This window comes from Impatiens glandulifera, chromosome 2 (genome assembly GCF_907164915.1).
Source record: "Impatiens glandulifera chromosome 2, dImpGla2.1, whole genome shotgun sequence".
Taxonomy (NCBI): Eukaryota; Viridiplantae; Streptophyta; class Magnoliopsida; order Ericales; family Balsaminaceae; genus Impatiens; species Impatiens glandulifera.
Window position 1 is genome coordinate 6,515,721 of NC_061863.1, and position 72,089 is coordinate 6,587,809.

The window sequence follows — 72,089 nt, forward strand, 5'->3', positions numbered from 1 at the left end:
TTAATAATTTATCTTTATAAATTTATTATTATAAATATTTTATTTAAATTATTATACCTATTATGCATTTTAATTATTTTTTTATCTCAATAATTTATTCTCTTTTATTTATTAATAAATTTCTTTTCAATATTAAAAATGAGAAAAGTTATTAAGTATTTTATAATAATAAAAATTTAAAGATAGGAGTTATTAAATGAAATAAATTTATTTTCAATATTAAAATTGAGTCAAATTAAAATAAATAATAGTTAATTGTGTTATATTTAATTAAAAATATTTATTTGTGTTAATTTACTATTTTATATTAATAAATTATAAAATCTAATTAGAAAGTACCAATTAAATAAACTATAATAAAAACTTTGTCCAAAATGTATTATAATATCTAATTTTATAAAATCAAACACCATAATATAATGATAAATTATTTTTCTCTCTCAATCATTATTCTTTTTAATTCAATTAATTATTGAAAAGTATGAGCGTGAGTTCGTCCACCCACCAGAGTTAGAAAACAATGTTATTGAACAAATTGTGAAGAAAAAAGGATTTAAGATATAATTTATTATCTTTTAGACAATTATTTTTAGTATTAAATTATATTATTTTTATTTTAAATTATATATTATTTTTAATTTATCTGGTAGTTAAAGAAGTTTTTAATGCAATTTATTAATATAAAATAGTAAATGAATAATAAGTAGATATTTTTAATTAAATATAAAACAACTAACTATTATTTAATTTAATTTGACTCATTTTTAATATTGAAAATAAATATTAAATTTATTAATAAATAAAAAGAGAATAAATGATTGAGGAAAAGAAATAAATAAAATGTGGTATGTATGATAATTTAAAAAAAAAATTATAATAAAAAAAATTAAGAGGGAAGTTATTAAGTGTTTTTTAATAATAATAATTGAAATATATATATATATATATATATATATATATATATATATATATATATATATATTAAATATGTTGAATAGAGGGAAAAAATGAAAATATTAAGAAAGAAGATAAAAAAAAAAAAAAAAAAAAATGTTATCAATCTACTCACTATTACACGTTTTTGTTACAAATTTTTCGCTCCCCTATTATTACTATTTTGATAATACATACGTTTAAATATACTTTTATTAGTTTATAAGTCTAACTGAGATAGTTATACGGGGAACCATGTCCTGTTATACCCACCTTTCAAACAATTTTTCCCAAACTACCCACCTTTTCATTCACATTCCCAAACTACCCACCTTTCTCTCTCTAAATCACTAATTAACCTTTTAATTACACATCTTTCACATTAAATTCACTAATTACTTTATTTTATAAATACAAATATATATAATTAAAATTAATAATATATATTAAATAAAATATATTACATAAATATTAAAATAACACATATATTTTATTTTTACTTAATTTTATAATTATAATAAATATAATTAAAAAAAGCATTATAAATTAAATAATACAAATAAATATTATAAACTAAAACAAAAATCATCACCTAACCCTTTAATAATATATATTAAAATAAAATATATTATATTATATAAATATTAAAATAACACATATACTACATTAAATATTAAAACAACACATATATTTTATTTCTACTTAATTTTATAAATATAATATATATAATTAAAACTAAACATACTAAATTAAATATCAAAATAAATATTATAAACTAAAATTAAATAAATAACATAAATCTTAAATAAAATAAAATAAAATAAACTAAATCTTAAAATATTTATAAAAATATTAATTTAAAAAAACTTAAAATAAAATAAATTACAATAAACTTTAAAATTTACGTGTCATTTCAATATTTATGTAATATATGTATTATTTTAATATTTATATAATATATATTTTATTTTATTTTAATAAATAATATAATATTTTATTTTAATTTATAATATTTATTTGAATTATATTTATAATGTTTAATTTTAATTATATATATTAAAATATATATATATATATATTTGTATTTATAAAATAAAGTAATTAGTGAATTTAATGTAAAAGATGTGTAATTAAAAGGTTGATTAATGATTTAGAGAGAGAAGGGTGGGTAGTTTGGGATTGTTAATGAAAAGATGAGTAGTTTGGGAAAAATTGTTTGAAAGATGGGTAGGACAGGAAGGAAATGGTTAGTTATACGGTTAGTTATACGGGAATCATTTCCTGTCCTACCCACCTTTCAAGCAATTTTCCCAAACTACCCACTTTTTCATTTACATTCCCAAACTACCCACTTTTCTCTTTCTAAATCATTAATCAACCTTTTAATTACACATCTTTCACATTAAATTCACTAATTACTTTATTTTATAAATACAAAAATATATATATATATATATTTTAATATATATAACTAAAATTAAACATTATAAATATAATTCAAATAAATATTATAAACTAAAATAAAATATTATACACTAAAATAAATTAAATTACATAAAATTTTAATATTATATTATTTATTAAAATAAAATATATATTATATAAATATTAAAATAATACATATATTACATATATATTACATGAATATTAAAATAATACGTATATTTTAAAGTTTATTATAATTTATTTTATTTTAAGTTTTTTTAAATTTATACTTTTATAAATATTTTAAGATTTAGGTAATTTATTTTAAGATTTAGTTTATTTTATTTTATTTAAGGTTTATGTTATTTATTTAATTTTAGTTTATAATATTTATTTTGATATTTAATTTAGTATGTTTAGTTTTAATTATATATATTATATTTATAAAATTAAGTAGAAATAAAATATATGTGTTGTTTTAATATTTAATGTAGTATATGTGTTATTTTAATATTTATATAATATAATATATTTTATTTTAATATATAATATTAAAGGGTTAGGTGATGATTTTTGTTTTAGTTTATAATATTTATTTGTATTATTTAATTTATAATGCTTATTTTTAATTATATATATTATAATTATAAAATTAAGTAAAAATAAAATATATGTGTTATTTTAATATTTATGTAATATATATTTTATTTAATATATATTATTAATTTTAATTATATATATTTATATTTATAAAATAAAGTAATTAGTGAATTTAATGTGAAAGATGTGTAATTAAAAGGTTGATTAATGATTTAGAGAGAGAAATGTGGGTAGTTTGGGAATGTGAATGAAAAAGTGGGTAGTTTGGGAAAAATTGTTTGAAAGGTGGGTAGGACAGGAAATGGTTCGTAGCCCCTAGTTATACTAGTTATACAGGTGCAAACATCTAGCCGAGCATGTCCCAAGAGTTCGGAAGCCTCATGCAAATTCAAATTTTTTGCACCATAAAATTAAAATAAATTTAATAATTATAAATTTATAAAAAAATATTAAATATACAAATTAAATATATAACAATATTAACTAGCATAAAAAAATATTTCAAAATATATATCAAAATATTAATATAATAAGTTGTAAACGAACAAATATACCATAATAATTTATCAATTAACTAGTATTAGATTCAACAAAAATACTCTTCCTTACATTTTTTGAGGCATTATACTCTAATTGTCTAAATAGTTGATATTATAGCTAATCCATTTGTGATATATTATGTATGATATCTCTATAATGAAAAAAATATGATAGATATTTTAAATGAGAAGAAAATATGAAGATAAACGTAAGAATAAGAACAAATACAAAAAAATTAATTTAAGACCATTAAAATATAACTTCAAAGATGATTTTCACCATTATGGTTGGATTTATGATAAAAAAAATAATTATTAAAGATGGTAAGAGTCTAAAATATAAATAATATAATTAGAGTTAGTGATATAAAATATAACAATAAGAATAAATATAAAAATGAGCCTAATATTAAGGATAAAATTTAATAAAATTAATATATTATTATATTAGATATAATATGAAAATAGAAAAAATTATTATATTATTATATTATATATAATAAAGAGAAAAAATTATTATATTATTATATTATATATAATAAAGAGAAAAATAAGTAATATATATTATTATATGAAAAGAGAAAAAAATATATATTATTATATATAATATTAAGAGAAAAAATTAGTATATTATAAGGAAATAAATATAAAGAAATATGATATTATATGGTAAAATAGATATTTTATAATATATAATTAATAATAAAGATAATAATATTATATATTAAAAATTTGGAAAATTTAGAGATTCATGAACAGTGGGTCTTTATACAAATGTATTTGGTTGCATTGACTCTTAGCACTAGATGAGTTTTTTTTTATACCTATTTACTTAAAAAAATAGTGTTATTTCTCATGTGTATGGTCAAATGTGTCTCTATTTAAATTTTTGATCATTTAAAAAAGTATACTTTACTTTTATTTATTTAAAAGTAAATAAATAAAAAACGATGGGTCTAAGTCATTGTCCTGGGTCCTATAGTAACGCAGACGAGTAAAAAACTTGAAAAATGTAACTATAAAATAAATTCCAAACAAATCTTTATTTAAATTTATTATTTATATATATATATATATATATATATATTATTAAAAAAAATTAGATTTTCTTAATACAAATTATGAAAATAAATTATATGAGAAAATAAAAGAAAGAACTAAACGGGTCCTAAACAAAATTAATTTTTTATGTTTTTGTTGAAAAAAATATTTTTAAGCGTTTAATATTTTTTAGAATTAATAAAAGTAATTAAAAATAAAAAATGAAATAAGAAACAAAAATATTAAAACAAATTGGTCATTGAGCTAGCTAGGTGGCTAATGGAGTGACAATTATCGTATACGTTGGTGATTTGCATACAAATAGGGTTGGTCTAATTGGTTTGAGGGTTGGGCATAGGTGAAGAAGGGGTTCAAATCATCGAGAATGTAATGTTTGGACAGGAGGGTTTGGGTTTAAATCATCTCCTAAGCTCACCTAAGTATCATCTAAAGCATACATTACCTATTTAACACAATCATAAATGTTTTTTTTATCAAAGAACAAAACTTGCAAAGCCAAGTTCTAAACAAAATTCTTTGACATCGATTCTTGCTTTCTAAGTTCTTTTGCGCGGTTCGGGTGCACTTTAGTCAGCCGCTGGCGCCCGTCTTGATTCTATCCAATTTTTGGGCCAATTCCCCCTTAGTACTACCAAAAAATGAGATTCTTGTCAAATCCGAGTTTGATGCTCTAACCATTACCAAACTAATACCTATTCTATCTAGTACTTCAAGTGCTTCTCTTGCGTATAATATAAACCCTTGGCGTATCAATTTCAACTTTCAACGAGTCTTTCAAATTAGTATTTTTTTTTTTAATCATAAACTTTAATACCTTAGATCTCCATTCTTGTTCCTGAGATATGAAAGACAAAAACGGAATATATATATCTAGATCCTTAGACATGATTAGATGAGATGGTCTTTCAAAAGAGCAGGAAATTTTAGCTTTATTTCTCCGATGTTTGGGGATTCAGAGAGAGAGAGAGTGACTAAAGGCCCCTCATCAAATTAGAAATACCGCAAGGTATACACAATAACGTCTTTAAGTCAAATCTCAAACATTCTTAGATCATATAATATTGACTTATTATAATCAATGACCATATATATCCATTTAAATATATAAATGTCTCTTTAAATTCTAACAATTCATTCATACATCAAATATAGAACCAAAACGAAATATATAATCAAACCAGGACAACCAGAAGTAAAACAAGATTAGACAAAGAACCTCCACAGCCAAGTTTTACAATTTATTTCAAACGTTCAAATCATCATACACAAAGTTAAATCTTGATACATAAATAAACTAAAAAAGATAGGGCTAATAGAACGCCCTTTCATTCACTATTGGATTCCAACCAAATTTACATTTATCTCAAAACTGAAGAATCGTTTTAAGGACTTACAATTTGTTTTTTTCTAAGCATCCAATATGTTCGTCTAGGGATGGCAATGGGTATTTGTATGTCCGATACTCGTGGGTACCCAATGGTCGGGTGCAGGTATTTTAAATCGGGTTCGGGGTTGAGTATGGGGAGGAGAGAAGGTACCCGATCGGGTACGGGGTCGGGGATGGGGAGTGTGCGAAGCCCAAACCCGATACCCGACTATATTAATATTAATATATATATATATATATATATATATTTATTGATAAATATTAATATGACATTTTAATCCCATTATTATCTTTATAATAATTACATCATTTAATTTGATCTTATTCACACTTCTTTTTTCCTTAATCACTCTTTTATCTTCTATCTTCATCTTCAACTATCAAAAACTATTTCACTCTTATCTTTCTTTATCTTCATCTCTTATTTTTCAATCTTTCTTCTTCAATTACAGTAACAACAAAATTGTTATGTTTTTCGACATTTATAACATCTTATATAGGTAAATAATATTTCTTTTATTAATATTTCAATATTATTACTATAAAGTTATTTATTTTTAGTTATTCATCAATGTTTTTTTTGTATAGTAAAATATATAAATTTAGACTTTATTCGGGTAATGGGGTATCCGTCGGATATCGGGTACCCGACGAATCGGGGATGGGGAAGATATAAAGATACCCGTCGGGTAGGGTATCCGTTGCCATCCCTACGTTCGTCCGTTGTCCAAGTCGAAATCTCTATTAGAACGACCAAAAAAAATGTCTCTTACACCAAGATTGGCAGGTTTTTTTACTCATGTGCTCTCTCGCCCCCTCTCCAGTCATAATCTTCAATCTCTTTTATCTAGAACTTTTTAGTGGGCCTCATGTCTAGGGGTCATATGTCTTATTTCCTCGGGTTATTTGGTTTAGAGTTCATAAGCTGGATTTTTTCAAAAGGGAGTTTTTGTGTGTTTGTTAAGCGGTATTGGGGAGATAGAAGAATATATTAAGATAAAGGAAAACCTCTTTGATTTGCTTATTTTGGGATGGGCATCTGCATCTGGGCCATGTTTGGTCAATATTAAATTTTTTTATTTGGTTGACGGTTATAAAATGTTTTACGTTAAACTAATTAATGTGAATTTGAGGGGTTATAAATATTTAAATGATAATAATAATAATATATATGATTAGAGGTAGTTGTTTGAAAATTTATATGTGTAATATGATGGAGGTATATGTAAAAATTTATTTTGAATATATTTTTTGGATGTGAATTTCATCCAACGGTGATAAATTGTCTTTTAAATACAATTTTTTATTTTATTTTGTTGACAGTTTATTTAAATCAAGTTCTCTAGGAATGAAACATGTCACTTTTAACTAACATCACAAATTAAAATCAATAAAAAAAAAACTACTAATTTGAAAATTATAAGTTATCATTACAAAATAATAAATAGCACTGTTATATTATTCATTTCTCCATAACAATTTTAGAACAATTTTGCAAAAGAAGCACACATATGTAATTGAAACAAAGGCATCATAAATGACACACAACATCAAACACATATAGTTACAATTTCAACATGGAAAATTGCACAAACAACCGTCATACGTAATACAGTCACCATTGGCTTGATGTCCCTTAAGTTTAATACAGTCTTTTACGCATTGATTTTTATTACATACACTCTTACCCGTATAAACAATTTCATATGTGCACCGAATGTCTGTATAATCAATTTCATACCTGAGAGGCTCAGATGCTAACACCGATATTTCTCCTCCTTCAATACAAGGGTGAATATAAATGTTCAACATATGTGAATTAATTTTTATTTCAGCTAAAGGATGTTTTAAGAAATCATATGTATATAAATGTTCAACATATGTGAATTAATTTGAATTAAAATAAATAAAGAAAAAACACAATAAAATGAACATACCAACAATTGAGAAAAAGATAAGTCCATGCATAAGCAAAACATAATGATTCTTCATTTTTAAAAATATTTGATACAGGGTGAATATCTTAGTAAGCTAATATGTAAATGAAAACAAAATTTATAGTAAAATGAGTTACATAATATTTTCATAGATGTCATACCATTAAATAGTAATATATTTTTTAAGTTATTAAATACATGTGATAGAATAAATTTAATGGTTATCCTTAATTAATAAAGATTATCATATATTATATGTATTTATAGAAAGATAATTTCTAGAAAACTCACCGGTTATACCAATTTAGAAAACTATCATAGGAGAAAATCTAAAAATCACCTGATTTATTTCTTAATATATATTTTTATTGTTTTATTTATTTATTTTTATATATTAAAAAATCTTTTAGTATTATCATATTAAATAAATAAAAATATAAAAAATAATTTCCTTACAAATTTATTTCAATATAATATTTATATATTATAAATATATATTTAAATAAATAGTATCTTTCCTCATTTATTTCTCAATATAATATTTATAATATATATATATATATATAAAATTAAAATTTATCTAGATTTCTTTCCTTCTATTACCATATTAATGCAGGTATAATATAATATTTGTATAATATAAATTTATATATATATATATATATATTGTTTTCTTTATTTTTTATATACATATAATTTTTATAAAAAAATCTTTTAGTACTTACCATATTAAATAAATAAATAAATATTTATATCCTAGGCCTTGTTCGGATTTGGGTTTTTCAAATAACCCAACCAAATCAATTGTCACTTCACTCACTTTCTCATTCTTCAAATCAATCAAGTCATTAATTAAAATATTAAAATACCTTCTATTTTAAATTTTAATTATTTATTTTATTTATATATCAATACCTTTAAGTCTTTTTACCAAAAAAACATCATTATTTCTTCAAAATTATCACCAATCATTACCAATAATTAAATAACTTGGACCGAACATATTTAAATAGATTATTATTTTTATTATTATTATTATTATATATATGAATTATTGACTCTTTTAGATACAGACAAGAATCACCCTTCCTTAAAGATGCTTTCATGAACATAGTCAGATTCCACTCCCCATAGAAAAATAAAATGATGGTTTCATCGTCCATCTTTGTCTCTGTCTGTTTCTCTCTCTTTCTTTCCCTTTCTAATTCAGCCCAATTTGGACGTGATAATGGAGACAGTCGAAGAAATAGTACCGTTGTTTGGGATCCCTACAACAGCATCTGTAATTTTCACATTTTTGGGACTTTTAGCAGGAATTTTGTTCTACTTTTACGGTCCTTATTGGTCTGTTCGAAAGGTACCTGGCCCTCCAACGGTTCCATTTCTAGGTCATCTTCCTCTGTTTGCTAAGTATGGTCCGAATGTTTTCTCTGTCCTTTCCAACCGCTATGGCCCTATTTTCAGGTTCTTTTCTCTATTTACAATTGATCATCAATAGTTGAAACTGATCTGAAGAAATTTTTTAGTTTATGATTTGGGTTCTCTAACTTTATTATAATTAATTCAAAATTGATTTAGGGTTTGGATCATTAATCAATTAAGATGATGATGATGATGAAGAGAAAAACTATAATCTTGATAATACTCCTTTTTAGACCAAACCCTTAAACGGTTTTACTATGAATTATTTAGATAAGATTTTTCATATTCAAACTTTCAGATACATGTGACCATTTCCATTTTTGTTGATTGTATTATTGTACCTTTTTTTCACATTAAAATTTATATGTTGAAAAGAAATTGGAGCTTTGTATTTTTCTAGTTAAATTTGAAGTGATAAAAAATTATATTTGAGTGAACTGAAAATAGAAATTGTACTGAAACAAATTCATTTTTTATAATTTAAGAAGCTAGCAAAACCTTATGTGAATCAAATTTAAGAACTTTGGTCTCTTATTATAGTTTAAGGACAAATATCAAAATTATCAATTGTTTTGAAAATGACAATACATAAGTGCATTCAATATAGAACAACTTCAATTTGGTCCATGACATCTTTAGTATCATTTTCTTTGGAGAGAAAAACCCGATATAACAATTTTGTTAATGAATGCGAAAACTTAATTAAAACCGATAAAAAAACTCAGCACATTACCTAAAAGGGTGGTTATTATGCTCTAACACATTAATTTTCTACATCAAAATTTCAGTTAACCACACCTCAATTGTTAAAAAAAATACAGGTTTCATATGGGTAGACAGCCATTGGTAATTATAGCAGATGCAGAGCTTTGTAGAGAAGTTGGTATAAAGAAATTCAAGGATATACCCAACAGAAGTATCCCTTCTCCTATTGCTGCTTCTCCTCTTCATCAAAAAGGTTTATTCTTCACAAGGTACAATTTTAATATTAATTTTTTTGTATACATTGATCTAAACAGATAGAGATTTCAAGCATTACACACTAAAAATGAAAAAACAAACGATAAATTTCAGGGATTCGAGATGGACTACAATGCGAAACACAGTTCTTTCAGTTTACCAGCCATCTCACTTAGCCAGTTTGATTCCCACAATGCAATCCTTCATTGAATCAGCATCAGATAATCTCTGTTTTCACGAAGAAGATGACATCAATTTCTCTAACTTGTCGCTTCAATTGGCGACAGATATAATTGGACAAGCTGCATTCGGTGTCAACTTTGGACTTTCAAACCCGAAAGAAAAAACCCAAGTAGAAAACAATGAAAAATTTCAGGATTTCATTAAACAACATATATTCTCTACTACAGCGCTCAAGATGGATTTATCTGGTTCCTTTTCGATTATCTTAGGACTTCTTGTTCCAATTCTCCAAGAGCCTTTTCGACAGATCCTTAAACGGATTCCTTTTACAATGGACTGTAAAGTTGACAGAACTAATAGAAATCTCAGCAGGATTCTCGATGAGATTGTTGTGAAAAGGATGGAAGAAAAGGAAAGCGATGGTTCTAAAGATTTGTTATCGTTGATTTTGAAAGCAAGAGAGTCTGAATCTGTTGCAAAGAATATTTTCAGTCCAGATTATATTAGTGCAGTTACATATGAACATCTTCTTGCTGGCTCAACCACAACTTCTTTTACTTTATCATCAATTCTTTATCTTGTTTCTGATCATCCTCAAGTTGAGAAGAGATTGATTGAAGAAATTGATGGGTTTGGTCCACATGATCAGATCCCAACTGCTGATGATCTTCAAACCAAGTTTCCATATCTTGATCAGGTAAACTTTGTAGTCATTGTTTTCAAATAATCTTGATATTGTTGTCATAGTATTTCCTGTGAATTCTGTTTGATTATATTGTGAATTTCAATTGAAGGTAGTAAAAGAGGCGATGAGAATCTATTTTGTTTCCCCTCTCGTTGCTAGAGAAACTTCTAAAGATGTCGAGATTGGTGGATACATTCTCCCCAAGGTACTTTAAGAAAAAGAAAATTGTTTAAGCAAAAACAACCAGTTAGAGTAGTTCTTAGTAATTGTTAAGTTTGTGGGTATATTTGTCATTTCATAACTAACTCGAGAAACATGAACAGGGGACATGGGTTTGGCTGGCACTTGGGGTCCTAGCGAAGGACCCAAAGAATTTCCCAGATCCCGAAAAGTTCAAACCTGAGAGGTTTGATCCAAACTGTGAGGAGGCAAAACAAAGACATCCTTATGCATTTCTACCATTTGGTATTGGACCTCGAGCATGTATAGGACAAAAGTTCTCGATACAAGAAGTAAAGTTGTCGGTAATCCATTTGTATCGAAAATATACAATTCATCATTCACCAAATATGGAGAGGCCTTTGAAAATTGAGTTTGGTATAGTCCTTAACTTTAAGGATGGTGTCAAGTTGAGAGCAACTAGGCGTGCCAAATGAAAATAAAAGACTCAGGTTTTGTTGTTGTGGCTATATCTATCTTAGTTTATTTTCGATGGTTAAAAGGTTGAATTTATATTATGTTTATAAATAATAATAATGTTTTTCTATCTTATGGCTATTTAATCAATTACGAGTATGATCGGTACTTTCACTTTGGCAAATTTTTTGGATTGGGGTTGGACCGGTACCCGCCTCCAACCATTTTGTACAAATATATATTTTTAATCCATTAAACAAACATTTTTTTCACACTTCTAATTTTTTTTACTGTTTAACTTAATTTTGACTTGTGTAACTTAACTATAGCATGATTAAACGTGTTTAATACTCGGTTAACATAATTTTGACTCAATTAAAACATATTTAATTATTTATTCTACCATAAATTAAATTTAAGAATAAAATATAATCATTTAAAAACAAAAAGTATTCAATTCAAATGGGTTTAACTTTTTTTTATCTTTTCTTGTAAATATTAGGTTCATAATACTATGCCGGATTAATACATAGAATGTAGAAGAAAAAAAATGTTTATAAAAAAAATAAGGGTATGAATCAAAAACAATTTTAAAAAATGGGTTCCTATTTATCCATTCCGGGTAACCGGGTCAATAATCAGGTACCCAACCCGGATTGAACCGACCTGATTTGACCAGAAAATTTTGGTTCCTAATTTACCCAATTGGGTTGGGGCAACCAGGTACCCGACCCGTACCTGTTGCCTAGCCTAAATGAGTCAATGACAGTAAGAAGAGAATGGATCAACAGTTCCTTTTTTCTGTGATGAAAGTTAAATCTTGATATATATAAATTCAAGATCACATTGAGTCTATTACAAAGTCTGAATCTGAAATGGAAACTGAAATGACACTTGAATTAAGAAGATCAAGTCTATAATCTAGAGCCATAATAAATATTTGGATGAGGAATTCTAATCTAATCAGATTGGTTAACAAAATTGGCTCAATATATCATCACTAAACAAAAGAAACAAAGAAAAGTGCCTCTTTGCTGTTAACATAAAAATAACCCATTGCCAAGAAACTCAGTCATCTTCTTGTGGACAATGTATCATCTTTAAAAATGATAACCAACTCGAGGAAACCGACGAATCTATAGATACTGCGTCTGTATTCTTTCTCTATTCTCTTCCCACCATGTCTTTGCATTCATCTCCCCGAACCTTTCTCGGCTATACCCAATTCAAAACAATCATCATTTGAAGAGTTTTAACAAATGTCAACTAAATAGTCTTTTGGTTAAACAAGATGCAGCATGAGTAGTTAAATATGTTTTTCAATGGCAATTTAAAAATAAATATCATTGTAATCTAAAACTGTTTTGGCATTTTCATATATGTATTTCATTGGTAATTAGGTAGTTTTATAGGTAGAAGAGAGAAATGTTACCTAAATCTGACCCTTCGCAACTCCCTTGTGCCATCGACTAACTGTCTGATGGTAATGTAAACTCCTGGCTCATCTTGTTGAATCCACTCAGAATCGACTTCACTCGCATTACTAGCAGAAATAGATGGCTCATCTCTCGATGAAGTTGTGGTTCGTGAAGGATCAAAGGATGGTTCGATTTTATTGCCACCAATACCATAAGCACTCGAACCAGTGTTGTAATTGTGGTTAACACCTTGATCTGGTGTTCTATAATAGTTTTTGCTCACAGAATATGAAGAATCTCTGTTCTGTTCATTTGAAAAACAAAAATAATAACAATAAAAATGAGAAACAGGGGATATCTAAATTTGGATCTTAGAACAATTGTGACAGTTTTGATCATTTGACTTTGATGTTTCAAATTTTTAACTCAGAATTACAATAATTGTATTGAAATGAACTAGTTTTCAAAATAAAATTAAACTGAATTATTGACAGATACCTCATCTTCAGATCCACCAGGTGTATTAAGAGCCTGCTTGTTGAATCTCTGAACATTGTACAATTCCATTACTCTGTCATAATTCTCACCCCACCACCTTTGAGCTTGCCATTTATCAAATATCTCGCGACTGAATCCACGAGAAAAAACAAATGAAAAAGACTTAAATAACCTTGTTCATGTTGGTGTATATATACTTAAATTGTAAAAACGAAATAAAGGGTATTCTGGTATTTTAGTCGATGATAAATACCCATAAGACATACCTGAAACGAATTCGTTTAAGATCATTCCCACCAGTAGGAAGTGACATAAAAGTAATTTGAACACCGGGTTCAACTTGAGCCATCCATTGTTTAGGCTCATCTAGACCATGATCCAGATCAGAGTCTAGACCGAACCTGGATTTATTAGATTGAACCGCGACATATTCTTGAGTTGCGAAATCCCAAGCTGTTGTTGAACTACCTCCAGATGGTTGAACATAAGAAGGAACACCATCTTCTGATATGGTATCAAATTCTGGATATGATCCATAATTTCCTCCTCTTTTGTACATCATGTTGGGATTATAGTGTTTTTTTGAGTGTTTATATGAACCAGACATCTTCAATGCCATATCTTTTATCTGTAATTTATATATGAATTATGTTAAATCATGAACTTTATTTGTCAAATGAAATAGTATATAATTCAATCACACTATTATACCAAAAAAGAAGAAAATTATTCAGTGTAGTCTCTAAACGAAATATGTTTGATTTTTTTTATATATTTGCTAGAACTAGTTTGGCAGCTTGTTTTGCAATCACTACTTATTCACCTTTATAAGCCCAAACAAACTAACCCTAAGTTTAGAACTAGTTTGGACCTCTTTTTTTATAAGGGATAACCCAACATTATTTGGCTCTTTATCAATTAAAATATATTAAAATAACTTTTTATTAAATATTATTATCTTTAATTTTTTTTATTAAATATTATTATCTTTAAGTTTATCCACTAAAACCTATAAGTTATTTAAATAATATATAATTCAACAATATTATATCTCTATTCTGTTATATTATTCAAAATACTAAAATAATTTTTATTTTAAATAATTATTTTTTATTTTATCATTATATATTAATATCTTTTAAGTCTTTTTACCAAAAATATATCAATATCAAATTATCGTCAATCATTTAAATAAATAAGAAGCCTAAATAACAACTTTCATAACCTCAAGATAAGGGTTATTTAAATAATCCTAAACAAACAAGAGCTAATGTTTTTTTTATTTATAAAAAATTCTTCAATAATATCATATTCTTTTGAACATTGTAATATCTAAGTTCATATATCAAAATATATTATTTTATTTTTATAAAATTTTAATATTATAATAATTAAAAAAAAGGACATAGAATAGGAAGTGAGAGTGTAGGATAAGAAACCTGCGCCGTCAGACTTTTGACGGAATCCTTGGCGCGTGGCGCTCCATCATCCTCCTCCTTCTGCTTTGAGCAAGTTATACACGTCAGCATCTTTGACCTCCAAATTCTTTATTTTCCTTTTTTACCCTTTCTAGGTTTTGAGGCTGTAATTACCTGCGATAATAAGAAAAAACAAAAAAAGAATGTTTTAAATTCCATACAAATTATTTCATAAACATTTCTCCCACCAACAACCAAACAGACCTTACAAAAAACATGGAAAAAAAACACAGTAGAGAGAGAAAGCTCGGGATCAGAGAATAATGGCGTCAATAATTAAAACATAGAATTTCAAAATGGGTATTGTCCAAATCGGATTTATATATCCTCATTCTTCAAGAAGAAATCTAGAGAGAGAAAAAGAAAAGAAAACAGAAGAAATGTACACGCCGGAGAATAATAATACAGTTTTATTGGGATGATCGGAGATAAAAGAGTGATGAAAGCGGTTGTTGAATCGACAACTAGACAATGAAAAAAAGAGCAATCGTGTTTTCATGGCTGGTCCATGTTTTGAAAGTGACTCTCCAAAACAAAACTTTCTCTCTCTCTCCTCTCTGTTTCAAATTATATTCCTCTCGAAGAAAAGATTGACATGACAGAACACTATCTATAATACTGTTTAGAAAGAAAAAGGAAGAACCCTAAAAACAGTTTTCAAAAAAGCATATTGAATCGAGAAAGGAAGAATACCCATTACCTTGTTTGCTCTGTTTGACCTGAAAATGGTGGAAATCCGGCGGGGTAAGAATTTCCGGCCGGTGAGATATTGAGGGGTCTACACTATAGTTGTTTTGAATGAAATGGGGAAAAAAAGAGACAAGAAGACAGGGTTTCTAGGCTTTTGCCTGTGTATATATATACAAGGATGGAGGAAGAAAGAGAGAGATGATTGTGACCTATTGTCCTTGGTTATTACCTGGGTTAAGGATGGTTTTGTTTTGTTTTGTTTTTTTAAAGGATTTTTATTTAGTAGTTTATTGTGGAAAAATAGATTATTTAAGTTATATTACTAAATTTAATGTTTAATCAAAATAATAAATTGATTGTTAAAGTAATACATGAGTTAATGAGAAGGTATTTTAATTAGATTCAAATAACCATACATGGGCCACATCAAACAAGCTAAAATAGGTTTATTGTAGTTATTTGAAAATAATTCTAAAATATGGTGTCTAGCCGTGGAAATTAGTTTCTTTGTAACGATTAAATATCATTAATATATCATATTTTAAAATATAATAATAATTTTAAGATTATTTAGACTGATTTGATTATTTAAATAATAAAACATTTACTTTATATCATTTTTCTGTTTATATTATTAAATTTATTAAAAATAAATACAAAAATATTTTTATTTTATCATTATATATTAATATATTTTAAATCATTTAAAAAAATAACATTCTATTACAAATTATTCCTTTTTAAATAACAAAGTTATTTAAAAATGGTATACACAAACAAGAAAAAATGTTAGAATAATATGTTTGAGGAAGTAATTTAATATTATTATTATTATTATTATTAAAAATTAAAAATAAAATAAAATAATTTATTTATTTTTCAAATATATTTTTGAATGGATTGACTAATTTAATTAATAAGAAGATAATGAAATAATGTTTATTTATACTTAATAAAATATTTTTAAAAATATATAAAAGTTATTTATTTAAATAATCTTTTATCCTCTTGTATATATACTTTTTCATAATCAAATCAATTAATTTCTTAACAAAATATTAAAATAATTATTATTTATTTTTTAAAACAAATATTTTTTCATTAAATATAATTACTAATAAACCAACTTTTTTTATAGCTCCTAACAATAAAGAAAAAATAACCTCAATTTGAACATGGCATTGAATTATTACATTCAATTCACATATTGGTAATTAGTTTTATATACAGTTTTGCAGGTTGAACGATAATAATTTGAATTTGAGATGTTAAATAATTTCTGTCAAAATCTCTAATCTAAATCGGATATGTTTATTTGTAATTAATATTGCATATCTATTTCAAATTAAAATGATATCAACACAAAAATAACAATAAAGTTGAATCACAAATTCCCCATTTCAAATGAGTAGGAAAGAGTGAATAAAAAATACTAAGAAACAATTATAAACGGGTTGATGAGTATATTTCGGGTCATTTTAGGTTGATTATATTTTGACATTTTATTAACTATGTTAAATGGGTTAGCTCATTTTGACTCGAACCTGTTTATTAATACATTATCCAAACTTGTATTCGTCTCGGTTTGAATTGTGTTTTCTTGTCTAGTCAAAAATTGTAAGTTTATTTTTTATATAACACACTATTTAATTGAAGTAAAACTTATCATCACAATATTATAAAACTTGAAACAATAATTGCTATTAATTTTATAATTAACTAAAAACATATAACTTTATAAAATTATGTGTAAATATTTAGACAATATAAAATAAACATTTTAAGAAAACCTTACATGACCCAAACACTGTGTTCGGTGGTTTGTCTTTGGGTCAAAAATTGCAAGCCTACTTTTATGTAATATGCCATTTAATTGAAATAAAATTTATCATCAATGTTATAAAACTTGATGATAAGAATTGATATAAATTTTATTGCCTATAAAGTTAACGAGTACTTTTAAATAAATAAAATCAAAATATTTTAATATTTAATAAATAAGTTAAATAATTTTAAATAAATAAAAAGTATAAATTAAAGTGATTATAAAAAAAAAATAATGTTAGTTATTCAAATAAATTGAATATTATAAAAGCGTATTTAAATATTTAATAAATATGCTGAATAAAACTAGCCTTTATAAATATAGATATTATTATAAAAATGTATATTTAAGTAATATAAAATAAACATTTAAAATCTATTAAAATAATTATTTATTAAATAAAAAAATGGCCTATATGTTTTTCTTCTATATATTAATAACCATAATATATATAATCAATATTTCATATTAATTAAGAAATTAAAAATGAATTAAAGATAATATGTTAGTCATATTATTTCTATATGATCAGATTATTTTAATTAAGTTTTTATATATAAATATTATTAAAAATAATAATGTATATTTAATTTTTTTATGTAACTCCCCATAATGTTCTCTTCCCTATCAGTAGTTTAGTACATGTCTCAACCACATGACAGACTGTGGAGTGACTCGAGATTCGATTAGTTTTAAATTTAGTTTGACATCTTTTTAAAGAAAATATTATTTTAAATTTTTTTTGTGAATACCTATGAGCTTCTGAAATTAATCATTAAAAATAATTCAAATTTTTAATAATTTATTGACCAAATAACAATTAGGTTAAAACCCGATTTAAATTAATCAAACATAACTAATTTAAAAGATTATTCCCCTTTTAAATAATTTTGTACAATTATTTACGTAATCTAAATTTATCCTTCTTTAGGACTCCCGAACTACTAATTTAAAAAAATAAATGTTATAAATAAATCTCATAGCCATATTTTGTTTTAATAAAATAAAACCGTCATTTGACGGGCGCGGAGGACATAGTGTGAAATCATTTCCCGTACCTAACCAAAAGTTGAACCCTTATAATGACTCTAGTATAAATTACGTTTAATACACGTACCCTTTATTAATTTTTTCTAAAATCATTTGGCGACTCTGTTTTTAAATTGCGTACCTGCAATTGCGTTGATATAAAACTGAGTAAAAACCCTGAAAAATATCAAAAAAGTGTTAGAATTTAAAAATAAATTTCAAATTGGGCCTTAGCCAAAATATTGTTTTAGGAAATATCCGAAAATATTTAAATATCATTTTCTGACTTTTCAGGATTATTTGAAAATAGATTGAGATTCCAAATTGTAAAACTAATTTTGGATATTGAAAAGTGGAACCAAACAGGTCTTAGGACTAAAGTCCTAGGGTCTGGATCCAATTTTTCCAATCTAGACTCGGACGGGCTCGGTCTAGACTGGGGTGGTCTGGATTAGAGCTTGGGAGCATGGGTTCATGGATCCGAAGGGCTCGGTCCAGGGTTCAGAAGACTCGGTCCCGAACTTAGACTGTTCGGTCGAGGGACTGGAGGGCTCAGTCGAGGGGTTTAAGAGGCTCGATCCTAAACTTAGGTTGCTCGGTCCTAGGTCTGGGAGGCTCGATCCCAAGTCTAGTTTTCTCGATCGTGGACCTAGGAGGCTTAGTCCCAAGTTAGACCTCTCGGCCCGAGGTTAAAACCTCTATCGGATTCTTAGGTCCTTACTCAAGAACACTAGTCCTATGGCTCGGTCCTAACTCAAGAACATCGGTCCTTGGTCTCAGTCCTAGGCCGATTTTCTCAGTCCTTGAATTTGGTTAGGATCGAGAATTCTCAATCCTGTTTCTAGGTCCCTGTCCTACAAGACTCGATCGTCGGGGGACTGAGTGTTCTTGAATTGGTCAAGAATTGCAGGTGCTATAACTTTTGATACAAATCATGGAATCATGATCTGTAAGTTTTAATCAACTCTTATGATTATAGGGAACAAAATCACTAACCTTAATCACGATCAATCGATCTCTACAAAAAATAATTTCTCAAAATCGTTTTTAGGTCAAAATTTGGGATCTTTTGAATTAGAACATTTCAATGTCTGATACTTATTCCATTAGCTTTAAAATGATGAATATAGCTGAACACAACCAAAACAAGGACATCATTCAAGCTCTGTAATAACTTTTGAAAACGAAATTCAAATCCATTTTTTTTATATTTCAGTTTGAGCAAACATGATTGGGATGTTGTTTTAATGATTTGGAAATCATTTTAACATGTTTAGCAACTATATGAATCAAAAATTCAAGCTTAAAGCTCAAAATTATGAATTTCAAAAAATCCAAATTTTCAATTCATTTTTTTTGTTTTATGTTGATTTGATCAAAACTATTTCAATAGAAAGTTCATATAACATATAGGGAATGATTCTTAACAAAGAAATCATATGATTAAACCCTAGAATAGATCAAACTGATCAAACTTGGAAAAATTCAATTTTCATTCACAATTCGAATTACAAAGGTTCTAGATGCTTACAAACAGTTGGAGAACACTCCAATGATATATTGAAAGCTTTTTAGAAGCCTCGATCAAAGCTTTGATCGCTGGAGATGATTTTCACACAAATCAATTTGGCTAGAATCTTTGATTCTATGATTTTGTATGTAATATGTGATAATTGTTTGATGTTTTGGTAGAGGATACCTAGAAGATATTTATACCCAACTAGGTGGGTTGAAGAGATCGAATTCAAATTCAATTTTTCCATTTGAAGTTATATCCCTAAGTCTATTTTTTTATCTTCGGAAGCCTAGTTTTAGGCTAAGATGGAGATTCTAGGTATAGGACTAATGATGGCGAAAATAAAACTATCACATGGGAGAGAAAACGAAAGGATAAGGATGGTTGAATGAATGATATGAAGCTTTTGGAAGAAACGCCTGTCATCGGTCGCGTTTACGGCAATCGCCTACATCAGCGAAGAAGAAGTGTCTACACGACATCGTTTTGTTTAAAAAGACAACGCGTCGTCGGAGGTCTATTGGAGATTCGTCCGCGTTTGGGCGTTTCGGCTAACGAGGGTGACATTCCGTTAGTTGATCTGCTGTGGACCCGGGCGCGCGTTTGCTTGGTTACAACCGGCTGTGTGGCACCTTTTTTGGGCATTGGATGAAAATCTAACGCTGATCCAATGGTCCAAAATCCTACTACAATAATTAAACATAATTTTGTTTATACATGATTATCAATTTATATTTTTAATAAATGAGTTATTTGAAATCGAATTTTTAATCCTTTTTTTGCGTTTTTTCCTCACCAAAAGTTGCATAAAAAATATATTTAGAAACATAATAAAAATTATGTCTATTATTTTATTTTTTGTGTATTTTAGAATATTTATTTGATTGTTTTAAACCATAAACTATACATAATTTATGTTTAAAATCATAACTAAATAATTTCAACCCTTTTGAGTTTAATTTGGGTAAAATAACTACAATATTTTAACCTCAAACTATTTTTAGATTTTTATTAATTTTCCTAATTAAAAATTAATTATTACAATAATTAATTCTAATTTAATTTTAAATCTCTTCCTAGATTATTTTGAATTTAAACCTTCAAAATATTATTTTTATGTCAAATTTTCATAGTTACAATTTTATTTTTCATAATTACATTAATTATTTTTAATATATATATATATATTTATTTTGTTTTAGAAAAATATATAAATTAATATAAAATAAACTTTTAAAATTTATTAAATTATTAAATATTAAATATAAAAGTCCAGTTTTATTTTTCTCACTTATGTATTAATAAAATATCATTTTTCTATATTTATTAAAATCACACTCTCTTTGATATTTAATAAATAAAAATATTAATAAAATAATAATAAGATAATCGCCACCAAGTAGATGTGTCATATGACACATGTCATTCTAGATTTGTAGCTAGGTGACTTGTAGCTTAAAAGTATTTTTAATATTTAAATATATAAAATAAGTGATTAGATGTTTGAAATAGAAAAACAAAATTTTATAAATAAGTAATTCAATATAAAATTTAACATTAACACAGTTAAGTATGTATATACTATATAGACACTTGTGATATTTATTTTTAATTTAATTTATGTTATATTTTTTATTATTTCACTCTTTTAATAATTTTGTTTTCTTAACTTAATTATTACTTATTTTATTTTATTTTTTAAAATCTCAGTATTTTTAATGTTTTTCATAAATTCATATATTTTTTATAAATAAATAAGTTTTTTCAATGGCTCTTTTCTTAAAAAAAAAGGTTTAGATATTATTTATTAAAAAATATCAATTATTAAAAGAAAATATTTTTTTTACATGAATTCTAAAATAAGTAAATCAAAGCAAAAAAATTAATTAAAAAACCTAAATACCAAGAAAAGTTATAAAATTATTTATAAGAACAGTTTAGTTACAATATTTGCTATTAAATGAAAATAAAAGTACCTTTAATTTTCATTTTACAAGAATATATTGAAAACACTAAAAAATAAAATCAACTAACAAAATCTAACATAAAACAAACAATATTATAATTCTCTTTTAAAATGATCAATCAAATATTATAAAATAAGAGTTCTAAGCACAAGAAATTATAAAATATTATTTTAATTTATAATGATCAATATTTTGTTTTACTATTTTATATATTTAAATATAAATATTAGGAATAAACATAAATAATTAATTGATCAGATTGCTAATGTTATAAATTATTTAAATCTAAACTATAAAATTTTTTATAGTTTAATTATTTAGGTTTTAGAAAGATTAATTATTCTCGAATATGGTCATTTTCTCAGAACATAATTCGGTGAATCTTTTAGTTTCTGAATTTTTATTACTGTAAATATTACTATACCATGTCCTTAAATCTCCTAACTCAAATATAGAAACTAAAAATAGAAATAAAAACAACTTTTAAATATTAAATCAAGTTCCCTAACATGGACACATTCATGGACACATTCGGAAAAATTCTAATTACAAGTTGATCATGTTCGAGAACTTACCTTCTGTTAGTGTTGAAATTGGATGTAGTTGAAGGAAACTAATTCTCCTAAAAAAATATAAGTAGAATGTTTGTAGAGTTTTAGTTATTCTTCATTCATTTTAGGGCTTACCATTTTCAAAACTCGAAAGAAAGAAGAAATCTTCAAAGTCGCGGAAAAAGAAAAAAAAATCGTTGAAATCCGAAGTCGCGTAAAAAAGAAGGAAGATGTACATTTCAAAACCCAAAAATCGAAAATATAGAGGGAGAAAGAGAGGGGTTAAAATAGTAATAAAATAGTCCACCGTAATTTTTTAGTCATTTTTTTTTTTCACGATGGCTGCTTCTTATTTAAATGATAAAATAAAAGTTTCAAACTAATTTTATTTGTATGTTTCAATTATTGTCTTTCAAAATTTTTATACACATATGGGGTGGGTTTATTTTTGTTATATTAGAATTTTTATCCAAAATTTATATATTTTATCATATTTTTCTAATAATTTATCAAACAAAATATATTTATTTTATTTTTATAAATTTTAAATATATAATTTAACTAATTAAAAACCTAAATAAACTCCCTTAAAATAACAAAGATCAAACAAACTCAAATAAATGTTAAGACACATAAAATTAATAAAAGTAACCAAATATACCCACTAAAATTAAAGTAACAAAATATGCCCGATTGATATATGTAAATACTCCCTTCTTTTCATCGCGTGGAAGCAATTGAGGTCCATTTATAAAGTATTTTTTTTATTGGCCAATTTTGGTCAAAAAGTTTATTCCTTGAAATTAATTTCTTTTTCATTTTCCTCTTCATATAGATTTATTCGGGACCAAATGGGGTAACCCAATTTATTTTACCTAATTATTCAATGTTGAGGGAAATTTGTATATTGTAAGATGAAAATATTTGAACTCGAAGAAAAAGTTCGGTTAACAAAAAAAAAATAATGTTTTGAGAAATTTTTAAATATATATATATTTTTTAATTCTATTCCACTTTCAACTAAATATGTTTTCAAACAAAATCATTTTATCATTAGAAAATGAAGAGTTTAGTTTTTTTTTTAGAAAAAAATAATAACATTATTATAGATCATCATACAAAATGTACAACATACAAAATAATTAAAAAAAGACATTGAATCTCATTGCATGAAATGTGAATTGAATAAGAAAACATCCAAAATCTGTTAAAACAAAAAATCATAAAACTCTTGGAAAGAGTTTTTGTTCATTTTTTTAAAGATCCAATCATAATTAAAATACATTTTATTTAAAAATATATAAAATTTATTTTTATTAATATATATATATAAATATATTAATATTATTTAACTTTTAAAAAAAAAATACTTGTCAAATCAAAATCACCTGCTCAATATTTTTTAAATAAATTAGATTTTATTCATATTTTTTTATGGGTTTTGTTCGGTATGGGTTTTTTAAACCATACAAAATCAAATATCATTTCATTCATTTTTATCTATCACATCACTTCTTTTTATCTATCTTATCACTCAAATTTTTAATTAAAATATTAAAATATTCTCTATTTTAAATTATTATTTTATATTTTATTTATATATATCAATATCTTTAAGTCTTTTTACTAAAAAATAATTATTACCTCCTCAAAATAATCATAAATAATTATATTTTTTCTCCTTCTAGATTTTTAAAATAACCCCAAACTGAACAAGCTCATGTAGTATGTTCATATTTTAGTTTATTATATGATAAGTAAATAATGAAAGTAATAAATTAATTAGTTGATATTTTCTTTCACTAATTGAAATAAAAGAAGAATATATAGCTATACTGATTCGGTATACTCTAAGGATAAAGATAAAGATAAGGAAAATGACAAGGATAAGAACGCCTTAAGTATATTTAAGTATATGACATAGGTTTACCTAATATTGTAATAATGGTAGATTAATCACGACTCTTCGACTTTGAGAATAATGGTAGATTAATCACGACTCTTCGACTTTGAGAATGTATTATTTTGGGAATTCCAACAATTTGTTTAGTCGATACAAATTGTGATTCCGATCTCACAAATATTTCTATTTCAACCAACGATATGACGTTATAGCTTATCTTATTTAGATTTTATTATTTTTGATATTGCTTTTTATTCTATTTTTTATAATTCACATTCTATATAAGGACCACAAAAAAAACATGCAGTAATAAAGGAATATGTAAGACTCACATTTTCATAAATTTGTTATTCTATATCTTTTTATTTCTCTTTAGCTCAATCTCATCATGTGTTGATTTATGTAGGACCAGTAATATATATATATATATATATATATATATATATATTACTTATAAAAGTTTTGTATCTCAATTTTTAGAAAATAAATATTAAATATATAATGGTTATAAGTAACTTAAATTTAATATATCTTACTCTAAATTCAATTCTCACCAAAACTTCTTGAAGATTCTTTATAATTCTCTTGGTTCTTAATTATAAGTCTGAGGAGTCCCGACAATATATTAAAGTGATACTTACAAGTTTGGCAGTGAGCTATTTAAAATATTGTGATTATGATGATGTTGAGAAGTGAGTTTTTATTTATTTATTTTTTTTTGGTAGAAGACTTAGACTTTGTTCGGTTATATTTTTTTTAGAAAAAAACTAAAAATAATAAAAAAAAAAATCACTTCATTCATTATTTTATCAATCACAATATTCAATTTATTAAAATATTCTATATTTTATTTTAAAAAAAACATTTTATTATTATATATTTTTATTTTATCAAAAAAAATATACATATTCTTAAAATCACCCACCATTGTGTATTTTAAATAAACTCAAATTTATTTAAATAAACTAGAACAAACTTTTAAATGATTACAAATTCATGGGTTTCACACATTCCTAACCATATAGAAAAAAAAAACTTTCATTGGTAAGTTATTTTAAAGAAAAAAAACTTGTTTAATGTGAAAAGGGTATATATATTATATAATTTAACAAATATTTTATTTTTAAATATTTAAAAATAAAAAGTAGATGTAATTAGTTAGTTTTAATTAATGATTTGATTTATAAAATAATTTGATTTATAAAATAATTAATGATTTTTACAAAAACAAATGATAATTTGAATTAATTTTTTAAAAACATTATTTTATACTTAAAATTTATAAAAATAAATTAAAGTATTATTATTTGATAATGAAAATAAATAATTTAAAATTAATTTAAATATAAAAGGTTAATTTAATTAAAGTTATGACAATTTATATATAGTTGACTCCAACCTATTCACTTATTGTTTAAACAAGTTTTGTAATATGCAAACTTATTCTCTAATTATTTAATGTTATAGAAGGAATAATTGAGAGAAAAAAGAAGTAATTTTTTTTGTTTAATTAAATTTATTTGTATTGGTTAAAAGTAAGTAAATATATTTATGCCGACAAATGAAATTGTGGAAAAGTTGGATCGAGTGATTGAAATATGATGAAGTGGGGTAGGATCGAGGAACTGCTGATGCTGCCCCTATTGAGCAATTGTAATTGTTAGGTCCAATCAACATGTCAATCTGACACTTAATCTCGATAGGACAAACAAATCTCAAAAGGAATTTGTATATTTTTATTTATTTAACATTCGAATTAAAATATTTTTTTTTAATTACAAATAGGAGCATCCTGTAAACAAATTTTACATGTTTAATTTGTTGTCTGATTAGCTCGAATTCAGAAACTTAAAATTAGCATCTACGATTTATTATCGTTGAGCTAGAAGATGGATAAATTTAAACTTTTAGTTACGAGGAAATGTATTATTTTTTCCTCTTCAATTTTCCTATACACATACAATCATGATTTTGATCCCTTACACAATTTTAACTTCAAGCTTGAATAATCAAACCCTATTTTGTTTGAACACCTTGATGTCGCGATAGTTTGGACAAAATAAGATTCGATCGTTTGGAGTTGAGATCAAATTGTCAAAATATTTATGTTAGAGAGGGTAAGTCACTGAACAAATTATTTCATTTAAAAAAAACGATGTGTACTTATGGAATGGATTCGATTAATCTAAATATCAATTCATTTAAATGTGTGACAAACTAATTAAAAACAAATAAACGACATTTCAAAATAAGAATATGGAATGTTTAGTCGTTTAGAACAAATGATCAAATTACTAAAACTGTAATAGTTAATTTTTAGTGGGAATCAAATTTTATACCAAAACTATTAAATAAACTATTTTCATATGATGGATTTGTATAATAATATTCAAACCACCCCTTCTTAAAATTTAAAGATCATTATAAGCATAAAAAAAAGGATGAATAAGATTTTGAATGATTATAAGTTCATGCATTATATATATCTGTATCAAGTTATCTATAAAGGGAACAACAATCGAAGTTGACATATAAACATCCTGTTTTTGCTCTTGCTTTTTTGGGTTATTCTTCCATGACAAAATAATAGTACTAGAAGGGATAGTTTGCTTCAACTTATTTACTATAATTTTTTCTTGGTTTCGGTATATATAACAACGCTTAATCAATCAACTTATTTAAATTTTCCGTAAAAGAAATCAATAAATCTCGTTTAATTCAGATTCCTGGTGTTAATTACTGTAAATATCCTTTTGCAGCAACAAAAATAGGGCATTTTTTGGGTTAGAGTTATTTAGTTTATAAATAAAAATGTTAAAATTAATTTAAATAAGTTAAATACAAACAAGGAAATATTACTGGGAATATATAATGGCACGTTGCTAGTGGGTACTGTTTTCACTTTAACCATTCAACACCTGCCATCTGCTCTTTGTCTGCCCTTTGCCCTTGGGCTAATAGACATTGGTTAGTTTGATTCATCTTACTTGTTAATTTTTTTTTATTTATTTAATCGTGTTATTACAAGATTATTTCAATTTATTATTTATCAAAATTGTTGAACCCAATGTATTTGAATCATTCTAGTAAGACTGATGGTATAAAAAGTCAGTATATTCCTGAAAAAAAATAAAAAATCATCCATTTATAATCTTTCAAATCACTTCAACAGGGTGTGTTTAGGTTTGACGAAATTCAACCAATTGTATTGATTATAAATATTATTGAAAATTATAAATCCCTAAATAATTAGTTAGTACAATAATAATAATAATTATTATTATTATAACAAGTTATTAATCTCACCTCTTAATAATGAGGAGCTTCTTCGGATATGAATTTTTTTTTTTAAATAATTTAAAGGGAGAAAATATAAATGTTAATAATTTTGAAAGGATAATAATTATTTATAATAAAAAAAATTTAAAATGTATTGATGTATATATATAAATAAAATAAAAAATAATAATTAAAATAAAATTTATTTTAATATTTTAATTAATAAATTAAATAATTGAATGAATCACAAATAAAATTATATTTGATTTTATTTAAGTTTTAATAAAAGACTTTTAAGTATTCAAATATGGAAACATTAATATTCACTTGTTAGTTGTTGTAGGTTGTAGGGTAGTTGGAATAATAGATGGATTATTTCAATAATTTTTTTTGATATAAATTTAGAAAAAATAATTCTGTTTTTAAAAACTTAATATATATAATGATAAAAAAAAGGGAGTGATAGTGATAGGGAAATTGAGGAAGAGAATGATAGTGAAAAAAACTTAAAAAATAATGAATCGAGAGAGAAATTTTATTATTTTTTAAACCAATAAGATTGTGTCACGTGATTTTTTCATCCATTTTCTTTTCCAAATGCACTCTTCTAATCCGTTCTAAAAAAATAAATAAAAAGTATTATAATATTTTAATTAATAAATTAAATAATGTGATTAATTAAATGAGTTAAATAATATTTAATTAAGTAAAATTTATTTAAACAAAAACTGAATAGAACATGGTCTTATACATTCTTTTGTATATTTTATTTAAATTTAATTAAAAACCTACATTTTTTATATTTATTTTCATCAATTTTGTTACTTAATTTATCAATAAAATAATAACTTTCTAATTATTGTTTAAAAATATTTTCTATTATATATTAATATCAGTTAAATATTTAATAAAAAATTCATTTTAAAAAAATTATATCAAACAAGTCTCTTCAAATAAACTCAATCCAAATATACCTAGATTGACTTACTTTTACTTGTTATATAATTGTGATTTAACATTACAAATGATATAACTATTAAATATTTATAATTGAGAATATAGACTTGGGTTCGAAATCTCATCAGAAGTAAGTTATGAAGAATCAAAATAAAAAGTTGGTGGATAGACATATAAGTGATGATAAAATTTTAATAATATATATTTTTTTTAATTTTAAATATCTATAGGCTACAACTTGATGTTCTCGGAACAATTTTCGTAATGTTAATTTGTATTATAATACACGTTACTAGGTTTAAGTTTAATCCTCTCTTCTAGTCTAATGGTAAAAATAGGTGAATATTAACCTTAAGGTCTTGAGTTTGAACCTATCAAGTTAAGTATCGCAAATTTTAATATCTAATCGCGCCAATATTTACGTAATTGACTATGTATTGATGTTATTTAAAGTTATTCAATTATCCGAAATCAAATTTCCTAAAAAATAGTTATTAAAGTTTCTATTCTAATTCGAAATAAAAATGACAATATACATTATAGATAGAAAAGGTTGTGATACTTAACTTGATCTCTTTTTATTTGAGCAGTAAAGGGAGACCCGTTGAGATAGATTGATTTTGGATAGAATTTTATTTTATCATCAACCCAATCCACGAAGTCTTATGGTATGAATGCATAAGCAGGGAAAGAATTCCCGCAAATGTCTCCGAAAAATTGCTTCCTTTAAATTGTATTAGTTAGTAAAGCTTGAGAAAAAAATATAGATAATTTTCTTTGAAGTTTATATAAAAGAAAGTATTAATGTATTTTAAGATTTTATACTAATTAAATTAGAGAAGTTATATCTACATTAAAGTGCAATAAAATATATGTGATAAAAAAAAGTATTATTAAAAAAAAGTTTATTAAATTTTTATAAACAAAGTGAACATAATTTTTATACTAAATATAAAATAATTTTTTAATTTTTTATTTAGAATTGGTGATTATAACAAAATAATGATTCTGAATAAAAATGAATCACGTAATATATAAACCATACTTCTAATTTGAAATCAAATAACGACACTATTTATTTAAAATAAAAATATAAAAGCTCTTTTTGAATGATTAATTTAATCTACTAAAATAAATTCAATTGTCAAAAGTGTCTCTTAAGAATTTTATGTTCAATTTTTACCTAAAATGTCTTAAGTTTATAATTATATCCAAAATATTATTATTTTTCAAACTTAAACCATATTAATATGAAAAGATAATATTACTTAGATAAATAATTTAAATAATCTTATATATTTAAATAAATAATACCAACATGTATGCATCTGAACTCCGATTATATTCAACTATTTTAATATTTGTAAATTTATATTATTTAATATATATAATTTTATTTAATTTTAGATAATATTTTATATTATTTAAAAATTAATGTCTGTATATGTAGCTTGCTATTTAATTTTTGAGAATGAATTATTTATAAAAAAGTAGTTTGGCCGTGTTTGGTGAAGATTTTAAATTATAAATCTAACTTCATATGATATGATTGTTAAGAGTACTGGTTCAAATATTCATTTTTAACCCAGGCTATGCAATGATTGAGGTAATGTTCGGTTATTTAAATATTCTTAAATAATTTATCATACATTTATCGATTACATAATTTGAATCAATAACCAAAATATTTAAATATTTTTCATTTTTTTTAAATAACTTTATATCAACACCCACAAAAAAAACTCCTATTCGAATAACTTAAAATATTTTTTTTTAATAACGCTGAAGAAATCTATACCAACATAAACAAGTTTATTTAAACAATCTCAAGTTATTCAAATAACTAGAGTTAAATAAGACCAAATTTGGTGGAAGACTAGGGGTGAGTAGGGCATCCGACCCGACTCATAGACACTGCACGAGTTGCAATTGTGTCGTGCTAGTTTTTAATTTTTGCACGACTTATCGGCCCGTCTATTGTTATGAAAAATTTATACTTTTTAAAAATAATTTATTTGTGTTTTTCTTATTTTTAATATAATTACTTAAAAACATTCTAATTAGTAACTCAGACCTAAAAAGTTTACTAGATTTCAAATTAATAAACTTTGTTGTTTTAAATATTTTAAAGTAAACTTAAGTCCAAAGTAAGTGTAAGAGACTAACTAAGTTAAAGTCTCATTATGTAAACAAAACCAATTTGATTATGTTGTGGTGGGTGAAATGATCAAATCACAAAAGAAAAGATTCATTTTTTGAAAATATTCTAATTAGGCAAGAAAACCAAAACTAAAGAGTTAAATCTCCATCTCTTGATGCTAGCTCTGTTTTTGGCAGTCTGGCTATGTCTCTTTTTCTTTGGGTATTTATTTACATGCTTAATTAGTGTTATTCTTCTTCTTCTTTGTGGGGCTAAAATTGATTAATAAAGCATCATAGATGGGGACTTTAATGGTGTGTACAACTTTGACATAATAATAATAATACACATCTCTTTATCAGCTAGCTGTCCCTCTGCAAAAACAAAAGCAATATGGAAGAAGAAGGGGCATGCCTGCCCAATAATATTTAACTGCCAGACTGCACAAAAAAAAGCTTGGTTAGCCAATTGCCATTATCCATTCAATTCAATTCAATTCTTTCCAACTCCATTCAATGTCATTTACTATTTGTTTCATGGATTTGGAAATGAATTATTTTGCATCTCTTGAGAATATTTGAAATAGGGAAATTTCATTTCTTAAATTTTGTTCTTTTGTTTCTGACTCGGTTTATATGTTTAATCGGATTTTATTCAAATCAACCTGCGAGTGTAGGTAGAATGCATAACTCATGTCTTCAAAATCCTGACCCGAAACTTAAAAAATAAAAAATTCTGACCCGAAACATAAAAAAAAAAATCAAATCAACCAGATATTCAAAATATTGACTCCAGCTCCTTCTGAGTTCAGCCCAAAATAATATTAAAGCACACCCATATCCATTCTGAGCCCAAAACCTTATTCAAACTCAACTCTGTTTTATTTTTATTATTCTTTTTCTAAAAACAATAATACTTCTTTATAAAGACAGTTAATTTATAGTATTTAAGAGAATATATAACAACTTAGTGAATCCTGGGAATCAAAAAGTGAGGGTTAGTACTTTTACATTTATCAGTTTGTTTAATGAAAAAGTATGTTTGATTGAATAGATGTGTATTCTTATGTGTCTTATGGATGAGTCTCGGGGTACCCGACAGAGGCCAGTTGGTAAATTACCCAAAATTTGGGTCAAAATCGGGCCAGTCCGATTCAGGTTAGGTATCGGATTATTGATCTGTCCAAGACTCATAATAAAAAAAATAAAAAAAATTTTATTATTAAGGTTAAATTTTAATATTATATTTTTAATAACATCATTTTATTTTTTATAAAAAAAATTCAATTGAAATAGGATAAAGTAGTGAATGAACATTATAGTAGGATGTCATATTTATTAATTAATTGATATAATATCATTTAAAAAATGTTAATTTATAAAACAAACAAAAATCTAATAAAAAAAATGTCAATTTATAAAACAAATGATAATCTATATATATATATAACATTGTTATTGTGAATAAAATTATAAAAAAAAATTACAATCTTAAGTGGTGTAATGGTTAAGTGTTCTCTATGCATAATAAAGATCGAAGGTTCAAATCTCAGTGCAAATTTGTAATAATTATAAAAAGATAATAAGTAATATGTTGTTTGACGGAAGTGAATTAATTGGTAATAAAGGTCGGTAAAAAGGAGATAGTTGAACAATAAAGAATAGAATATGTTGGTTGACGGAAGTGAATTAATATGAGCATGGTCGGCATTGGAGTAAGCCCACGGGCTAGTACAACCCATCTCTCATGACAACTCATTTAATAAAACAATTAGGTTATTTAGATAAATTTATTATTTGTGTAAATATAAAAGTGTGTAATATAGTATGGTGATTTATGATAGAAAATAAGATTTTTTTTATTTGATTATAGTTTTAAATCTCACGTGAAATAATTTTTAATATTTAAAATAAAAATAAAAATAGGCTAGCCAAATTTTTTCCAAGTTTTTCTACCATACCGGGCAACTCAATTCTTGAGGTATGAAATCTCACTATTTTTTTTTAAGTTGGTTATAAATAGACTTATATTAATGATAAATAAAATTATCAAATACTAACTTAAACTCATGGCCTTAAAATTCAAACCTAAGTGTTCTTTATGCATAATAAAGATCGAAAGTTCAAATCTCACTCGGTGCAAATTTGTAATAATTATAAAAAGATAATAAGTAATATGCTGCTTGACAGAAGTGAGTTAATTGGTAATAAAGGTCGGTAAAAATGAGATAGTTAGACAATAAGGAATAGAATATGTTGGTTGACGGAAGTGAGTTGATAAGAAATATGTTGGTTGACGGAAGTGAATTAGTATGAGCATGGTCGGCATTGGAGTAAGCCCACGGGCTAGGGCAACTCATCTCTCAAGACAGCCCATTTAATAAAACAATTAGGTTATTTAGATAAATTTATTATTTGTTTAAACATAAAAGTGTGTAGTATATTACGGTGATTTATGATAGAAAATAAGATTTTTTTTATTTAGTTATAGGTTCAAATTTCACACAAAATAATTTTTAAATATTTTTTAAAAAAAAAAAATATGGTAGCCAAAATTTTTCCACATTTTTCTATCTTAAACGTGGCAACCCAATTCTTGAGGTATGAAATCTCGCTATCTTTTTTAAAGTTTGTTATAAATAGACTTATATTAATGATAAATAAAATTATCAAATACTAACTTAAAATTCAAGCCTTCATCTTAAGCTCTTACAATTAAATTATTCAAGATTACTCAATAATGTCAAAATTTACCTAAATTCAATAATAGTAAGTGAATAAAAAAGTCATAACTAGAAGATTAAAGAGGTCAATAATGAGACCATCACAGTAAAAATTTAGTTAAGTATTTAGTTAACTATTCAAACTTAGTTACTCTATTTATTTTTATTTTTATAATTTTTTTAATATTGTAGTATATAATATAATTATTATCATAATTTTAAATATTAAATTAAATTATAATTATATTATAAAAGCAATAACTTTACTTACATGGTCAAATCTATACTCTTAATAAGTCGTAGTATCTAAAAAAAAAAAAGTTTTAATTATAAGACATTATAAGTGAGAATAATTTTGCTTTCTCAGTTAACATTTAGAAAACAATAATTTAAATATAAAAATAATATGTTTAATAATACTTTAGGAACTAAATCTTGATTAGAAATTTTTTTTTTGACAAGATTAATGAAAGCTCTAAGAAGATCCGTCTTATTTTATGATTTTTATTTGGCTGAAGATTCTTATATTGAGTTTCCTAACCCTTCAATTCATTTTTTTTTCTTTCAAAAAGCTCAATTTCGCTTCTCTTTCGGAGTGCAACTAATTACCGCGAGTTAAACACATAGCACGTAAACACACTTAACAGACGAGCGTAACTTGCTACATTGACGTGCTCAAACACAAAGGAACCCGTCACGGGATCCCCTCTGTCCCCCTCACAGAGAAAGGCAAAACGGTCCTATTAAAAAAAATATATATTTTTACCATATTGTCCAACAGAGGGATCCTGTAAGTGGGGATCTTTCTGCTTAAAACCGAGTTTACATAACCTATATATTCATACACTTTTGTATATGAGATCCACATACTTGAAAGATACCTCCAATAAATTTCTGAATTTGGGTCAGACTAATTTCAGTTTTTAAAGGTAATCAAACCGAAATAGTATTTTCAGATAAACCAATTTTTCCATTTCTATCAGTTGAAGATCATTAGATGTATCACAGTTTGTATCAGAATCCCCTGAACTACATCCAACCAACTAACCAACATGATCATAACAATCTGCAAACCAATAGTAACATAGATAAAAGAACCAAGTTGAAATTGATGAACCAAAATTTGCTTACAAATAAGTTACTAGAAACTAAAACAACAATCTTAAGTTCAGCTTACATAAGGAACTCTATTTTGTATCTTCCGCTTAGACTATGATTACGATCTCAATCAAAACTGAAAAACAATGAAAGTAAATCAGCAAGGTTAAGGATTTAGAACATACTTTTAACCATCTGATGATAATACTTTATTTCTCCTTATAGTCTGTGAAGGCTTCTTTGAATAGCTCGAATTCCATTCCCCTCCATCCTGAGAATAGTAATCCATTGGATAATCACCATCAACCTCTCCTTCCTTTTCTTCCATACAACCTCCATTGTTACCTTGACAACAAGTTTCATTCTTTGAACAATCCATTGGCTTTCTTTCCCACCAGCCATGTAGATCACCAAGAGCAATCTCTGCTTCAAATGGCGTTAACAGTGGTTTCACAAAAGCATCACCCCAATCTATCGAAAGCCTAGGACAGGCTATTTGAATCCAAGCATCAACAGAATCACCAAACAATGCAATTCTAGCTGGTGATAGTTCAGACATCAATACTACAGTCCATGATAAACCCTTTTCTCTCATCTTCTTCTCTAATCTATCAAGAATTTTGGGATTCCCTTGTCTCCCCAAGGTTCCCAACACAATTCCCCAATTTTTTACGCCTTTTGCTTTACAGATTGCGTTCTTTCTACATTCCTTCATGCCTTTGTGATTGTATTCTTCCAGAAAAAGGGACCCAATGTAAGGATCATACCTAAGAGCTTTAATTTTAGGGTTTGCTATCATGAATGCCTCTAAGTGAAATCTCCCATCTGCTACAAAGATAACAACAGCATTACTCTCACTAAGTTCAGTCTTACCAATAGTTGGAGCAGTGCAGCCAAGAATTTCTCCAGCCGACAAGGGTTTTGACTGCGGCACTAAAACCCTAAACCCTGCCCCTTCCAGATCCATCTTGGCGGCACGTATTGCCGCTGCAAACTGAATCGTTCCAGCCAAAATCAACTCCTTGGTGGTTGAATTATCAAGATTAAGCTTAACAGTATCAATTAAACGGCGAACATCGATTTTGATTTCAACGAAAACATAGATGCAAGGGATCGATGTGTTATCAATAGGCACAAGACAACTATGGCCGTAATGGATTAAGAGGTCGGCGTTAAGAGCGGCGGCTGAAAGGTCGTCGACACAGCAAGCACCGTAGGTGACATCTCCGAGGATGAAACAACTGTCGACGGCGGCGAATGCGGCGAAGATGTCGGAGAGGACAAGGGAGTACATAAGCAGGCCTTCAGGGAATTGAAGAGCAACGCGTTTGGATCCAGTTGAGAGGATTCGCCATACGCATTTATGGACCTCGAAATTGTAGTTGGGAGGTAAAAGGGCGATGGCGGCGTTGAGTGCTTCGTTGTTAGTTATTGAATCTGGTATTTGATTCTTCACGAAACGCTTAGGAACCGTTCGACGAGGATGTTTTGGTGATGGGTTTTGTTGTTGAATAATATCTAGATCTCCGGCGGCGGTCGGAGATGGAACGGGAAGATCGGAATCGCTTTTCTCCATTAGAGAAGGAGATACAAATTGCAGCCGCTAGGGGAGAAGTACTATCTCTATTATTTACCATGAGACTGTTTTATATTGTTTTTTAATATATATTTTTTAATAAGTTTTTATTCAAATAAATTATTATTATTTTTGTTTAAGATTAAAATTAGTCTAACTCTATAATCATTCTCAACTTTATTATCATAAATACCTTATTTTACATGTTGTAATTTTTTTTTAATGAGTTAAATTGTTGAAAAATTATAATATTAAAACAAATTCATAATAAATAATAATTTAATTTAAATTTGAATAAGAAATATATAAAATATATTCTAAATTTATTCTAAAATCCTACTTTCAACCCCAACAACAAAAAAATAGTTTAATTATAATAGATATAATATTATATTATTTAAATAAATTATATAATTAATTTTAATATTAAACTAAATAACATTTTTTATTTTAAATTTGACCATCATATTTTATTTGGAAAATTTGACAAGATGACTTTATACAAAGAAAATTTATTTGGATAATCTTTAGTTGAATAATTCATAATTTCTTATGGTATCAAACATTAAAACTACAATACTTTTAAGTTAAGCGGCATTATTTTAAATTTTAGTTTATGATCATGTTTCATAATATTAAATAATACTGTTTAACTTAAACAACAGTACTACATAAAAAAAGTATGAACTATTGAACTAAGAATTATCTATAAGACTATAGATATACATACATACATGTTTTAATTAGTATATTTATGTCGGGTAAGTTTGTCCCTATTTTATGAACTAATTAGGATCATAAACCATAATCTCAGATATGAGACGGTAAATGAGATCAAGGTTATATAAACTGTGACAAGATTTGACAAAAAAAACTTATATTCACATGAATAATTAAGATGTGGTTTGAAGGAACGACAAGACGAACTTTGAAACTAGAGACGATAGAGATAAAACTTTCAAAGGATTAACAATAAGTTGTGAAGAAATAAAAATTCGTGACAATGTTATATAAACCCTATACTCACCTAAACAATCAAGACGAAGTATGTAGGAACGAGTTTTGATTGATGAGTCAAGGCGGCGATGATGATCAGCTAGAGACGGAGACGGAGACGACGAGATGATGAGATTGAGACGGAGAGATGCATTTTTCAAAGTGCGGGTAGAGTTTCTCGTTACACACTTAAAATTTTGAAATGAAATGAAATGAGTAGAATTTCTCGTCAGACATTTATATATTTCGCGTGATGTAAAATACATATTTCGCAAGACAAGTTATACATATTTCGGGTACTCAAAAGATAATTTCGACATTAGTCATTTTTACAGACATCTTATTTTTCAAATTTGTATTATTATTAGGTCATTTCGTAAAATTTCTCTCATATTTAATTTTTAAAATATATAATTAATTTATAAATTATTATAATTGAAAATTAAGAAAACAAATAATAGTTTAAGCCCTCTTTCTTCTTCTTCATCTTCTTCGTTCAGCTGTAAACTGATCAGAAGCTCTATCATTCTTCTCTGATCTTCCTTCTTCTGTACTTAAAATTCGGATACAGAAGATCATCGATCCAATTCCTTGCCGGCGTTCTTTCCTAAAGTCCGTCTCTTCTCAACTTTCCTGTAAGTATTCACATCATACCGTTGTTTCCTTCGAGCTCTAGGTCATTTATCGTTAACTTTTATTCTCAGGTCAGCAAGATGCAGACGATATCCAATTACAAGCTACCCCACTTCTTTAACTATCCTCCATACTTCACGTAATACCTTTTCTCACATTGTTCCTTTGTATTTATTGATCATAAGAAATGAAGATGTCCAAGGAAGAAAATATCAAATCCTATTGAATATGGTCTTAAATGAATAGGGATTCTCAATTCAGTACTTAGTGGATATGCATCATCTTTATACTTACTAGTGTTTTACATGTGATTATTGTCTTTGTCTAGTTTGCAACCGGTTAAGGACACTCGGGAGAAGCAGATAAATCTTTGGAAGGAATTGATACTTGATTATTGTAGAAGTGAAAAGAAGTTTGTTATTGAAGTTGAGAAAGAATTCCCGTTGTTTACGAATCCAGTTATTGAAAGTAAGCTATGTTTTCGTGATATTACATTGGTTCTATTATAGATAGGTATTTGTATGCTTTTCATTCCTAGTTTTTTTTCTTACTTTATACATCACATTGGCTAGAAATGGACCTCCCTTGTAGAATTCCTTTTGATTGTGTTGATTAGTTCTCTATGAACGAGGAACTTAAGAGATTTGTATGTTGGACCAATATTTAATTGTGTAGAGAAGTATGGTATTCTCCTTTTCATTTTTTGTGAGTCATTTCCAGTTTTCATAAAGTTTTATGCAATATATTGTGCTCCATCTGTACCTTTGGATTGGACCACCACTTGCGATGTATCAGCAATCTTTACGTTGAATGAGACATTAAAAAAACTTGTCTGAGTTGTTTCTTTTTGCCTTACGGATGCTTTGGTCTTGTTAGAGTTGTCATTAGAGCAAAAACTTGTTTGAGTTTGCTTCTTTCATTATTGTCTCAGTTCTGAACCCATTTAATCCTGTAAATCTCTTTTAGTCCTTTAGCCTACTTCAAAATAGTGCAATTTTTTATTTTTTGAAAACCAAGGTTTTTTCCATGGAGAAAGCTAACACGACCCCACTTCATTTAAGGCTTTTTTAGTGGGAATCCAAGATAGTGCGAGTTAAGTTGTGGGGTTAGGAAATCTTACAATGAAGAAACATTTTCGTACTTGATGTTGGTTTGGCCTTGTGAACATGTGTATATTGTGATGAAAGATCATGATTATGAATGTAGGGATTTGAGTGTTCCTATACATCTACAGACTCTTCATTCCATGATTAAAGAACTTCCCTCTACTTTTGCCTTCTGTCATAAATGATTATCAATAGGTTTAAAGCTGATAATTTTATGTTTTTTTTCATAAAATGCTAAAGTTTGTGTTAGCAGAGTTGTCACAAAGACGATGTCTAATATTTACAGATATTGTCTATACCAAGTCTTGAATACTTGACTTTAATGTGCTAATTAACAACTCATCAGCTAGGTCACAATGAATTGGTTTCAGTCAACAAGATTCTTCTGCTTATAATAGAATGTTAATATCCGGATCAAACAGCTAAAACATTTAAGAACCAAACAAGATTTGACGAATGTTATAACGATTATTCAAATGAGCCAGTAGGGAATTGTCGCTGTCCTTTGGGAGGTTTGTTGTTTGACTCTCGTCCCTTTTAAACTAAATTCAATTTCGATAAAGTGGATTTTATATTCAAACCATTAGATATTCTAAATGCTTATTCTTCCATTTCTGTCAGTTATTAGGTCTTAGGTTCACATTGATTTATCTGAGCTACAGGTTTATTGTGATAATGCAGGGTCTCTTAACAATGAAGCTAGGGTTGTAATTCTTTCAGCATTAGTGTCTGATGGTACTTTCTTGAACTTGTGTTTATCCTATTACCATCTTTGCAATTTTGTAGTATATGATTGTCTCATTTCTCCAATTTATTTACTATGAACAGGAAGAGCTGAATGGATGGACAAGGGGCATCGGAAATGTCTTGTGCTCTGGCACCGAATTCAGGATTGGGCAGATCTGATTTTAAAATTCGTGAGTAGTTGTATAAGTTCTTAATATGTTATCAAATTGTTTCATTGATCAAATACAGGTTATAGTTGGTAATATTTATTTTATTCATGATTTGTCAGGTGAAAGATAATGGTTTAGAAGATAGTGTAATGACAGTCGAGGAGATTCGTTCTGGAGCAGAATCAGGTGGTACAGGTAACACGATTCCTAATTCTTTCTTCCAGGCTATTCACTCCTTGATAACATAAAGCAAGAGATAGACCATCTGGTTATAGGGAATGACAATAAAAAGTTAGAGTTACTCGAAAGCCTTGACATTTGTTTTGGATTTTATTTTTGCTGTATTTCTTTCCCTTTACATTTAGCAGATAAGCCTATTTTGAAAACTGACATTTTGTTACAATCACATTTGAAAAATCACCACCAAAGCTTAAATAAATGGAATTATTTTGGGTTTGGTGTAAGACTGTTTTCTGATTCATGATCCAGGTTATAGTCTGATTTTTTGCTTCATTTGGTAAGAAAATTATTTTTTGGACGATGATTTATATTATAATGTGTTTTCCGAAGTCATTCAGTACTAGATCATTGTAGAATTTTCCAAATCATAATCAAGATCATTTTTTGTGTATTTTCTCCCTGCCCATTTATCAAATATTGAGCTTATTTGAAAAAAATGCTCTTTTGTCACAACCTATATCACAAATCATATCTTCAGAGGAAAATTGGGAAAGTTAAAGTTGAAAGCATTTTATTTTTCCACTTGATATAATTTTTTTTCCGGATTATGATTCAAATTATAGTGCAATATTTTTTTTGGTTTCATTTGGTAGACCGATTATGTTTTTTTGACATAATCCAAATTATAGTATGATTTTTTTTTTTTATCAAACACAACCAATGTAGATAAATAGGCTCATTAGATAACTAATGACTTTATTCATACAATGGGTTAAGCTGGGAATCAGACTATTATAGCATATAACTATAGAAAATATCATCTGTTTTCTTTTCGCCATAAAAAAATCCTTAAAACTTCAGTCTTTAGCCCTGCGCGTGTAACCCCAACTGAATACCGAAAAGAAAATGGATGGGTAACGCTGTACTAGTTAAAAGAGTTTGAATGTATATTTGCCCATTATCAGAAATCATGTTTTTTTTCTTCTGTTTTTCCGATGGTTCTAGAGATCCATGGGATTGATCGTGGCGTTCTAATGAGGGCGTTGAAACAATTGGAGCATAAGGGGAAGCTTACAATATTCAAGGGTACTTCAGCTGATGATGAAGGAGTTAAATTCTCTGTATAGAGAGAAATAAGATTTTGTTTGGTTTGTTATTGTGTATTCTCTAATAATTGTATTCAGTGTTATTTTGAACTCAATTGTATCTGGAACCTGCAAGTTATTACTGATTATAGTATAAATGAAGCCAATTCTTCATTTGTTGGACATACCAAATTATAAATTACTGATTGTAAACATTTTTTTATGTTTATGGTAAATATGCATAAAAGTCGGGGATAAATAAAATAAAATTTGTCTGGAAGTTTTCAAGGGTAAATCTGATTCAAAACTAAGTTACAGTTGTTGGTAGCTGGTTTGAAAAAAATTAGATTATGAAATTATAATTTGTTCAATTAAAAAATGGATTATTTGAGTTAATTAATGAATTTAAAGTTATTTTAATTGATAAATTGAAAAAAAAAATGCTGTAATAATTTTTTTTAAATAATCGAATAGTATGGACAAAATGTGGGAAACACTTAAAACATTAACTTCAAATGTAACACCTTCAAATGGTGATGTAAAATTTGTAGGGTTTATAGACTTGCAATACAAATAATAAACTTATGTTGACTATTAGACCTAGATCAATTGATCTAGGTTTTTTAAAGTAAAATTCAGGTTAAAATAAACTTAGTTTAAAATATCTCTAGAATTTAATAATCTAAAATGATAAAAAAGTTTAAAAGAGGAATATTTTGAATTATAAATTGACTAGTTGAAAAGAAATGAGATGCGAAAAAATATATATTTTTTTTTGTTTATGATTAAAAAAAATGTTACATTTTCTAAACAAAGTTATCATGAAATAAGATTATAAGAACCGGGATAACATTTCAACTGTTTTTAATAAAAATCGAAATACTTTTATCCACTCTTTTAGTCTAACGGCAATTGACAATAAGAGATGGATACTAACCCTAAGTTCTTGGGTTCGAGCCCGTCAGGTAGTAAGTTCTGCGCGCCTAATTAAATTTTGCGGACTATATACTTAATCCGTTGTCCCATTTTTTATTTCTCCAAAAAATCGAAATACTTTTGTCACTTGAGTTATTTTAATGGTTTAAAAAATAACATTTCATACAAAAATAATTGTAAAAAATAAAATAAATAAATAAATATATATATATATATATATATATATATATATATATAACAAAGTACAACTTTATTGATGAAAGCCACAATGGAGATTAGAAAGAGAATTCAATCATTAGACTTAACAAATCACATAAAGTTACAATACTAAGATTGTACTATTTATACTAATATTATCTATAATATTGGATTAGGCCTATAATCAATCCAATTACAATTTTCAGTCCACTAAAGTATTCAAAATTATCCTAACATTGTATCCATCTGATCAAAATCCACTCCATCTTTGTTGGGATCATCATAACAGAATCATTTCATTGATCTTAAGTCTTGTTTTCATGAACAAAAGAATGCTGCTGTATTTTCCTCTCCAGGATAAGGGTGGTTAAGAAATATAACTGAAGAACATGCAATCAACATCCCACATTTGAAGAGGAAGAATAAGGCAGGATTCTATAAGGCAAAGGCCTAGCTATGAGTCCATCCATAACCCAACCAACTACCTGACCATCACTTTTCAAATGATCAAATTCCCTACATATATACGAGAGAGATGTTTGCAGTTTTCCCCCTGAATTGCAGTCATTGTTAACGCCTTTTGTCTCGATCCCTGCAAATTTCTCCAACCAATACAAGTAATTCACGTGGAATAATGACTTTAGCATGTCTTGTGGTGACGAATTCTCTTTAAGTGTTACCTGCAAAAAAATAAAAATATTAGGCTTGATTCCCACTCTGAACGCACTAATTTAAGTGGAGGGGGTTATGGCCTCCCCTCTTCCAGGGAATAAACTCGGGTCACAGAAGAAAGTTTCAATCTCCTTCTCACAGTTTAACAGGCAAACTCAATGGTGTTTTTGTATCACATTCATAAATTTCTTTATTATGTTTTCGTATCTGGATAAAGTAACAAATTTAAAAGTGTTTTCAGACGAGGATATGGCCTCCTATTTCAATTTGGTGCTTTAATAAAGAATCGAATATGAGACCACAAGATAATAAGCTCCTTAGTTCAAGCCTCTTACAGCTAATAAGCTACCTGGGGTGTGTAGCCAACATTTCACCATTAACTTTACATATTCTTATAATCATATCTCCAATAGGCCCTAATTTGAAAATCTTTTATTTTTGTATCTGAATACAAAAAAATTTGGAATCTAAACTTATTTAGATAGTTGGAAACACTTTCTGGAGCTATATCCAAGTCTGGTTTTGGGTTTGGACGAGAAAACATCAATAAATTATGAATATATGTCTAATTAAGTTATATTCTTAAATTATCTTATCTAAATCAACATCTAAATGATATATTTAACAAAAAGAAAGTGTTTCCAAAGAAATTTATCGATGTTTCTCGTCCAAACCCAGACTCGTACCCAAATCCAGCTTTAGAAAGTGTTCAAAATGGGCCAATTCAGGAATTTATTGTTTCTTATCTAAATCTGAATTCAGAAACAGAATTAGGAAGATCTGAATTCAGAAACAGAATTAGGAAGTGTTTCCACATGGCATACAAGGATTAGGCAAAACAAAGGATGGTGGAGAGGCAGAATTAGGAAGTGTTTCGTCTACATGTTTTTTTTTGTCCAAAGAGATGGGATAAAGAAACATACGAAGTATTTTCCACCATGTTCGGTAAGAATGTAGCCCTCATCTCTGTAAAGATCAAAAAGTGCCATTGCATCATCCTTGTTCCTTACAACATCAGAAAGCTTAGAACCCAGCAGGAGGCGACCCTCAATATTCGCAGCTGCATCCTTAGCATCTTCAGACAGTACAGGAGATTGCACCTATAAAGAATAATCACCAACACAGACTGATCACCAAACGGCATGACTTGAATAAGAAATATTCATTTCAATATCAGGAGGAAAGCATCGAGTTCAGAGTCGAACCATGAAGCCATCTATTAGCAACAGTGAGCAAGTCTTATGAGACAGAAGGCAAAGTGTAAGACTTATTTATATGCAGTTGGCTCATTGATTTTGTTCAAAGAAATGCAAGCTTTATTTCTTTCTTGCTTAATTGTCCTATAATTTTGCATGTAATGTTCTACTATAAATCGCCACAAAATAAGGAATTCACTAAGAATATTTGTTTTATCTATTGTATCCTTTAATATCTTAATAATGTGATATATATGTATGCTATAATATACAATAGGTTGATATTACATGTTTACAAATATATATTTTATAACTAAATGAAAGTAAATAATATAATATTACAGCTTGAGTGCCCTGTCTAATTTCATTGGGAGGTTAGCACAATAACCCACACCGTCATGACCTCACTTCAATCAAGGGCTTTCGATGATAATCGAACCTGAGACCTAGGGTGATAACCCCTTTAGTCCAAACCTTTTGAGCTACTCAGGATGGATGAACTAATTTGTCATTATGTAATTAAAAAGTCATAAAACTCCCATTGCCTCTTTTAGTCAACCTTCTTCATCTTAGGGTTTTGGTTTGTACATATGTATATAGGATAAATACCAAGTAACATCTCCAATCTTGTGGTTCAAAACCAATTGTCAGAGTAATTTTTTGTTCTTATCTATTGACAATTGAAATGCATAAAAAAGCAGCTTACTTGGTGTCTCGGCTTCATGTTCAGTGATGTTATAGCTGGAAAAAGAGGTTCTTCGTCATTAACCTCTTTAATTGAAGGGATCACACCGCTAAGTAAATATTCGCTGAAGATTAGGCCTGGCAAGGAAATCGGAAAAAAATGTAAATGAGAACAGCAACAACTAATAAAGTGAAATAATACAGGATCTACCATTGTGGTTAATGATCGTTTCTGTGAATGATACCCATGAAACAACCATTTAATGATCTCTCTAATCCATCAAACTCAAGTTAGAAAAAGGATAGTATTAGCCAAGATGCCATGTTTGGAAACACCTGGATCTGAAGCTGGACGAGTAAACATCGACAAATTTATTTGAAAACGTTTTTTTTTTGTATCCAGATGTTGGTTTAGATGAGATAATGTTCTAGATCATAACTTAATTATACAAATATTTATAAGTCGATTGACATTTTTTTGTCCAAACTCAACTTCAACTCCAACTCAAGTGTTTTCAAATAGAGCTGATCATGATTGAAAGAGCCCTGTTTGAATTAAGTATTGCCTTCGTGCCTTTTTTTATGAATGGGTGATCATGTATATTTCCTAGTAAACCAACTCTATTGTCCTTGTAAACATAACCCTACAAGGAAAACATGTGCTGCTACAAGTTATAAACATTATCGTTTTGGTAAAGGAAGCTCAAAATATTGACAATTTAACTGTGTTGTTCTGTTGAGAATGTAATTATTTCAGTGCAAGTTAACACTTAATTCACATATGAAAACTTTCACATCAAGTTCATAGTTTTAACTCAAAATAAACATAAAAGTAACTGAATGAGTAAACAAAGAAGAAAAGTACTTGCACGATAAGGATTCATCGTCCTTAAATGAATGGATTGATATGATTTCAGGTTGCAGTACATGTGAATCCAAGTTACCACACCAAAAGTACCAAGAGCAAGAGGAGTAGATGAACGTATGCAATTAGCTAATGCTATGCCGAGCATGATACCAATTGATTTGCTCACCATTCCCTGAGCTTCACCCTTTGCAATTACCTGCCATTAGATAGGACCTTCATAAATATTGTTACACAGGGGTACTTATATTGCCTCTTTTTCATTTCAAAAGCTTTGTATGTTTCCTTTCTTAAATAAATCAAAAGGCAATGTCTTCTCACAAAAAAAGAAAATCATCCCCATCAAACTTCGGTAAATCTATCTTCTAGAAACAAGTTGGAATGACGCGATATTTGACTCGTCTTGAGAAGACTCCTCATGATGAAAGGATTTGTCCCATTTTATTCTTATATTGGACCCTTTGTCCAACCTCTTTATCAGAAACTCGATCTGCTTTCATAACAATTCATTCAGGCATTCAGTTTTCATTAATCTTGTCCATGGAAGTAAGCATGGAGTTGATTTCAGCATGTGTGCAAGTTTCAGTCCCAAAGGAAAGGAGCTTTGATGACACTATTACAATTTGGGTAGCTAGGGTAAGGAAAAGAGCAAGAGAGAGAAAACAAAGATTTGGAGATGAGAGATCAAGGAAACTGTATTTATGTTATCCAATATCATTTCAGTTATTAACCGTCTTGTATTTATACTAATTAAGTGGGTAGTACAAGCTAGTACACTAATTACAGTCATTAAACAATATATCTCAATTGTGTTACTGTTTCTCAAAAATAAGGATTTTTTCTAATTTTTAGAGACATGTTCATTCAAAGTCTGGTAAACAGATAAGGAAAATCCATATTACCTCAGCAAAATTCCTCTGAGCTGCAAAACCAGCATAGAAGCAACTCCTTGTAGCTGCCTGTTAAAGAGAACATGTTGAGACAAACAATTATGTTCAGATCCTCCAAGTAGAGTATTGTAAAATTGCATGTTAATTATAAGGAACTCTCCTATATCAAGAAATGAGATGCAAATAAGTTGAAATATAGGCAAGATTCTGTATATAATGGAATGAAGATTGCGTGAAAACTCCTATTACTAAAAGGTCTAAATGTAAAAAGGTTTATGTTAAAATATCTGATGCAATTTATTGAGCTGCTTTCTTCAATGGTTTAGAAGATCTTCTTTAATTAGTTTACTAGGTTAATTAGTTGGTTCTTTCTACAATGGTTTATATGTAAGGTTGGTCCTTGAAGGACCGTCCTTCAATATAAAATGATAATTAGTTAACTAGGGAACAATTTGAATCCAAGATCTTCTTTATAGTCATTCAACTGCCATCTGATTATATGGTGATGACTGATGGGATATTCTAGTAAAGACAACTTAACAACCAAAAACATGCTATAACTACCAAATCATTTGGAAGATGAGTGTAGAGTCATTTTCACCTGTATCAATGCACCTGCAGATCTCCCTGCTCCAGCAGCAGCACCAATGGGAACAAAGAGGTGTGGAAATGCAGGAGTCAAAATTTCCATTGCAAAAGCAAGATTCTCTAATAAATCTGCAAACAATCTCCAGCCTTTTGGGTTGACGTCAAAATGTCTTCCAAAATTTGATAGAAGAATTTTGCTTAAATACCCAATTCCATCCTTGAGTACCCAATTCACAGCTGCAGCAGTAGGAATAGCTCCCTTCCCAAGCCCAACAGCATAAAGCAAAGACTGCATAGACACGAATTTAGCATCAAAGTGCCATTAACCAATAAAACCATTGAAACGTGAGTTCCCTTATATCTCCGTTATCGGTATTTCTTCTAGCATTTGAATCTTTTTATCTAGGAGATGAAAAAAGAGACGAATACCTGGGTAGCAAGAACACCGTTTATTTGCGCAGCAATCCCCTGTACTCCTCTCCAGAGAGAATACTCTAAGTAATCGCTTGTTACACTGTCAGGAAAACCTTCTGGAAGCATAAGACCTGCACAAAGATCTCTGCATTCTACCCACAAGGCAGAGATTGTATGGTCAAAAGAAAATGACTTGACATGACCTTTGACAGAGGAAGTTTTTCCATTGGCAACAATATATGCGTCTGTAATGTGGTCAGCCAATAGTTTCATCCACTTGCCTCCCTTCACCTCCCAAACAACTTCACCTTCTCGGTCTTCTTTACCCAGTAATGTACCGTTTCCAGTTGTAGCCTGAGCTGAGAACAACTGAGAGTATCCAAACCCACACAATCCCGATAGAAGGAGCATGATGAACCGTTTACGAGCTGCACCAAACGCTTCTATATCATCGGAAATTACTCTAGAAAACAAGTAAAAAAGGATGCTTTCACGATCATTAGAGTGGAAAGGACTTCTCCATCCACCGCTATTATCTCCTCCACCGCCAGGAGGTTTGTTGTTAGAGCCATTTCCTCCAAAAATATCATCTTCCCAAAGTTCAGGAACAGATAGAGGGTTTACAGGAGATGCACAACGAAGCAATGATCCCTTAACATGAAGTTTCGCATATCGGCCTGCAGAAACGGAAATGGGTTTATGAAATAGTGGATGAAATGAAGGTAGAAGCACGCTTTCTCCGGCAGATAGTGAACAAAATTGCGCCGGCGAATAGGAAGAACAGGACATGGTCATCTCTCTCTCTTTCTTTCTGTGGGGATTGTCGTCGTCTACCTCGTGATTCTGTTCACTTCCATGTTCGAATCGCCGATTTCAGCCGTCGGCGCCGCACGGCTGGACGAGTCAAGGCGGAAAGGAAAGTTGGTTAGAAATAAATTGATAACTTCTTCTGTGTCTCATTTTTTCTATTCAACTTTAAATTGTGTTAATTTTCTCACCAAATTCTAGTAAATGATTCAATTTCTTCATTTATTCAACCAATGAATGCAATCCATAAAATGATGGTAACGGTCGAGAATTGTATTTACCATATTCGTCCCGTTTTTACCTGATGAGTTTCTTAGTATTGTTCCGCCTTGTTTAGTTTCGAGTAATCCCTTACGGCACAATTTATAACCTATTCTATAATTTTTTTTTATATATAAACAGATTTTTTAATATAATATATTATAATATATTAAAATTTTTAATTATTATAAAAAAAACAAACTTAAAACTCTTATAAAATATAATGAATAAATAAATATATTAGTAATTTTATTATATTTAATTATGTTTATAGTATTCGGGATAGAATCGGGGTGAGATCTGAGTACACAAATACCATCTTTGCCCCATTTCTGGTCAACTACCGGTCAAATCGAGGAAAATTCATCCCAAATAATATAATTCGGTTCGATTACCGTGAGACGGTTTTAAATTGTCATCCATAGTAACATAATAGAAAATTAGAGATAATAATAATATAGAAAATGAACAAATTAATTTAAAATTTCAAAACATCATTCAAACTGCATCATAAATTCAATTCTCAATAAATAGGAACTAAAATGGGATTACAAATTGAACCATAATATCGAAATTACATGGAATTGAGGAAGGTAATAGTGACTTTGCTCTCGTTCTTCGATACCCAATACTTAGAGATGACTCTTTTCTAAATTCTAAATACATTTTTCAAAATGAAATGAAGTATGTTTATCCATGATGTTTGCTTACTTGAGGCCAACATACCAAAATACTAATGAAAAGATTTCAAATTCAGCAACCCAACAAGAGATAACTTATATAATTCTATATCTCAATTGTTCTTTGATTGAGAGGTTACTTTTTGTCAATTTGTTCACACTGACTAGTGAAATGTTACTCTATATCTTCTGAAATATATAAAATGTGCATGTAGCTTGTAGTCATGTGGATTGAGTGCGTTTGTTTTTTCAAATAGAAAGTCATAGTTTAACCCCTATTTTGCATTTTTTCTTATCTTGGGAAATGATTATACTAGAGCTCTAATCTTGGAGCTAACTCTTTTTTTCATTCCATTTTTTTTCAATTAGAAAAGTATACTTTATCCAAGTTTGGCAAAACACAAGACGATCTCAAACTTAGTACCCAAATAAATGGTTGATATAAATTGTCATCAGTCATATGTAATTAAGCATGTTATTAAATATATATATATATATAATGTACATGTAACTCACTGGATAGAAGTCTGTTTTCTGAGCTGAGCAGAAATTCATAGGTTCGACAAACTAGACTAGAGCAACCCAATCCTTAGAGTTAGAGCTAACTATGTTCCAAATGAATTTCAATGAGCCTATTACTTAGTGGATATTGTGTATGTTTTCTAAATAGGAAGTCATATGTTCAACTCCAATCTAGTGCGCATTATAGTGTTTTTTATCTTTCAAACGAGATATTACTCTATCTCAATTGTTTACCCTCTCAATCGTCATAAGTAAAAAATTACTCTATAAAATATAATGTTCCTGTAGCTTAGTAAATATAGCGTCTGATTTTTAAGTAAAAATGCATAGATTTGAGTCTTATTTATTGCGTATTAGAGTATTGTTTTTATCTTTGAAACGAGATATTATTCTATCATAATTTTCGAAAGTCAAAAATTGCTCTATAAAATATGATGCGCGTGTAGTTCAGTGGATAATCTGTTTCCTAAGCAGAAATTCTTCGATCCTGATTTAGCATGTAAGGAGTATTGTTTTTATCCAAAATCATTATAGATATAAAAACTTAAATGAATTGGTTAATTAATTTTTTAAATATTTTTTTTAATAAGTATATAATAATAATAATTAATATTAGATCTCAGTAGATAATTTATATAATTATTTAGAATTTAACTTACAAAATATATATATACATACACAAAATTATAAAATTATTCCAACAATCATAAGTGGTCTAGTGGTTAAAGTGTTAACATTTCATATGAAGGAAATGTCGGCTTGAGTAATGCAAACATTGGTGAGAAAACCTAATTAAGGGTTCGTCCATGGAGGGAATGTCGGCTTTAGTAACACAAACATTAGTGATAAAAAACCTAAGAGTTTATGCCTAAAGGTGTAATTAAATGTTTAAGAATGCAACCTCGAATTTGGTTATTAAATAATCAAAATCATTATAGATATAAGACTTAAATGAATTGGTTAGATGATTTTTTAAATATTTTTATTTTTTCAAATAAGTATATAATAATAATAATTAATATTAGATCTCAGTAGATAATTTATATAATTATTCAAAATCTAACTTACAAAATATATACATATACACAAAATTATAAAATTATTTCAACAATCATAAGTGGTCTAGCGGTTAAAGTGTTAACCTTTCATATTAAAGACCAAGATTTGAATCCCTCTAAAAGAAGTAATTATAATATGTGAGTGCGCGAACATTGGTAGATGAAGCGGAAGTGAGAATGTTGGCTTGAGAAATATAATGGTTTGTCCATGGAGGGAATGTCGGCTTGAGTAACGTAAATCTTGGTGCGAAAATCTAAGGGTTCGTCCATGGAGGAAATGTTGGCTTGAGTAACACAAACATTAGTGATAAAAATCTATGAGTTTATGCCTACAGATGTAATTGAATGTTTAAGAATGCACTCTCGACTTTAGTTATTAAATAATTAAAATCATTATAGATATAAAAAATATAAAAACTTAAATGAACTAGTTAGATGATTTTTTTAATATTTTATTTTTTCAAATAAATATATAATAATAAGTAATATTAGACCCCATATAACTTTATATTTGATTAATAATTTGATCTAAAATTCAATGTTTCTGGATTTGTTTTATCGAAACTACTTTTATTTCCACATAATGAATGTTTTAAATTTATATGATTTTGGGTAGGTTTAAAAAAATAACAAAATAATATTTTGACTTTTGATGAAAAATAAACTGTTTCCAGAATTTTTTAGAGGATAGAGTAGAAGTTGAAACAATTATAAGAGAAAAAAGATTATTTTGTTCAAATATTATTTTTGCCAATTTGAGATGATGTGATAATTCACGTTAAAAAAACGGAAAAATAAAATTAAATCAATAGAACGAAAAAACTAAAATTTTGAATAAAAATAACCATATTTATAAGATTTTATTTAGTTGTCCCAATCTCAAAATATTTTCATAATTTTTTTTTTATAAAAAAACATCATATACACAATATTAAAATTTCTCAAACTTATATATTTTATATAGATAATGTTTAACAATTATTATACTATAAAATTCATGTAAAACACAATATAATAGTAAAATTTATGTAATAAAATTTAAATAATTATTAATTTTTTATAATTAACGTGTAAAGTTGTAAATAGAAAAAATAGAACTTAAATGTGTCCTTTTTTTTATTTAACAAAATGTAATTAAGATGAAAATCTATATGAAAATTTATTGTATTTGATTAAGTTTTTTTAAACAATTGAATATAGTAACTGATATATTATATTATAAAAATTATGATTTTTTAATTTTATGTCTTAATTATTTACTTTATATATTTGTCCGTTTGCATCGCACAAGAATTTTCCTAGTATTATTAAATGTCGATAGTGAAATATTGTATTATAAAATGTGCCTGTAGCTCAATGGACGGGGAATTTATTTCCTAAGTACAAAGTCAAAGGTTCGACGCCTATCTTGCACGTCTCAATTTGTTCACACTCTAAATCGTAAGCATAAAGTCATATGTTCGACCTCTATTTAGCTCGGTGGATAGAGCTTCACACTCTGAATTATCGATAGTGAAAAATATCTCAATAAAATATGCCTAGGTCATTGGATATTACTTGACCTAAATTTGTTCATACTCTCAATTGAGAGTGAAAATTTCTCTATAAAATGTGTCTATAGCTCCGTGAATAAAGTGTCTATCTCTAAGTAGAAAATCAAATGTTCAATCTCTATTTGACATGCATTAGCGTATTTTTTTTATCTCGTATAATTAAATTAGACTAGAGCAACCTAATCCTATAACTGACTCTATTCTAATGACATTTCAAACAAAATATTACTCTATCTCAATTTGTTCATACTCTTAATTGTGGATAGTGGAAAATAACTCTATAAAATATGCATGTAGCTTACTGGATAGAGTGTTTATTTTCTAAGCAGAAAGTCTTAAGTTGGACCTTATTTGCCGTGTATTAAACTATTATTTTTTTCTTTCAAATGAGATATTATTCTATCTCAATTTGTTTAAATAATGATATTGGAAATTTTGATCATCATATGCGCTTTATAGCTCAGTGGATAGAGTGTCTGTTTTCTAAATAGAAAGTTATAGGTTCAATCTCTATTTGGCACGTATTAGATTATTATTTTTTTTTCTTTCAAACAAAATATTACAGATCCGTGAATAGAGTGTCTATTTCATAAGCATAAAGTCATAGATTTAACCTCTATCTGTCACATTATATTGACTATAATTGGTTAGAAAATAATAGTTTTGACATTATATTTTGTTTATCTCGGCCAATTGGATGAGTCTTGATTATCCTAATCCTTGGAGATAACTCTATTCTAATTATATTTTTTCAATTAGAAGGAATATGCTTTATTCATAATGCTGGTTGCTTGTGGACAAACATGCCAAAACACCAATGACAGATAACTTAGATGATCCAACATTTAATTATAAAAAAGTGCATATAGTTTAAGTGGATGAAAGGTCTGTTTCATAAGAAGAAAGTCATAGATTTGATCTCTATTTAGTGCGTATTAGAGGTTTTTTTTCACTTTGAAGGAATATGATTTATTCATAATGTTGGTTGATTGTGGCCAAGCATGCCTAAACACCTATGACAATAATCTCAAATTTAATTCCGCAACTAGATACAACTTAGATTATCCAACATATAATTACTGGTTGATTGTGAGGTCATTCTATCTCAATTTGTTCACACTCTCATTGGAATGTTGCGCTTAGAATTTTAAAATGCGCCTGTAGCTCAGTGGATAGAGCGTCTGTTTCCTAAGCAGAAAGTCATAGGTTCGACCCCTATCTGGCGCGTATTAGAGTATTTTTTTATCTCCTTGAAACAAAAAATGCGTTTTATTATGGTTAGTGCGTCTATTTCCTAAGTAAAAATTCATAAATTTAACCTCTATCTAACACATGGTATAGAGTATAGACTATAATTGATTAGAAAGTCATAGTTTTGCCTCTATATTGGTTAGTGTGTCTATTTCCTAAGTAAAAATTTATAGATTTAACCTCTATATAACACATGGTATAGAGTATAGACTATAATTGATTAGAAAGTCATAGTTTTGCCTCTATATTTCATTTATTTCGGCTAATTGGATTAGACTAGATTACCCAAATCTTTGGAGATAACTCTATTGTAATTATTATTTTTTTCACTTTCAAGAGGTATACTTTATTCATAATGCTAGTTGATTGTGGTCAAGCATGCCAAAACACCAATGACGATAATCTCAAATTTAGTTCCGCAACTAGATATAACTTAGATAATCCAACATATAATTATTGGTTGATTGAGATGTCACTCTATCTCAATTTGTTTACACTCTCATTGGGATGTTGCTCTTAGAATTTTATAACGCGGTTGTAGCTCAATGTATAGAGCTTCTATTTCTTAATTAGGAAGTCATAGGTTCAACCCCTATTTGGCACTATTTTAATTTGTTCATATTTTTAAATGTCGATGATGTAAATTGCATTATAAAATGCGTTTTATTAGTGGTTAATGCATCTATTTTCTAAGTAGAAAGTCATTCTATCTAACACGTGGTATATAGTATAGACTGTAATTGATTAGAAAGTCATAGTTTTGACTCTATATTTCATTTATTTCGGCTAATTGGATTAGACTAGATTACCCAAATATTTGGAGCTAACTCTATTCTAATTATTATTTCTTTCACTTTCAAGGAGTATACTTTATTCATAATGCTGGTTGATTGTGGTCAAGCATGCCAAAACACCAACGACGATAATCTCAATTTAGTTCCGCAATCAGATATAACTTAGATTATCCAATATCTAACTATTGGTTTGATTGAGAGGTCACTCCATCTCCATCTCAATTTGTTCACACTCTCATTGAGATGTTGCTTTATGACTTGTAAAATGTGCATATAGCTCAGTTGATAGAGCGTATTTTTCTTAAGAATAAAGTCATAGGTTCGACCCATATTTGGTGTGTATTAGAGTATTTTTTTATCTCCTTGAAACGAAATATTATTCTATTTTAATTTGTTCATATTTTTAAATGTCACTGATGTAAATTGCACTATAAAATGCATTTTATTAGTGGTTAGTGCATCTATTTTCTAAGTAGAAAATCATAGATTTGATCTCTATCTGACACGTGGTATAGAGTATAGACTATAATTATTAGAAAGTCATAGTTTTGACTCTATATTTCGGATAATTGGATTAGACCAGATTACCCAAATCTTTGGAGCTGACTCTATTCTAATTATTATTTTTTTCACTTTCAAGGAGTATACTTTATTCATAATGCTGGTTGATTGTGGTCAAGCATGCCAAAACACCAATGACAATAATCTCAATTTAGTTCCGCAACCAGATATAACTTAGATTATCCAATATCTAACTATTGGTTGATTGAGAGGTCACTCTATCTCAATTTGTTCACACTCTCATTGAGATGTTGCTTTTTGTAAAATGTGCATATAACTCAGTTTATATAGTGTAATTTTCTTAAGAAAAAAGTCATAGGTTCAACCCATATTTGGTGTGTATTAAATTATTGATTTTATCTTTCAAACGAAATATTACTCTATTGTAATTTGTTCACTCTTAAATGTGGATGATGGAATATTGCACTATAAAATGCAAATAGTCATAGATTCGACCTCTATCTGGCACGTGGTCCGCAATTATAAATTATAATTGGTTAGAAAGTCATAGTTTTGACCATATATTTCGTTTATCTTAAACTAAATTACCTAAATTCTTAGTACTATCTCTATTCTATTTTTTTTTTTCATTTAGAAGAAGTATGCTTAATAATGATGGTTGCTTGTGGCCAAGCATGCATAACACCAATGACAATGATCTCAAACTTAGTTCCGCAAGCAGAGATAACTTAGATGATCCAACATCTAATTATTGGTTGATTGAGAGGTCATTTTATCTCAATTTTTTCACACTCTTATTATGATGTTGCTCTATAATTTTTTCCACTCTTATTAGTGGATAGAGCTTCTTATTCCTAAGTAGAAATTCATAGGTTTGACCCCTGTCGGACGCAAATTAGAGTATTTTTTTTTATCTTTCAAACAAAATTTTACTCTATTTTAATTTGTGCGCACTCTTAAATGTCGACTCTCTGGCACGACACGTGCGACTATAATTGGTTAGAAAGTCAAAGTTTTGAGTTTTGACCATATATTTCGTTTATCTCGGCCAATTAGATTAGACCACATTACCCTAATCCTTGGAGCTAACTCTATTCTAATTCCTTTTTTTCCACTTAGAATAAGTATGTTTTATTCATAATACAGTGGTTGCTTGTGGCCAAGCATGCCAAAACACCAATGACAATGATCTCAAACTTAATTCTGCAACCAAAGATAACTCTAGATGATCCAACATCTAATAATTAGTTGGTTGAGAGGCTGTTCTAACTCTCATTGGGATGTTGCTCTAATCTTGTGAAATGCATATATAATGTGCATGTAATTTAGTGGATCGAGCATTTATTTCCTAAGTAGAAAATATGTTTGACCCTATCTTGCATTATTTCTTTTATCTTAGCCAATTGGATTAGGCTATAGCACCCAATTCATGGAGTTCAATATGTTCTAAATCCTATTTTCTGAATTAGAAAAATTATACTTTATCCATGATGTTGACTTACTTGTGACTAAGAATGCCAAAATACAATTGAAAAAGATCTCAAATTTAGGTACCGTAACAAGAGAAATTTAGACGATTCAACACAAGATTGTTGGTTCATTTAGATGTTACTTTTAAATTGTTTACACTTTTAATCGTCAAGAGTTGAATGGTGCTCTACATATTGTGAAATGAATAAATAACTGTCCATCTCTGGTTTATTCTTTCCTCAAACCAATTCCTTTACTCTTTTAGATACGAATTCCTTTACTCTTTTATGTTATTTGCATTAACACGAAATCCATCACAAGCTATATTATTGTTTCTTGAGAGCTTAAATTAGTCTCTTATCATCTATTTTTTTTTAAAACATTCTAGGTGATAATCAGACAAATCTTATCTTTTATGAATGTAATAAATATATTGACATTGATTATCATATCGAGTACAAACGGGGTTTTGTGCCTCCAACATCTTCACTAATCTTGCTTTCCTTAATAGATTGATTCTATTCATTAATATGATTGACATTAGTTACTATAATTAAACTAGCGAGATTTCATATATTTGTACGGTTAAAAACAAAATAATCATAATCTATACGATCAACTATATAATACTCCTCCTATTAACTCACTTCCGTCAACCAACATATTCCTTATTACTTAACTATCTCCTCTTACCGACCTTTATCAACTCAGTCAACCAACAATCTTATTCTCACTTACTTATCAACTCACTTCGATCAACCAACATATTCCTTATTACCCAACCATCTCCCCTTTACCGACTTTTATCAACTGATTTTCGTCAACCAACATATTCCTTATTCTCTCTTTATAATTATTATAAATTAGCACCGGGTGAGATTTGAATATTCGATATTTATTATGCATAATTAACTTTTATTACAACACTTAAGATTAAGATTGTTGATTTTTGTTTATAATTTTATGTATGAATATATAATTGATATGACTAATAATTATATATATGGTGTTATATATATAATTAAATTATATAAACGAATTTAAAATATTATTAGTTTAGTTGTTTAAAATGTTGAAGTTATATTTTTAGAAATGTCATACACTCATAAATTTAAAGTTGAATTTAAAATATAAAGTGTTAAAATGTTGAACTTATATGTTGAGGTTGTAAGTTCGAAACTTGTGTATATCACAATTTTAATTTAGTTTTTCAAGTTTATGGACGGGCGGGTCAACTCACGACCCTACCCAAGTATCAATTTACTCTCACATACATATCCAAATTAATCATAACTCTCGACCCGACAATCCAGACACTTTAAAATTAAGCATTAATATATATTTAAAATTAAGCATTAATATATATATATATATATATATATATATATATTTAACATTTTAGTTTGCTTTTATTATATATATTTTTTGATTCAACGTGTATTAATAATTTTGTTTGGTTTGTTAATATATGAAAGTCAAGAGAATTAAGCCTACTAACATATGTTGGAATTTATGTGGTCACTATAATAATAAATAATTGTACAAATGTCATATTTAATATAAGTCAAAATAATATGATTTAATGTGAAATTAAGTTTATGACTTATGAGTATATTTTTAATGAATATAAAGTGAGGATACCTTAAGTGATATTTCTAATTTTATGAAGGGGCTAAATTAGAATTATTTAAAGTATAGTAACTGACATAATATTGGTTATATTTAACGGTAATGATCTTCATTTGAGGTACGGACAATTCTCCTTTGCGTCCCCAACAACATAGAGAGAAACTATTGACGTACTCATGAACTGGAAAATTCATTCCATTTAAAGAAAGAGAAGATTAAAGATCTTTTCTATTACAAGAAAAAAGAAAATTCAAAAGATTAATTAAGATACGTTTCCGCAACATTCAAATTTTATTTTCTCACTATTTAAATTAGAATCTAATTAGAATAATTCTAACACCATATAATATACAAAAATAAAAACTCTCACCTAAAATTTAATCGAGCCCTTGGATGCACTTTTAAAATGTAAAGTATAATTAAATATTAGTTCCTTATTGGGACAACCAAACCCTAGGTTTTTAGGGAATTTTGTCGTGTTCTACTCACTTCTATAAATACATAACACATATTTGCACAAACGTTTCTCAAGCGAAATTTTTTGCATGAATGCCTTTAATTATGTGCTAAATGACGATCTTAATATATTCGTGTAAAAAAGTTTATTTGATAATATGGTTCACGACAAATCATGACGGTTATTCATATTCTTTAAGCCTTTAATTATATGTTTTCTTATTTAATTAAATATTAACCCTAGGTCTTACATTCTAGAATTTCTCCAAACATTTTATAAAAAAATTGTATTAAATTTCTCCAACAAACTTTTTTGTCTATATATTGTGATTGAATTGAAATGTCACAAAGTAATCTTTTCCAAATATTTTAGATACTTTTCATATATTTATATAAATTAAAAACAATATGAATATATTTTTTTAAATAATTAAAATCTGCACAGACTAGAAAATAATTTCAACAAAAAGATTATAAAATTATATTTTCAAAACAATTTATTATCTGTTTTTTCATTAGATATCTTTTACTATGGTTTATTCCTTAACCTTGGAGGAGTAGTGTATATTTATATTTAAATTTAAGAGAATAATGTTATTATTATCGAATTAATTGATATTATTGACCACAATGATCAAATGAAATAAATCAAGCAAATCAAACCAAAATGGATATTGAATGATTTTTATCTCCTTATATAAATAATAGTACATGTATAATTTATTTAAAATAGATAGAGAAATGTACATGTTCTAAAAATACAAGAGAAATCGTACAATTATTTTATTCTAAAAAACATCTCCGTTCATTGACATACTCTCTAGTCTCTATTTTTTTTAGAATTAAGGAGAACTAACATGACACCCACAATCATGATCCTCGATTCAACCCAAAACATTTTTAGATTAAATCGAACTCGTGACCTTTTGGTCTCTTAATACGACTCTTACCACTGTATTACTTTGGTGGGTTATTAACACTACTCTACTTGTTTCTTAATAACAAACTATTCATATTTATTCCGTTATCACCATCAACCCCGCATATGCACCTATGAAATGACCGGCCTTGATCAAATCTAGAGAATGGACATCCTACATGCCCATCTCTTGATCTAAACACTTCAAGCTGATCCACACACGTATACCATCACATGCGAAAACACCTCCCATTCTTCAAGATCCTGAACACATTATCAAAACAAAACAATTGTTAACACATTCAATGACAACATCATTAACACATCAAAGTTTATTGTGAAAATGTATTCATATATAGTTCATTAATTCAACTTACAAGAAAAAATGTCTTTCCATTATATAAACCATCATAGACCTCATAAATTTTAACGATACAACTTGGATTTTCATTCCATGCTGGAAGCTTTTCTTGAAGGAGAAATACTTATCTTTCATATTTGGGATATAAGGTTTTAATGTTTTTTTATTTAATCTTGCAAATATATATATATATAATAGAAGTCTCTTAATTATAAAGTTATGTATTTTTTTATTATTTTAGACATAAATGAATAAAAAAAAGATTATATATAATCTAAATTAGATTTTGTATTAATTAACCTCCCACTGTTGACTAGTTGGTAATTACAAAATATACTATGAATTATCTCCTTACGTGGTAATAGTTTGAATGGGATAAACTTTTAAATTTATAATATATCCAAATACTTTTATTCAATTACTCTAAATTTTAATTAGTGTGTTGTGATTTATTTATTTTTATATAATAATTATTTAATTGTAACTATAATATTATATAAATCTTATTTATAAAATAATACATTTTATTTTATTATAAAAGATATTGAAAGAAAGAATAATGTATTTATTATAATGATAATTTTGTTTGATAAAATGTTATATTTAGAGATTATAATTACTTTAAATAAAGCACAATACATTAATATTTAGATTGTGTGAATAACAATTTTTTTGGATCTATTATATATTTACAGATTCTCATTCAAAATATTACAAAGTGTGAGATATAATATATCTTGGAGATAATATGAATATATAATTCATAATATATTTTTATTTTAACAGTTATTTCAATATTTAGGTAATCTATTTTTTTTTAAGTTGAAAATTTTCATAATCTGATTTTACACTTTTTAAAAATATTTTCATTAATTTATATTATAATACTTTCTAGTCATTTGATTATTTATTACTTTATATAATTAATTATATATATTTTTCCTTTATTATTATTATTATTATTATTTTAATAACTTGGATTAATTAAAAATGTACCCGTTGATGAAATAAAATTATGAATAATGTTGGGTTTTGTATTGCAAGTATATAAAATTTTCAGAAATGTTCAAACCTTGTGATTAATATTTTTTTTGGTGTCTTTACAAATCCATTTTTTACTAAAAATGCGAATTAAACCGTGCTAGTTAGTTGAAGATACACGTATGGATTTTCATATACTCCTCTCCCATAGATTGCATTATAGTGGGCGAGATATGCTTCTAAAGTCATATGTAAATGATTTATTACTTACCTTTTCACTGTATTGTCATCGTTTTTGACCGCACAACTATTATGCGATTTGAAATTTCTCAAGAAATGTCATATCTTGATATATAGACATTTTTTTTCCAAAACTAAAATGCCTAATTAAATTGTATGAAATAGTGCACAAGTTAGCCTTGGGCGATACCAACTTCATTTTGAAAGTGGCGACATCTGTTGCTTTGTTTAGGCAAAGGGTGTCGACAATCTCTAACGGTGATCAGATCCTTCAATGGTGGCTATCCAAGCGATCCACACAGAGTTTTGTCATTACAACATTAACGCGACTTAAATATGGACCGAAAGAACAATGATCAATTCACGAGAGGAAAAAGTGTTGGTGACGATCAGATTACGCGGCAATGAAGAAGAAAATTGGGTAGCATTTGGTCGTTTATTTTTTTTTGTGTGAATATATTTATAGAAATACACGGAAGGACAAAACGCCTTACAACCTTAGGGTTTAGACGACCCAACAAGAAACCAATATTTAGTTGGTGTAGTTTGTAAATGAATTACTTGATTAGTGAAATGTTTTATTTCATTTTTTCATTCATGTATAACTAATATGCTTAATTAGTTTTTTCATACACTTAACAAATGTCACGATTTCGATTCTCACTAAAAATATCTGAAATAGAAATTTTGATGTGTGTCATGCTAACTTCTTCATGCGATCCGACAAATCCGAAACCTTAGAAAGAGAGAGAAAAGCTCTAGAGATTTTTAAGGAAGCGAGATCGGCACAACTCGACACGATCGGTACGACGACACGATAGGCACATCCACGACACAATCGTCATAGGCGGCACAATATTATCTTTGAGTCGGAAGTCATAAAATCGGCGCCGAAATCAACATTGATCAAAGGAAGTGCGATCGACATAGGAGACACGACACGAACCGCATGGGCGGCACAATAGGCACAGGCGGCACAGCCCGATCTGCACGGACAACACAATATTGTATTAATCAAAGGAAGCGCAATTGGCATAGGCGGCACAACACGGGCGGCACAATAGGCATAGACGACACGACCCGATCTGCACGGACGACACGATATTGTCTAGCGACGTTCTATTGTGCAGTTGACTTTGACTGTTATTTCTGGTTTTATTTATTTTAGCTGCTCTTTTGGGCTCTGCTGGTTGTCGTTTACTGTGCAGTTTGCTCTTCAATCAAGCTGGTCTGGGTTGGGTGGCTTTGTTGGCTCCTTTATTATAATTTGCTACTACAGATCACAGTTGTTGTTTTCTGACGCAAGTCTAAATTGTTGATAGTTTCTAAGGCATTTGGCTGTCTTCTGCGCAGGCTGAGCCACGATGAGCCTACGCTCGACCAGCCTACTCAACCGAACTAAAAGCATAAGGAAAAATAAAGGGAATCTAGAGAAATTGGCTGAAACTTCAATCCAACTGTTGCATCGACCACTCACATGGTTGGTCTATCAACCGGTCGCGCCCATCTCTCGACTCATCTCCCAACTGGCCATGACGCCCCTCCTTTGACCGGCATGTATCCTCCACCCCGACCATCCTGACTGCTGTCAACCAAACTAGTAGTGCTACTCCTTCGATAGGCCATGTTGCTGCCACCCTGACCGATCACGATGCTGTTTTTCCAGTCGGGCTCACCTCAGCCACTACGACATGTCACAACATCCCCACCCCGACCGCTCAAATCCCCGATAAGTCGTGAACCATGGGACGAAATGAAATCGCAAATATGGCGGGAATTAGGAACCAAATTCTCAAATCCCTCGCCCAGTTCTAAAGGCATTAACTTGTCATGACCAATTAAAGGAGCGAGCAAATCATTTTCCAATTCAAAATCCGATTCGAGCAAGATTGTAACTCATTTGACAAAACCGAATACAAGAAAATTATTCTGTGGTCGGTTAGTGTCATGAGAGAGTTCTACAAGTGCCCTAAAACCTATGCCTACACTACACAAAAAATGCAAACCAAACACGGCAAATTAATAAGGTTTGGGGAAATAATGGGACAGCTAATGGAGACAAGCTCAATGTGGATCCTAGCCTAAAAATTAAAACGCTCGAACACCCGCTCCAAATCAAACTCCTCCTAGAAATTGAAGAGGAACGCGTCAACGATTGTAAGCGAGTTGTCATCGGTCACTTCATGGGTACCCACAAGGCTCCATTCCGAGCAATCAAGGCCGCCCTTTTCCAACAATGGAGCGAAAAAGGACTTAAAAATGTCAAAGTCAACGACTTTGGCTATTTCTTCCTCACTTTTGGCATATAGACCGAAGCCCAAGCCATTGCCGACTCAAATTTCACCTTCATGTTCAACTTATGTTTCAAGTTTGCCAAATGGAATGAAGAAATGCACATCAATAGCAAACCGCCACAATCTGAACAAGTGTGGGTGAGACTAAGAAACATTCCACCGCACCTTTGTAATGCCAAAGCACTTGCCTACCTCACTGGAAAACCGCTTAAGCTCGATCCCAATTTTGACTCGTTTGAACGAGTCACGTTTGCTCATGTTTGCATTGAGATCGATTCAACGAGTATAAAACCGGAAAAATTCGAGTTAAGATGCCGGAATGGAAACATGGCTATCAATGAGGTCATGTACGAGCAGCCGGAAAAAGAGGACGGAGAAAAGAAAAAGAAACCCGTGGCCACCCCCGAACAAGAGAATCTCAAGGTGGTGAAGAAATCCTATATTGAAATCCTCAAAGCAAATGAAAACCACACCGAGCACGTAATGAGAACCAAACTGATCCCGATCCCACTGAGCCTGAAACCGAGGCCCTTTTCCCACTAATTAGGTTCGAAAAGCCCGACATCAACGTGGATGATAGCGAAAGCCAAAACATCTTAAAAACCATGAGCTCCGAAACCAAAGAAAGCCGCAATGTTGTTAAAGAAACCACCTTAAGGGAAACAACTCATACGCTCAACTCCAAACTCAAGCCCAAAATAAAAAAAGTGACAAGAGAAGCCATCGAAGACGAAGAAGCCGAAACTCTATCCGGAAATATATCCCAAAAAGACATAAGGGTGACAAAAAAGAAGGAAAGAAAGAACAAGGTTAAAGACAAGAGAGACGAGTCCGAGGAAATCAACCCCTATCGTCTTGTTTTAGTTGATTGATTTTTAGTTTCATTCCTTATTTACCTTTGTACTATGATTTCATGTCCGTGTGCGTTTCTTAGGCCAATTGTGGATTCCTTATGGCCATCATGTGTTGACTTTGAGCAAACTGTTGTAAGCTAAGTTTCAGCTCTTGTACTCATTTTACTCTTTTCGAGTTTTTTAATTATTGGCGTAAGCCATTTCTAAAAAAATAGGCTTAATTCTCCTTAAACTTGCCACATGCATTAATGCAACTTCTGGATAAAAAATAGTTTTGATGATTTCTTTTTTAGAAAGTATATGTTATTTCTTTGTTCGGGTTTTGTTAACCTACATAATTATATTAACCCATTAGGTAGCTCAACTAGGATCATGCTAGTTTTATATATTTTTTTTTTTACTATAGTACAATGTCGATTGAGAAATGATAGTGACCTAGTGAGGAATAAATTATGATTCAACAAATACCCCAAGTGACCAAATTCTAATGAAATATTCTTTTTAGAGAGTATATGTTATCTCTCTGATCCTTGACGGCAATTAGCATATCGTCAACATACAACAACATGTAAACGAACGACCCATCATCATATACTCTAAAGTAGACATAACTATCGTAACTGCTCTTCCTGAAATCACGAGTGGTCATAAATGTATCAAATCTCTTATACCACTACCTCGGTGACTGTTTCAAACCATAAAGAGACTTTTTCAGCTGACATACGTAGTCCTCCTTTCTTAAGGCTACAAACCCCTCTGGTTGTTGTATGTTGATGTCTTCCTCAAGTTCTCCGTGTAATAATGTAGTTTTTACATCTAATTGCTAAACTCAAGATCGTGGAATGCCATAATACCTAGTAAAGCCCGAATAGAAGTGTGCTTCACAACTGGAGAAAATACATTAGTAAAATTAATACATGGAGTTTGACTATATTCTTTTGCAATAAACCTGACTTTATACTTGGCTTCTTCAACTCCCAACGTACCTTCCTTTCTCTTATACACCCACTTGAAGCGAACAACCTTCTTGCTCTTTGATAGTTTCACTAGATCCCATGTAGCATTCTTGTGAAACGATTTCATCTCTTCCTGCATAACAATCATCCACATACCAGAGTTTTCGTAGGTAACCGCCTCTGAATATGTCGTAGGTTCTTCTTCTAAATCAATCTCTTCAGCCACATTTAATGCATACGCAACTAAATCAGCCTCTATATATCTATGAGGGCATCTAATATCTCTACGAGGCCTATTTTTAGCAATTGAATGTTGTGGATGTGCTTCTAAGGAGCTAACACCATCCAAAGAAACTTGAATAGGCCCCGAAGTTTGCTCTAGTGTAGGTTTAACCCAATCTCAAGCTCCACTGAATACTTGACTTCTACCGATTTCCCTCGGAGGGAGTTGAAGACGGAGTTCCCTAAAGCATTCTAGTCTCATCAAACATCTCTATTGATGACAACTTAACTAGTCTCGGGACACCACAACTTGTATCCCTTCACACCTTGCTTGAACCCTATGAACACACACTTCACCGAACGAGGCTCTAACTTCCCATTATTAACATGAGCATACGCAGGACATCTGAAAATTCTTAAATCAGAATAAATAGAAGGAGAACCAGTCCATACCTCCTATGGAGTTTTCTTATCAATAGTAGTCGAAGAAGAGCGATTAACGAGATGACATGCATACACAACGGTCTTAGCCCAAAACGACATCGGTAGCCCAACATTAAGGCGCATACAACGCACATTCTCCATCAAAGTCCTATTCATCTTCTCTGCAACATCAATCTATTGATGATTATGTCGAACTATATGATTTCTCACAATACCTTCAATTCTACATAACTTATTAAACTCATTAGAACAAAACTCCAAACCATTATCAGTTTGGAGATGCTTCACTTGCCTCCCTGTCTACTTCTCAATCATGAACTTCCACTCTTTGAAGGTAGAAAACACATCACTCTTTTGTTTAAAAAAATATCCAAAACCGTCATGGAGAAATCATCTATAATAGTCAACATATAGAATGCACCACCTTTAGATTGTACTCTAGAAGGCCCCCACAAATCAGAATGAATGTAGTCTAGCGTCCCCTTCATATTATGAATACTAGCCGAGAACCTAAATTTTTTTTCTACTTACCAAAAATGAAGTGTTCACAACATTTCAACTTCGTAATACTCTGCCCATAAAGAAGCCCTCTATCGTTCAATTCGACCATATCATTCTCACTCATGTGACCCAGACGCATGTGCCATAATCTCGTAGCATCGGAATCAAACATAAACGAATTAAGGACAACAACATCACCTGTAATCATAGAGCCTTGCAGAACATATAAATTAGTAGTTTTCCTGAGTCCCTTCATCACAACAAGAGACCACTTGCTGACCTTCACAACTCCACCTTCACCGGTGTACATGTACCCTTTATAATCAAGAATACTCAATGAGATCAGATTTCTCTTCATGTCAGAACGTGCCTTACATCACCAAGTGTTCAAATAGTGCCATCAAATATCTTAATTCTGACCGTACCAATACCAACAATTCTACAAGATGCATTATTGTCCATCACAACGATACCACTAGAAACCACTTCATATGTAGAGAACTAGTCCCGATTAGGACACATATGAAACGTGCATCCAGAATCAAGAATCCATTCATCGCTCTGTTTCGAATCAATATCAGACGCAACAAGGAGTTCTCCATCATTATACTTTTCAGCAACATCAGCTTCGCCAGATTTTGCTGTCTGATTTCTCTTATGATCCTCACCAACCCTCTTATTCTTATCTTATAACTTATAACACTTAACAACACTATTCCCCTTCTTCTTGCAGTACCTATTGTTGTTTTTGGCACAATTAGAATCCCACATCGGAAGATGATGAGAGTGAAAGAAGTTTCTTAGTATATAAAAGAAACTATATTTACAATTAGAATAGAATCCCACATCGGAAGATGATGGGCGTGGGGGAAGTTTCTTAGCCTATAAAAGAATTTCTCCCCTCTTTGGTTTATCGCACCCAATACTTGTATCTCTTATTCTTATTAATTGATAGTCTTAGTGCTCAGAAACGTAGGCAACATTGCCGAACTCTGTTATCAAATTCTATAAGTGTGTTCTTTCGTTTGTTTTCTTTTTTTGTGTTTCTATTAGGGTTTTTCCCAACACCTACACGTCTTATCCTTGTTCTTAGATTTCGACCTGCCACAATTATTGCTGCCAGAATACCTCTATTGCTATTTGCTCTGTGCAACAAGGCTTTCAGTTTTTTTTTTGGAAAAGGTCCATGCAAATTATATAATTGAGAGTCGTTTAAGCACAACGACAAAAGAATAACACGAAAAGAAAGAAAGATAAAAAACAAAAATAAAAACAAACAAACAACGTGACATAAATATGTTCACAAATGACCAAAGGGTATGACAAAAGAACAAACTTTAATGAGCACGGAGATCTTCAATAAGATCAATGAGTTTCCCGACCGCATCAACTGGTTTTCCCAAAGAAACCTTCCCAATTGTCATAATAATAGAATTATGAATTAGACGCATTGGTCTGCTACAATTACTAAATGTTTTCCGGTTCCTTTAAAGCTAAATGGTCCACCAAAATATAAGTGGGATAGTGGTCCAATGAGTCAGCCCAACCGAACTCACCGTCTCTATCCAAACTTCCCAACAACTAACAATAGATTTTGGCATAACTCACTGAATACCAGTCATATTCCATAAAAGACTCCAAATCGCCAGCACTCCATCACAATGTAAGAGCAAGTGAGACGCTGACTCCACCTCTTTATGACACATTCGGCAACGACTCGCCATAATACACCCTTTTTTCATGCATCTATCATCCGTTAAAATCCCTCCGTACATGACACTTCATCCACAGAAAAAGATCTTCGATGGGAGTTTAGACTCCCATAACTTCTCCCAAATAAAATTGTAAGATGCATTCTCAGCAATTAAAGAGTAGAAATAACTAACCTTAAAGGTATCAATATCTTGCCAACGCATAATATCATGCGAAGCGGATTCACCTCTTTGTTCCCCACCAAGTTCAACACTTTATCAGAAACCTCAGAATGATTCAAATCCTTGAAGAAGCTAAGTAATCCTTCCTACATATCAGATCATCTCCTTCCACTAAACAGATAATCAAAGATCTTAGAGTCACCAACGGTTCTTCTAGAATATTAGTTTCCTGTTTGGCAGGAAGAAATCGCCCGCAGGTTCTTATTCTATTCTAAATCAAAACTTCAATCAATTTCTAACCTACATTTTTCTGTTTTTGATGAAGCCTTAATTCTTGTTTTCTATTATACTTCACTTTTTAGGGAATTAGGATGTGATAGTTCAATATTAGATGCGATCAACTCGGTGATTGCCTTGTAGATTGATAGATATACATAATTGATTACTTGATTTTCATTTCGATTTGTCCAAAACTTCTACCTGCTCCAGTTTTCTGCTTACTGTAGTTTGCTGTAATGTTTGTAAAATCTTATCATTTGGTAATCAGGATGAGAGATCTAGTTAGAACGTTAAATTTATGTGGTTCCTAAATCTCATACATATCCTTTTGATTCACAGAACTCCTATAGGAGAACAAGAGGATGTTGGATAAATCCATTAGAGAAATTGAAAGAGAAAGGCAAGGTTTACAAGCACAAGAGAAAAAAACTTATTGCAGAGATAAAAAAAAAAAGTGCCAAACAAGGGCAAATGGTATTTTCATTGCAATGTTTCATTATAATTTTTGGAATATGATGAGAATTGAGATTTCATCTGTATTTTTCCAGGGAGCTGTTAGATATCAGATTGAAAAGTTTTATAGACTAAAGTCTCAGTTGCAGGGTGTATCTCTAATAATGCAGGTATCTTTTAAGCTTTAATGGAAAAGCTCATTTTCAAATTTGTTGGTAAAAGATTATTGAAACACGATTATTGTGTGTCGAGACAATAACATACAAACACTTTTTTTTTTCCAAATCAAGTAGTCAGCTCGACATTTATTAAGGTTCAACCAATCATGTCTACCTATTTGGGAGTTCCTTTACATTGTTCATATAATTGAAATATGTAACCACATATTACCTTAGATAGATTTTGATTGCGGTCTCTCCCAGGATTCAACAACTTCTACTCGCATTGGAATAAATTAGGTCACATAACAACTTCTTCTTCGCCTCAAGTTTGCTTTATACATGTCTCATTTTCTATATTTTAGTTGATAAGAATTCTAGATTCGTCTGCATGATTATCAAGGGTGTTCCTTACGTAATTATATTTCTTCAATGGCAAAATATAGAAAAGGAACATATAGTTGGATGCTGCTTTCAGCCTCTTTCTCAAATCTTTATGGTCATAGCTTCATTGGTTGATAGTTCATTTTTATTCTGTTGATATGCTTCATGTTCTTCTTCTGTACTTTGAGGCTATCCCTGGTATACAGAATTACAGATCTTTAATTTTTTATATTTTATTTTTTATTGACAAATAATTAATTAGAACTTCTGTATAATTAATTTATTGAGGAAATCAGGCATCTATAGTAGCTTCACAGATCTCTTATATGATGCTCTTCATTGAGATATCGTGACTATGAGGAAGGAGGCCACTGGAACCTACAATACTGTGGTTTTGTAGAGGCCATCTAAAACTGGACACTGCAGAGGATAACAACAGCTTTGTTTGTTCAATTCCTGGTAAGTTGTTGGCTTATTCCAAGAAAGAAATACATTCCTACTATGATTTTTTCATGCATCTCGACATCTCAATTGATATACACTTTGTTGTCAATAGAGATATATTGCTTAGAGTGTTTTTCATAAATATGTCAAGTTAAAATTTGTTGACAGGAAAATGTCATCTTAATCTGAAGATATATTTTGGAATCAAATCATCGGACTTAAGTAAGTCGATATGTCATTTTCTTATAAGTACAATATTTTTAATTAATTCTGGATAAGGAAGGTTGTATATGATGCGAGAAAAAACAACATAAAACCATTGTTCATTAACCAAGATAATTGGGAGATAATTCAAATGATTTTTGTCGGTTTTGAATACAAGAAAAAAAGTGATGAGAAGTGTTACTTATGTTAGAATATAAGACATTATTTTTTCTGCTTTGTTGTTCACAAGTCCATCTAATGCATATTGATGGAAGTGATGAGAGTTGGAGCAAATGAGTTGTAGAGGAATACTAAAATGGGAGTAGAGCTCTAATGCATATGGATATGCATATGCATATGGATGAGAAGTGATGAGAGTTGAGTATTAAAATGTGAGTAGAGACTAAGTTTCACTTTTGTGTATTGATAGAAATTATTAAGGCACACATTTTGTTTTTAAGTGAATGGTTTTTTTGTTAGTAAATTTGTATTTACTACTCTTAAAATATAGTAAGTTATTTTTTTATCTCTTATTATTTAATATAGTTGATAATTAAGAAAAAAAATATGTAACGTAATATGAGAAATAATTAGGAAAATAATTTTTTAAAGAAATATATCATTTTCCGACGGATATTTCTATGGAATTATCACGAATTTTCTGACGGATATTCCTAAGGAATTATCATGAATTTTCCTACGGAATTTTCCAATGAAAAAAAAACGTCACCAAAATTCTGACGAATTACTGACGAGCGATATACCGACGTTTATTATAAAAATGAAAAATATGTCACTAATTATAAATTCGTCAGAAATTCCGTAGAAAATATTCGTCACAAATAACCCATTCTCCTGTAGAGTCCAAATTAGAGACTACTTCCTTAAAAATAGTTAAGTGATTTTTTAAAGATGTACCGTTAGACATACATTGGGGATACAATCACGGCTTCAAGTGTAGTTTGTTAGTCAGAGTTTTCGTCATACACAATTGCTCCAATCTTAGCCAGAGCGTAGCAACTGATTTTTCCTTCAAACAATATTGAAGAATCTGATTTTATAGATGCAGATGAATCTGTGATAGAGCCTTACGATCAGATCGTTGCTTTTATTCATCAGTCCACGAAGACGACATCTTGTCAGTGCCAAATAGCGCATCTTTTAGATCCATTTTTGCCAAAATAGCCCGAATCTGCACTTGCTATAACGAAAATCTGGTGTTATAATCCAACAACAGAATATCGTACTTCATAGTGGTCATAACCAAAAACAAAACAAACAAAACTTGACTCTAATACCAATTTGTTATAATTGAACCACAATAAACGATAATAAAAACGAACACCAAGATTTACTACGGGAATAAGAGAAGGTTTCACTATATCGAATTTGTACAATTTGGTGGTCAGCATAAAACTGATAAGAGAAAAGACGGATCTATTATATATGTGTTGTCAAACCCTAAAATACAATGTATATATATACAGGGTATATAAGTTAAAAAGGGGTCAAACCCATTAAGTCTACAAATCCACACCGTGCGGACAAAGCCCGCCGACCCAACAAGAATTCGGGCCACAAACTCTAACAATAATGATTTAGTATTTTTTTTATCTTTCAAACGAAATATTACTCTAATTTAATGGGTTCACACTCTTAAATTTCATGGTGGAAAATTGAAATATAAAATGCGTCTTTAGATTAAGGGATAAAGCATAAATTTTCCTTAAGCAGAAAGTCATAGGTTTGACCTCTATCTAGCA

The 72,089-nt window shown here is 28.7% G+C and overlaps 5 protein-coding genes and 1 non-coding gene across 7 annotated transcripts; 3 read left to right on the plus strand and 3 right to left on the minus strand.

Annotated features, from left to right (window-relative positions):
- Nucleotides 1-9,041: 9,041 nt before the first annotated feature.
- Nucleotides 9,042-11,907, plus strand: LOC124926018 (cytochrome P450 711A1). Its single transcript, XM_047466173.1, has 5 exons — nucleotides 9,042-9,347; nucleotides 10,127-10,279; nucleotides 10,380-11,145; nucleotides 11,243-11,338; nucleotides 11,457-11,907. Exons 1-5 carry the CDS (start codon nucleotides 9,112-9,114, stop codon nucleotides 11,787-11,789), a joined length of 1,584 nt encoding a protein of 527 aa, XP_047322129.1. The 5' UTR covers nucleotides 9,042-9,111; the 3' UTR covers nucleotides 11,790-11,907.
- Nucleotides 11,908-12,551: 644 nt separating this feature from the next.
- Nucleotides 12,552-15,978, minus strand: LOC124926936 (protein BREVIS RADIX-like). 2 transcript variants are annotated; one of them, XM_047467270.1, is made up of 6 exons: nucleotides 15,864-15,978; nucleotides 15,125-15,277; nucleotides 13,952-14,313; nucleotides 13,686-13,815; nucleotides 13,202-13,491; nucleotides 12,552-12,984 (listed from the first exon to the last, which is right to left on the minus strand). In XM_047467270.1, exons 2-6 carry the CDS (start codon nucleotides 15,212-15,214, stop codon nucleotides 12,906-12,908), a joined length of 951 nt encoding a protein of 316 aa, XP_047323226.1. In that variant the 5' UTR covers nucleotides 15,215-15,277; nucleotides 15,864-15,978; the 3' UTR covers nucleotides 12,552-12,905. The 2 variants fall into 2 exon arrangements, with proteins under 2 accessions (XP_047323226.1, XP_047323227.1); XM_047467271.1 differs by lacking the exon at nucleotides 15,864-15,978 and adding an exon at nucleotides 15,368-15,508.
- An 18,827-nt stretch (nucleotides 15,979-34,805) lies between these two features.
- On the minus strand, nucleotides 34,806-36,447 carry LOC124925452 (2-(3-amino-3-carboxypropyl)histidine synthase subunit 1). The gene has a single exon (XM_047465453.1). It carries the CDS (start codon nucleotides 36,414-36,416, stop codon nucleotides 35,028-35,030), a length of 1,389 nt encoding a protein of 462 aa, XP_047321409.1. The 5' UTR covers nucleotides 36,417-36,447; the 3' UTR covers nucleotides 34,806-35,027.
- A 1,418-nt stretch (nucleotides 36,448-37,865) lies between these two features.
- LOC124926693 (vacuolar protein sorting-associated protein 25) lies at nucleotides 37,866-41,497 on the plus strand. The gene is made up of 7 exons (XM_047466971.1): nucleotides 37,866-38,047; nucleotides 38,117-38,184; nucleotides 38,374-38,513; nucleotides 39,833-39,886; nucleotides 39,980-40,068; nucleotides 40,167-40,242; nucleotides 41,233-41,497. The coding sequence occupies exons 2-7, from the start codon at nucleotides 38,126-38,128 to the stop codon at nucleotides 41,352-41,354; spliced, it is 540 nt and encodes a 179-aa protein (XP_047322927.1). The 5' UTR covers nucleotides 37,866-38,047; nucleotides 38,117-38,125; the 3' UTR covers nucleotides 41,355-41,497.
- Nucleotides 41,498-42,519: 1,022 nt separating this feature from the next.
- LOC124926154 (protein root UVB sensitive 1, chloroplastic) lies at nucleotides 42,520-48,662 on the minus strand. Its single transcript, XM_047466332.1, has 7 exons — nucleotides 47,771-48,662; nucleotides 47,355-47,630; nucleotides 46,766-46,822; nucleotides 45,864-46,062; nucleotides 45,021-45,136; nucleotides 44,042-44,218; nucleotides 42,520-43,126 (listed from the first exon to the last, which is right to left on the minus strand). The coding sequence occupies exons 1-7, from the start codon at nucleotides 48,548-48,550 to the stop codon at nucleotides 42,842-42,844; spliced, it is 1,890 nt and encodes a 629-aa protein (XP_047322288.1). The 5' UTR covers nucleotides 48,551-48,662; the 3' UTR covers nucleotides 42,520-42,841.
- A 5,128-nt stretch (nucleotides 48,663-53,790) lies between these two features.
- Nucleotides 53,791-53,863, plus strand: TRNAR-CCU. The gene has a single exon. It is a non-coding gene; the product is annotated as a tRNA-Arg (tRNA).
- Nucleotides 53,864-72,089: the final 18,226 nt, after the last annotated feature.

Coding starts and splice junctions, on each gene's coding strand:
- LOC124926018 (XM_047466173.1), top strand. CDS start 9,112: ATGGAGACAGTCGAAGAAATAGTACCGTTGTTTGGGATCCCTACAACA. Junction 9,348..10,126: donor CGCTATGGCCCTATTTTCAG/GTTCTTTTCTCT, acceptor AAAAAAATACAG/GTTTCATATGGGTAGACAGC. Junction 10,280..10,379: donor AAAGGTTTATTCTTCACAAG/GTACAATTTTAA, acceptor GATAAATTTCAG/GGATTCGAGATGGACTACAA.
- LOC124926936 (XM_047467270.1), bottom strand. CDS start 15,214: ATGCTGACGTGTATAACTTGCTCAAAGCAGAAGGAGGAGGATGATGGA. Junction 13,816..13,951: donor CTTAAACGAATTCGTTTCAG/GTATGTCTTATG, acceptor TCGTGGATTCAG/TCGCGAGATATTTGATAAAT. Junction 12,985..13,201: donor TTGCGAAGGGTCAGATTTAG/GTAACATTTCTC, acceptor AATTGGGTATAG/CCGAGAAAGGTTCGGGGAGA.
- LOC124925452 (XM_047465453.1), bottom strand. CDS start 36,416: ATGGAGAAAAGCGATTCCGATCTTCCCGTTCCATCTCCGACCGCCGCC.
- LOC124926693 (XM_047466971.1), top strand. CDS start 38,126: ATGCAGACGATATCCAATTACAAGCTACCCCACTTCTTTAACTATCCT. Junction 38,514..39,832: donor TACGAATCCAGTTATTGAAA/GTAAGCTATGTT, acceptor GTGATAATGCAG/GGTCTCTTAACAATGAAGCT. Junction 39,887..39,979: donor TTCAGCATTAGTGTCTGATG/GTACTTTCTTGA, acceptor TACTATGAACAG/GAAGAGCTGAATGGATGGAC.
- LOC124926154 (XM_047466332.1), bottom strand. CDS start 48,550: ATGACCATGTCCTGTTCTTCCTATTCGCCGGCGCAATTTTGTTCACTA. Junction 46,823..47,354: donor CTGCAGGTGCATTGATACAG/GTGAAAATGACT, acceptor TCTCTTTAACAG/GCAGCTACAAGGAGTTGCTT. Junction 46,063..46,765: donor CTCAGAGGAATTTTGCTGAG/GTAATATGGATT, acceptor ATCTAATGGCAG/GTAATTGCAAAGGGTGAAGC.